This window comes from Acinonyx jubatus, chromosome B1 (genome assembly GCF_027475565.1).
Source record: "Acinonyx jubatus isolate Ajub_Pintada_27869175 chromosome B1, VMU_Ajub_asm_v1.0, whole genome shotgun sequence".
NCBI classification, from domain to species: Eukaryota; Metazoa; Chordata; class Mammalia; order Carnivora; family Felidae; genus Acinonyx; species Acinonyx jubatus.
The window spans coordinates 192,885,182-192,957,270 of record NC_069382.1 but is presented as its reverse complement, the minus strand read 5'-3'; positions in this window follow the sequence as shown (position 1 = coordinate 192,957,270).

The window sequence follows — 72,089 nt, the reverse complement described above, 5'->3', positions numbered from 1 at the left end:
ATAGCAAGCTAACTCATTGCACACTTCTGCTTAGAGAGAAAGTTAAAAGAGAATGAATTTTAAAAGCTTTGCCTTTTGATTTATTTTTTCATCAGCTTAAAAAGACTAACTTACACAAAATAACATCACTGCAGAGGCTAATTGGCATTCTGCAGAGGTTATGAGGTTGTTGGGGTTTGTTTTCACCCATTTTGCTGTGTTACCCAGGACTGGGCCAGTGGGAACCAGAGACTCAGGTTAAAAGCCTGTCAAAAAAAGAGCGAGTAGGTATATGCATTGAAAACTCTGGACTGAAAGTGACCAGAAAAGCAGAACCCTCCACCATCATTTATGAAATTGTGAAATTGTGTCCCTCTTTTTTTGGTCTGGACATTCATTCATGGAGACCCCAAAGAGAAAATCTAAGGTAGTAGAACTTCTCTTACACAGTTTCTCTTTTACAGTGATACTGAATCGGATGAGAAACTCCCAATGAGTTAGACACATCTATGCACTCAGTATACCGGGAACAATGCAGAACACAGAGAACATGTCCCTATAAAAAGACTAATATAAACAAAAATCCAGAAGTTGGACTTGAGATCTCTAGTCTTGCCATTTTGTTTACATCAACAATAATGGTAAATGAAAGTAGACTCTACTGAGCGAAATAAGACACCTTGCTGGATCTGACCATTGTGCAATTTCCCTCTCCTGGCCAGCAAGACCATGGAAAGTATAACTAATACAAGATACACAGTGCAGATCCCCTTAGATCTAACACAGGATTCACAGGCCATTCAGATAAACATGAAGCAAACCCAAAGAAAAATACTCACAGTGTATTTTAATAACAGTTCAAATTAAACCTGATGTTATCAAAATACAAATGAAAATAAAATACCAACTAGACCACATCAATAACCATACAAAAAGTATAAAGGGATAAACAGGAAATAAATTCATTAATTGATTTATTCAACAACTGGCAATATTTGTTGACCATCTAGTACGCGCCCGATACTTTTCTAGGCCACGGGTATAAAGAGACGACCCAGATAGACAAATATCTCTCTCCTAAAGGGGCTCATAGTCTACTGGAGAGAGACAAATAGGTCAAGTATATGACTTCCCAATGGGTGGTGAGTGATGACAAGGGAAATAATTGGGAGTGAGGAAAGTGAGTGTTGACAAGGTGACCTACCCCAGTGAGCCATATATAGTCCAGATTCCAGGGACAAGGGGATGTCCGGGTACCTTGAGCTTCTTGCAAATACTGACATGGTCTGAGAAAAGGACAAGTGATAAGCCTTGGTGACCCCGAGGTAGTGAGTGAAGGTGAGGCTTCAGTGGGAAGGTAGGTCTTAAAAGGGGGATGCAGTCTTCCGAGGTCACTAACGACATGGAAGTGAAGAAAGGCATGTTCCGCTTTGATTTATTTTCCCTAGAGTATAGGGGGTACTGAATTGCCTTCCTGACCCCTGGGCAAGCCAAACTTTGGTATTACCCCTGATTCTTCTTAGTGGAAACATGGATGATAGAGCAGGGTTTATAACTGAAGAGCCAGAAGCACCATTTCCGACTTCTCTACGGCAGGTGGTGGCGGGGAGACCAGCAGACGAGAGAGATTCTTCTTCTTCCTGCTTCTATCTTCAATTAGATTCAAATAAATTGATTTCAGTTTGAGTTTAGAAAACAGATGTAACGTTGGAAAAAATGTACTTAGTGTTCCTCAGGCAGTCAAAGAGTGCATTAATTTATGAGTTAACACGACGGCACGTTAAGAGGCACACAAATAGATACAAAGGATAAGAGTCGGAGAAACTAAAGAGAAATAGAAGGATTTGACAAAATAAGGCCAGGTTATGGAAGATTTAAAATGCCACTGGGAATGGCCAGATTATTCTTGGAATAGTATTGGGGAAAAAATAAGTAAGGCAAAGTGGTGTCAATGAGGAGGAAAGTTATAATTAAATATCTTAGAGATGCTATGATGCCTACCTAAGAAAGCAAAGATAATTAACTTTAAAAAATGAAGAATCACCAGTATTCGTTAAGATATTCAGGTAAAAATAGAATGGTACACAAAGATTTGCTTTATTACGTGCTCACAATAAAAATTAAAAAACATGGGGCGCCTGGGTGGCTCAGTCGGTTGAGCGTCCGACTTTGGCTCAGGTCATGATCTCACGGTTGGTGAGTTCGAGCCCCGCGTTGGGCTCTGTGCTGACAGCTCGGAGCCTGGAGCCTGCTTCGGATTCTGTGTCTCCCCTTTCTCTCTCTGCCCCTCCCCTGCTCATGCTCTGTCTCTCTCAAAAAATAAATAAACATTAAAAAAAAAATAAAAAACAAAATATGAAAAAAAATCCATCAATATGTCATAATCATATTAACATAGAGTCAAACTTTAGAAAAGCTGTTCAGTACTTCTGTGAATGAAATGGTAAAAGAAATCACTGTCATATGAGGATAGTTGTATAAATAGACATCCCTGAATGTATAATTAAATATACATAATTAAAAGGAGAGGGGCACCTGGGTGCCTCAGTCGGTTAAGCGTCCGACTCTTGATTTCAGCTCAGGTCATGATCTTGCAGTTTGTGAGATCAAGCCCCATGCCATCGAGTTCCGCACTGACATCACAGAGCCTGGTTGGGATTCTCTCTCTCCTACCTCTCTGCCCCTCCCTGCCTCTAAAAATAAATAAATAAGCATTTAAGAAAACATTTTAATTAAAAGGAGAAAATATATACATATAATTAAGAGGAAAAAATTTATACATATGAAATAAAAATACGTACAAAATGTAAATTTCAAAATGTAAAATTCAAAATTATAAGCATATTTAACATATTTCTAATATGCGTTATGCTATTCAATATATTACATATTATATATGGATAGATGCTCACTAAAATTAACGTTTGGGGTACAAATGGATACAACCATTTGTGAAGCCGATTTGCTACTATATCAAAAGTCTTGCCTAGTTGTTAGGGCTGATGGTAAATACTTCACTCCCTTCTCTCTTCCCAGACACCGAAGACTTGTTGTCTCCTGCCTCTTCTGAAGCTAGAAGTAGCCATAAGACCTGCTTTCACCAAATGGGAGCAGAAGCACATCACTAGAATGTAGGATATTTTATTCCTTCATTATTATCATCATTTAATTAAAATAAAAGGTAATTACAAAGGGGAAAGAAAAGTGGCTTGAGCCTTAAAATAAGGGTAATTATTAGAAATATCTGAAATACAAAATTGAGAATGCATACCGTGTGTGCAAGTTAGAAATAGCATATATGTTGCATAAAGACCATAGCTTAGGTAACCCTAAGATGAGTGTTTGCTTTTTGCTCACATTAATCATGTACTATTTGAGCTTCAGTACATTATTTAGGCTTTCTAACCTCTATTTACTGCTCTATGAAAGGGCAGAATTTATGTATATACATATACACACACAGACATATATACACATATTATATATGTATACATATATAAATATGTGTATATATGTCTGTGTGTGTATATATACATATATATATATATGTACACACACACATATATAACTGTGCCAAAAGGAAAAAAAATAGCTCAGTAAAATAAGGTGGGTTTTTGTTTTGTTTTTAATGTTTTATTTACTTTTAAGACAGAGGGAGACAGAGCATGAGCAGGGATGGGGCAGAGAGAGAGGGAGACACAGAATCTGAAGCAGGCTCCAGGCTCTGAGCTGTGAGCACAGAGCCCGACGCGGGGCTCAAACTCAGGAACTGTGAGATCATGACCTGAGCCGCAGTTGGATGCTTAACCAGCTGAGCCACCCAGGTGCCCTTAAAATAAGGTTTCGATAGTTAGAATTAATCTTATCTACATATAACAAAATGGAAGGCGGGGCACCTTCAGTTAAGCATCTGACTCTCGGTTTCAGCTCAGGTCACAATCTCATGAGTTTGTGGGTTCAAGCCCCGCGTCAGGGTCTAGGCTGACAGCACATGGTCTGCTCAGGATTCTCTCTGCCCCTCTATTTATGCTCTTCCTCTTAAAATAAAATAAATGAACTTGCTCCCTCTTAAAATAAAATAAATGAACTTTAAAATAAGAAATGGAAGGCTGAAATAACAGTGGCATCCGAAAGGCATGTTTTCTTTTCTATGAAAGAAATCTGAGGGATGGGCAGTCTAAGGCTGGTGTGGTCACTTTGATCCTTTTCTTTATTTATCCTCAGGCAGGTTTCCATGCTCAAGATTATTTCACAGTCCCAAGTGCATGTTAGAGCCCACATTCCATGTAGCAAGACAGAGGTCAGGGAGAAGACAAAAGGGGCCTCTTCTCAGGTAAATCAGTTTCCTAAAATATGGCTTTAATGCAAATTCCACACAATATATTTGCATATGTCTCATTGGCCAGGACTGAATCCCCTCCGGGGCTGCTGCGTCCCACTCCTCCTGCTGAATCTCTCAGGCTTTCCAGCGGGGAGAAATTCTAAGTAGCTAAAGGGTGCAGGTACGTACCTTAGAGCAAAGCATGGGTAGTGTATATTACAAAGGAACGGGTTTTTTCTTTCATGTAATGGAAATTATATGTTCCATTTCCCCTTAAAGTAACCTCTTTGTGTTGTTAGCCCACATTAACACTTCTCCTACCTCAGGATGTGGGGGGCGGGGTGGTGGTGGTGAGTGTGTGTGTGTGTGTGTTGTATATGCATGTGCACAAAATATCCAGCTGTTTCTGAGACTGATCCTTCCTGAGAATGCTTCCCACCCAAACAACCTACCCTGTTGTCCCTGAGGGTCACCCCCACATCTTGCTTGGGGCTTTGAATGTGAAACACCTTCCTCCGGAACTGATTTTTCCCAAATCATGTCGGTGGAAATGGTACCCCTCATAAAAACGCTATCTCAGATTTCACTACCATTCCTCCGTCCTGTGTCCATTTTTGTGTTTATTAATCTTACACCTAACGTTTTCCCTCTCTGTCCCCCTCAAAGAACTTCGTTTATATACATTTACCTTGTGGACCGCTTCAGAATTGACATCACTTTATATTTAGTTGGTTTCACATCTGCACCCCCCTCCTCGTGTTGAGTCATTGAGAAAAGGGATATTGTCCCCAACATTTCTGTTTTCTCTATGTGCATAGCAGAGGGCCTGGCATGTGAGTTGTTTGTTCACAGCATGATCTGTAAATGTAGGTTAACTAAAAAAAAAAACAAAAAAACAAAAACAGTGGCCTTCAAACTTTCCAAGATAACTTGATCCAAAAATGCGTTTATTTTTTTACTGTAAAAATCAATTCAGAGTCATCAAATAAAATTTGTAAAACAGAAATATATGAGTTGGCTGGGGAGAACTCTCCCACAGTATGAGTTCTACAGTGGTAACATATTTATTTAGATTCATTTTTCTGAACAATTTTAACATGATTATAATCATACTTTATAAATAGTAGTTATCCTGCAGTTCCCCTTAATATGGGAGATGCTTATAATTTATGACATCCTTTTCACAGAAATTCAGTTGAAATCCTATGCAATACTCCATTGAGTATATATACTATAATTGTTTAATTATTCCAATTTTGTTGGTCATTGGAGTTGTTTCAAATTTGTTACTATTATGAATAACTATGCTAAATGTTTTTGAATGTAATGGTATTTCCATATTTAAGATTATTTCTTTCAGATAGAATTTCAGAAATGTAATTGCTGGGTCCAAATTTAATAAGCTTTTATTACTTTATTAATACATATCTCTGAAAGGCTTTTCATAAATGTCGTACAAATTTTCCCACCCACAGTTTATTTTACATCACCCTTGCCTCATTAAAAATGATGATGAAGAGGGTTATGATGATGATGTTAACGATGATGATTTAAAGATTCTTTTACTGATTATTTACTAATTTTACTGATTATTTCCTGATTTTAAAACTAAATGTAAGATTGTTAGCACCAAACTGTAAGACGCTAACCATAGCATATTTATTTTATTTATCAGTGTTTGGTTTATTTTATCAGTAGTAAAATGGGTCTGATTTATGAGAGAGGCAAAGTAGGAGGAAAAGAAAGAGGAAAAGTAGGAGAAAAGGAGAGGAATACATAAAATAAGGAGGTGACTTGTGTTATCTTTCTTCCATCTTATTGAGTATTGATTATCCGTAAGCATTGGGACAAGTTTACCTTTTACCTATCATTTTTATCAGGAAATAATTGTCATTAAATAATCCCTTTAATGTATTTTATTATGACCATGACATTTAGAAACTTTGCATAGTACAATCCATTAACCTCTCTATGGAATACAAGGAATTCTTTAAGGATAACTTTGGTCTGTAAGATGCCACTAAATAAAACTTAAGAAAGCAATTTCATTTTTATTTTTTTATTTTTACTTCATTTATTATTAAAATACATTTTAGTGCTTATTTATTCTTTGAGAATGAGAGAGAGCACGACCAAGGGAGGGACAGAGAGAGAGGAAGACACAGAATCTGAAGCAGGGTTCAGTCCCCGAGCTGTCAGCACAGAGCTCGACCCAGGGCTCACACTCGGGGCTCAGACTCCGGGCTGGAACTCACGAACTATGACATCATGACGTGAGCAGAAGTCAGAGGCTTAACTGACTGAGCCACCCAGGCCCCCTAGGAAGCAATTTCATTTTTAAATAATACCTTTCATTCTCCAAGTATCTAAACTATTACCTAACAATTATTTTTTCAAGTTTATTTATTTATTAGAGAGAGAGAGAGAGAGAGAGGAGGGGCAGAGAGAGAGAATCCCAAACATCGCTGGGATTCTTGGGATCACTGGGATCCCTCAGCTGCCAGCAAGAGCTAGATGTAGGGCTGGAACTCACAAAGTACGAGATCGTGACGTGAGCCAAAATCAAGAGTCCCACACTTAATTGATTCAGTCACCCAGGCGCCCCAACACTTATTTTGACAATAGCAGGCTGATTAATCTGAAGATGAATGCCATTAATGTTACAAGCTCCAAAGCCATGCACATCCAAGTCTAGCTACCATGACTCTTCTCTTCTGAAGAAACAGGAGATTTGTACCTGTCCTCCTTTCCATCTGGATTCAGAGACTCAAAGACTCAGGAGAACTCCCATAAATGATCTGCTTATGACCTTCATCATTTCCTGTCCCAGTTTATAAACCTGGTTAAGCAGAATAACCTGTCCAAATCTGAGTGCGAAAGTTCTAACTACCTTTTGAAGTGCTACAAGAAATGAATGAGAAGATAGTTGAGAAGAAACAGAAAAGGAGAAACCGTGGGAAATGTGTCATAATTCACGTGATCTTGAATTCCTGGCATGCTTGATCCTGAATACTACTGGCCAAAAGGGAGTTGGCAAAATAAATACAAGGCCTGGGAAAACAGACTCGAATAGAGACTGAACTTTGAAGATCACCCAAAAGGTAAATTGTGAGGTCTAGGAGGTGGGAGGGCAAACTTCCTGTTTACCTAGACTTGATGTGGATTTGATTGTGTAGTGGTTCCCAAGCTTTCATTTGGAATGGGGCTCTGGTCTCTGGCTGGAGGGTACAAAGGTGTGGTCTTGGATTGGAGAATTGGTAAAAGTCACATGGAAGGAAGTTATGTCCTCAAGTTGTCAGAAACTCAGGGTAGAATTCCAGTTCCAGAAGGGACCTTGCTTGCCAACAAAAATGTGAGATAGGATTGGTCAGTGAAGTGGGCAAAGTGGGTTAGTAAGCTCACAGAGTAGCATGGGTGGGTTTCAGAAGCTATTACAGAGCTGAGTGTGTGTCTAATCTCCAGTGCCACAGGGCATAAGCAGAGATTGACTGTCAATACCAAAGGCTTGCAAATGCTGTATGAGAAGGAAGTATTGAGGAATTGTAAAAATCTTCGTTTTTTTTTTTTTTGTTGTTGCATTCTAAGAATTCAATCACTGGCTACTTTTAGGGTGGTATGAGTAGAAGATATCTAGAGGCTAAAGTTTTATAGTTATTTTTATAATATGGTATTTACTATGGACTGAAGTATGTCCCTCTAAAATTCACATGTAGAAGCCCTAACCCCCAGTGTGATGGTATTTGTATAATAGGCCTTTGGGAGATAATTAGATGTATACACAGCCATTAGGGTGAGGCTTCGATGAAGGTGGGCCTGCCATGATGGGTTTAGTGTCCTTATAAGAGAGACACCAGAGAGCTTGCTTCCTCTGTCTCTTACTACCCTCCACCCCACAAAAACACAAGAACAGGTCATGGGGCACACAGCAAGATGGCAGCCACCTACAAGAAAAAAGAATAGTCCTCCAGAATGTTTCCATCTTGGCACCTTGATCTTGGACTTCCCAGTCTCTACACCTGTAAGAAATTTATTTCTGGTGCTTAAGCCACCATTCGATGATATTTTGTTATGGCACCCAAGCTAACAGAGTTTTGAATTACATATTTGACAAAGTATAGAACTTATTAATTTGGAGATTGTTTTCTCACAAGGAAAAACAACCATATAACTAGCTTTAAAATAAAAAGGAAAAGTTATTACCAGCATCACAGAAGTCCCTTTCATGTTCTCTTTCAGTCACCCCAACATTAACTATTCTCCTGACTTCTTCTCCATTGATTAGCTTTGACTGTTTTTTAAGTTCATGTAAAGGGAGTATAAAAGTCTCATTGTGGGGCGCCTGGGTGGCGCAGTCAGTTAAGCGTCCGACTTCAGCCAGGTCACGATCTCGCGGTCCGGGAGTTCGAGCCCCGCGTCAGGCTCTGGGCTGATGGCTCAGAGCCTGGAGCCTGTTTCCGATTCTGTGTCTCCCTCTCTCTCTGCCCCTCCCCCATTCATGCTCTGTCTCTCTCTGTCCCCAAAATAAATAAACGTTGAAAAAAAATTAAAAAAAAAAAGTCTCATTGATTTTGGTCAATGTTCAGGCTAGATTCAGGTTAGATTCATCGAAGTCCTCAGGTTCAATTGGAGTTTGGGTTTGGCTGTTCGTTTGTTTGTTTCATTTTTGTGGCTCTGTAGTTCTCCAATACCTGAATACACCACAATTGTTTACACATTCTACTTTTGATGTGTATTTAAGTTGTTTCCAGAGCTACTATTACTTACTGAACTTAAATATTACTAATAGCCGTAAATGTAAGAGCATTATCCCAGTGGATATCTACCTGGGAATAGAATTGATGATAAAAGAGCATGACATATGCTTGGCCAGTAGAACTGGACATATAGCAAAGCAATTTCACCCATAATTATGAAATTGGCTACAGTATTTTTGCTTGCTTATTGTTTGTTTTTGTTTTTATTTTTTTAATGTTTATTTTTGAGAGAGAGAGAGAGAGACAGAGCATGAGCAGGGAAGGGGCAGAGAGAGGGGGAGACACAGAATCTGAAGCAGGCTCCAGGCTCTGACCTATCAGCACAGAGCCTGATGCCGGGGTTCGAACCCATAAGCCATGAGATCATGACCTGAGCTGAAGTTGGACGCTCAACTGACTGAGCCACCCAGGAGCTCCTTGTTTTTGTTTTTTGCGGATACTTTATATTAGACTGAAGAAGTTCTGTGTTTCAAGCAGACTGAAGAGAAAGAGGGAATAAAAATATGCACACTTACTAATTTCCTCGGCCCAGAAATAACATATCACTTTTGCTCCATATTCTATTGGCTGCTAACATTTGGACAGACATGATGTGGGGCAAAAATACAGATAAGGGAAAATGGTCAACAAATTGGGTGTTAGAGACTAACAAGGATTATAGTATAAGTAAAATGGCAGGCTGTTGGAGTGAGGAGTTGGGGAAGGCTGATAAGAAATCAGAAATGGGTTGAGTCAAATGATAGCTAATGAGGAAACAGTGAAGAATTTTGAATAAGGGAGTTACATGATCAGAGCTGTATTTTTTTTAATTAATTTGATAGGCCTATTTTATATGAACTGAGACTGAGACAGAAAGAAACAAATAACTTCCATATCTGCATAGTGTTTCTTAGGTGTCAACTCTGTTCCAGTCACTGTGATAGAACCTTGTATGAGCTATTTAAGCTCTGTAACAACCCCATGGACAGATACTACCTTTTTTGTTTGTTTGTTTAGTAATAGTCTTTTTTAAATTTTTTTAATGTTTATTTATTTTTGAGACAGAGAGAGATAGAGCATGAATGGGGAAGGATCACAGAGAGAGGGAGAGACAGAATCGGAAGCAGGCTCCAGGCTCCGAGCCATCAGCCCAGAGCCCGACGCGGGGCTCGAACTCACGGACCGTGAGATCATGACCTGAGCCGAAGTCGGACGCTTAACCGACTGAGCCACCCAGGCGCCCCTGTTTAGTAATGAGTCTTAACAAAGTAAAGTGTTCAGAAGCACATGGCTAGATTCTATCGTTGACAGTTAACTAAGATCTCATGACCAATGTCCAAAGGAGAAATAATTAAGAACCTACTTGCAGTGGTCATGTTGGGAATGAAAATGTGTAAGGAGGTGACAGCAACAGAGCAGAAATGAAAAAGAGCAGGACTGTCAGGTGGGTTAGAAAATGGTGTTCCAGGTGCCCCATTCAGTGATCTTTCCATTTTACCACACATCCCCTTGGCAATTCCTGGTTCAGTTCCCATCCTATTGCTTTCTGATTCTAGAGTTGCAAACGGATTTATGTCAGTTGACTAGCAATTATTCAGAATGCACTTAGCCACTGAAATTTTCCTGTGGTCCGCGGGATTATGTTATGCTTATACAAGAAGCAATACATTAGCACAGATGAGCCAAAAAAAAAACAGGATAATAAAATCAGATTGGAAAGTGGTCAATGGAATAGTCCAGCTGTTCCATTAAAAAAAAAATCAGCGTTTTTTCTAAAGGACTTTTAATTCGATTTTTTTTCAATATTTATAAGGCAAAAATGTTTTTGATATATTGCTCAGAAGGCCAAAATTTATTTCTTGCTGTCTGGTAATAAGGTTTGTGGATAATGCCTGCAGTTTCAGATAAAAGTTAAAATTTAAGTCAAGTATTTCGTATAATCCCCAGAAGATGAAGAATCAAGGGGTGATGTGTCTGTATCAGAAAAATGAAAATTTCACTGCCCTCACTACTGTTTGGATAGAGATTCATAAACCCCCAAAATTGCAGCTGGCCATAATGCTCACAAATTTAAGTAGTGTTTCTTCTTTCTTGCACCTCTGGTCTTTCCAGTAACCTTGGGAAGTTATCAGGCACATATATTTTTCCCATTTAGAAGATGAGGAAGGTGAGTCTCAGAGGAGTTAAAATTTGTCTCTCACTGTATGTATAATTGATGATGGGGATGCATTTCAGAACCTGCCTTGAAGGGCCTGGTCATTAAATTCGCTACATTCCAGCCTGGTATTTTGCGTCCCTTGATGAGCTCTGTGCATTCTGGAATCCTGGTAATGGTAGGATTCCCTGCACGTGGGAATGTGCATGCATGTCCTATGATGAAGGCAATAGAGCAGTTGTGAGTAAGGGAGAAAAAAATGAGCTAAAGGAAGATCTGAGTTTCAACCCAAGATCTAAATTCATGTCACTTTATCTAAAATGCAGGGAAATATGGTTTTGGCGAGCTGAACAATGGCCTCCGAACATTTCTGGGTCCCAATTCCAGGAACCAGTGGATGTTATCTTGTATGGCAACATAAAATTTGTAGATGTGATGAAGAATCTTAAGGAGGGGAGGTTGTCATGAGTTATCCATGAAGTCTTTGATTCTAATTGCAATTATCCACATAAGAGGGAAATAAATTTTACTACAAGACAACAAGGGGAATGAGGCAATGAGATCTCTGAAGCAAGATGTTACACTGCTGGCTCCAAAGATGGAGGAAAGGGCCAAGAGTCAACAAGTTCAAAGAATACAGTCTGGAATCTAGAAAAGACAAAGATACACATTATCCCTTACAGGCTTAGGAGGGAGCATGGCCCTACTAACATCTTCATTTCAACTCAGTGAAACTGATTTTGAACCTCTGACCTCTAAAACTGGAAGAGAAGAAGTGTTATTGTTTTAAGCCACCAAGTTTATGACAATTTGTTACAGCAACCGTAAGAAACTAATTCTATGGCTTTGCAGGATTGTTAGTGGGATAAAATGATCTCCTATAAGTAAATTCCAAGCAAGGGATGGGTGCCAGTGATGATAAACTAAATCCTCAAATTTCAGTCTAGCTGTCTCCTTCTCAGAGATCTAGACATAAACGAAACTAAAGATAAATAAATTCTCTTTATCACTATCTTCTTCCATAAAGTTCTTTCTCAATTGTTTACCCTTGAGAACTAAGAGATGTCATCAACAAACCTTAAGGGCTTTTTAAGATCTTTTTCAAGAAATCTTAAATGAAACTCAATCTATGTTGTCCATCCCACATTTCCCTTCTTTTGACTCTATCCTGACTCTATGAAACCTACCAAAGACAGAGTTACCTCCCAGGCCTTGCAGAATTCCCACAGAAGTCTGAGTTAGACAGGACAACCTCAGAAGAGGAACAGAACTTTGGACTATTCTCTCCTTCCCCTACACTGATCCGGAACATTAGACTACTGTATTGACTTATCTCTATCCTTGACCTGTATCAGATACATCCCATACATTCTTCCCATGAATGGAATGGCAGAAGATAGGAAGGAAGGAATTTGGGAGAAATCATGTGGCCACCTAAGAGAGTGGGAAACACCTAGCATAATGTCGATGTTCCTTAAGTGGCAATACTCATAACTTCCCTCTTTTGTATTTTCTTTCTATAAAATTCTTCTTGAGAACCAGATACATATTGTGAAGTTTAATTACCTTGAACTAGACTCTCTATGCTGCTGAAGTGTGCTAATAGGATTAAAACTTGATTCCTTGATTCCATAGCTCCAAGAGGTGTTGTCCTTTCATAGGCAGACACATGTCTTGGTATTTCTGTGCTAATGCATGCCTGTTTTAGAACATAACTTGTCAACTAGAGTAACTCTGCTACCACACCCTACCAGATAGAATGAACCATACTTCTAGCAGTCTTTCTTTTTTCTGTTAAGTTTATTTATTTATTTTGAGAGAGAAAAAGTGTGAGTGGGGAGGGGCGGGGGGAGAGAGAGAGAGAGAGAGAGAGAGAGAGAGAGAATTCCAACCAGGCTCCTCACTGTCAGCACAGAGCATGATGCAAGGCTCGAACTCACAAACCATGAGATCATAACCTGCGCTGAAGTCCGACGTTTAAGTGACTGTACCACCAAGGTGCCCCCTAACAGTCTTTCCAGGCAAATTACCTGTGACCTTAACAAGTCTTTGGATACTTGGAATTAAAGAACCTCCTCCCATTGTCAGGATCAACCCCCACAATGGGATCACGTTTCCCAGCTCCTTTCTTGTTACCATAGGTGTCCTATAACTTTAAGTTAAGTAGAACTACTAAGGTTCTTTGTGCTTCACAATGTACCTTCTTCATTTTGCCAACTGGAGTTCAGATCTTTCAAAAATTTGGAATTTTAAAATTTTGTGTATTAACAACATTTGGCTTGGCATGGGATTTGAGGGAACATTGGCTTTAATTTCAGTCTTTCTTTGCTGGCTATGCAATACTGAACATATCCACTAATGTTACAAAGTTTACCCTTGCTTTAATGTAAACAGTGGGAGCAGTACTAATTTCTTTGGTGGGTATTGTTAGAAATATATGGGGCATCGTTCATGTGAGTACTTTGAAATGTCTAACACACTAAAATGGGTAATTGTCTTCCTCTTCCATTGCCACAGAAACACCTGAAGGAAATTCTCCCTCTTCTAGATCTTATTTCTAGTATAACAACATGGTTGAAATCAATCATGTACACTTTCTCTGTTCTTTCTTTTGCCTCATGGAGGCCCATATTGCTTTGAGTGCAACCCATTTGTTACCACTAAAACTAGAACTCTTGTTTTTTGGAATCACCTTTGTTGAAGATGGTTAATCTTATGTGTAGTGTTAGTACTCTCACAAGTGAAAATTTTAATTATCATGTGTTTGGTGTGGCAATATTTCACATTTAACATTCTTCCCTTTGAGATGTGAGTTCCCTGGAATCTGGCCTCTCTGACCTGACCAATAGATCATCAGTGATCGAAATGGCCAGTTTTGGGTCAGGCCTTAGGAAATGGTCAGTTTCCACTTCCTGCTTTTGGAGCACCCACTCGTAGAACACAGCTGTCATGCTGAGAGGAAACTACATACAGAGGTGCTCTGGCCAACAGCTCTAGTTCAACAGCATCAACCACCAGACACAGGAGTGTGTGCCCTCCAGCCATAGAGGAATCTTTCTCCTTGAACTGCCCAGGCTAACTGTGAAGGAGCAAAGATGGACTGTTCTTTTTAAGCCCTGCCCAAACTGCAAACACATGAGAAAAATAAACGATTATAATTATTTTAAGCCACTACATTTTGGACGTTTCTTTATATAGCGATAAAAATTTGCAGAAAAGATTTTACGAAAAAAGACTAAAACATCTGCCAAATCACTCTAGAAAGGAAGGCTTTCCTGTTACAATAATTGCCTGTGGTGCTCTGGGAGACAGAGGGGGCACCATTTAACAATTTTGTGTATTTATGTGTAAGACAGGGAGAATTACCTAAGTCAGGTGAAAAATATAGTTTTGGGATCAAAGAGGAGGATATATGTTCCAAAGTAAGGAAAAACTTACAAGAAAACACAATCAGGGTTCAGAACCAAGGGGTCGGCAAGTCAAAGAAAACCAGGCGACATGGAAGAATGTTAATGAAATCGGCTTGTTGCAATGTCACCAGAGTAAATATCAGACACTGTTGGCTTTTGCCTACAGTACCTCTCGTACATGTTTCTCATGCCTAATGCTTCATGATGGCAAGGCAGGTCAGATTTATACAAAAAAACTTACGCAGATAACGTTCATGTTCAAGGTACATTATGGCATGCATATGCCAAGAATATCCATCGTGCTAGGTCCAACTTTGTGACTTTGCAGGAAGCAATTGCTCTTTACGGCACAACCTACATTTTTCAATAACACAGCAGGGATCTTGACCTATAAAAGTGTGCCCCAGAGCAAAATAGATTTACAGTAAAAGGACAAGATGTCGCACTCAGCAAAACAATAGCTACCGTTTCTAGAGTTATGGGCTGGACTGAAGTGCCAGATCAGTCAACCTACCGTGGTGATAAAAAAAAAAAAAGACTTACAAGAAATATTCATTGAGTAGATGAGGGATCAGAAGACAGAGTTAAAAATGTTTTGAATGGCTTGAGCCACTTTTTAAGCCATTTGACCCATTCTGAGGGCTTCCAAATCTAAATTTATTACGTAGAGACATATTTTTGCCAATCGCCCTGAATGATATTGAGAGACAATGAAGACTGAGAGCCAACAATCTCAATTTTGAATTCTTGTGGGCCACAGGATTCAGTTACTTGGTGTCTGTGTGTCTTTAGCACATATCAAAAGTTAACAGAAATCCCTTCCCTTTCTTTCCCCATCCCCTGTCTGTGACAGATGCGGAGATGTACCTCTCGTATCGCTCTTCAAGAAAAAACTTGTTGACAGGCTGTGTGGATGACGCCTCACTGGTACCTGCCAACTGTAACTCCTTCAGTTCTGCCTTAGAGTTCGAGCTCCGGTCACATTTTCCTTGACTGAGCAAGCTTGTCACACAAGGGCCGGGACAAACCCAGCACTCATCTGAAGAGCAGTCTTTGCTCCAGACCTCTCCACTGGACTGGCAAAGACGTCAAGATGCAGGTTTTTCCCATTATCCGCAAGCAGAGTGCTCCTTTGAAACCTTCCCTCAGCAGAAATGGCATAAAGTGAAGAAGCAAAACCCCCACCAAGCTCTGGCAGCTGGATGCTGAGATGCTAAGTGTTGGTCCTGGGGAAGGGGCTGGGCAACATCACTCTGGCTTCTGGGATGCAGGCAGCATCTCTATGAGGGCTCATCTCCCTGCAAAAACAGTGCAGGACACGAAGTTTTCTTTTCAATTTTTTTTTTTTTTTTGGAAAAACAAAAATCTTCTTTAAGTTTCTTTCAGTTCGCAGAAATGGGTACTAATGCCGGGCTTCTGTAAAAAAGAAGACACATGGGGTGAACTTCTGGGACGTGGGACACCTGCGTCTACCTCCCATCCTAAAGTTGGCATCACATGGGCATCCCTGCAAGGTAGGCGCATTTCCTCTCAGGTGCTCCTCCCCGGTGAATCATTTATGCTCCTAACTCCATTTCAGCATTAGCTTTCCAAAGCACCCAACTTGCAGACCTTTTTCTTCAACTTCCTGAACAGTTTAAACTTAAAGCTCTCAGGAAGGCCAAGAAATGTAGTCATGCACCTAGAAAGGCATCTTGTGAAGGATGTTGAGGAAGGTGTCTGCATGATGGGCTATCATGAAGAATTGGTCAGCTGGTGGGGAGAGCATCCATGTCTGCAGATGGCTCAGCTTAGGATTTCAGAACCCAAGTAGGGTAATGAGAACATCCTTTTGAACGAATGTCCTTGTGTTGGAGCACAAGTAGGATAAGGGAAGGGTCCATGCTGAGTGAGGTAGTGGAGAGTGAGAAGTCCTGTGTAGGGGGACCAGAGTCAAGGGGAGTGAGGAGGGCATCCACGTGGATGGGCATACCAGCTCAGGAACACAGAGCCCAAGCAGGGTGAGAACAGAGTGCTAGCTGGCATAGCAGCTGTGGGAATTCAGAGCCTGAGGAAGGTAAGGACGTACCCACACAGCGTGCAGACTGATGAGGTGAGGAGACTATCTACACATGAGTGGCCTTGGGCAGAGCAGAAGTGCTGAACAGGTTAAAGTGTCCACGCAGGCAAGGCAGTAGCAATGGCAATGTGAGATTGGTGGTCTAGATGGAAATTGACTAGACAAATATGTGTATTAAGGAAAGGAAGAGCTTCACTATCAGAGAAACAGTTTACAAATATGGAAAGAAAAAAAGTAGACTAAGCCCTATGTTGTTAGAGAGCAATCATTAGATGAGAAATATTGGTGTCAACTCTTGCATTTATTAATTTCCATATAGCTCTGTGTGTATGATTGCAGGTATCTCATAGATCTAAATAGGCATCTATCATATACACACACATGCTCAAATATCTATCAACTATCTATCTATCTATCTATCTATCATCTATCTATCTATCTATCATCTATCTATCGAGGGAGAGAGAAACACAAATGTATCTTAACTCTGTCCACTAAAAAGCCTACACAAATATTTCCAGTCCCACATGCTCTCCTAAAATGCCGCCATTCTCTCATTAATAAAAAACATGGAGTCTTCTTCTCCTCGTTTTGAAATTATATAGGGCTTTATGGCTGCTTCAACAAAGAAAATTTCTGAGTTCAAAGGCTAGGACATAAACGGGAGTACAGTTTCCACCTGGCATTCTGTTTCTTGAGATGCTCATCCTTCAAACCCAGCTACTATGTTGTGAGAGGTTTGGACCTCATGGAAAGCTCACTTGTAGGTGTTCTGCCTGATAGCCCCAGCTAATGTCACAGTCCGTAGTCCCCATCAGCCACTCTACATGTAAGTGAGTAAACTTCAGATGACTTTGAACCTGCTTAGCTGACACCCAGTGGAGTGGAGAGATGCTGTGCCTACCCAACCCTGTCCAGAGTACATATTTGTGGGCAAAATAAATGTGATTTTTTTTAAACTGACTTTGGGGATGGTGCATTATGAAGCAATACATAACTGAAACAGTTGTCAAGCATTCTGTTTTGAACAGTTTTTTTTCCTTTGAGATCCCTTTTATATATCCAATAAAATGTTGGCACAGGAGGAATGGCTTCGGGTGAGGTTAAAGAGTTAAGAAAAGATTTGGGGGGCATGTGAAATCTTTGTCATTTTATTTTAAAGGCAATGAAATTATTGGAATGCCATTTTTGAAACATCGCCTCCAGCTATAGAAGAGAAAGTGTATTGGAATGATGAGAAAAGCATCATTAGATGTTAGAAGCCCAGCGAGGTAGTCTTATCGAGAACTGACCGTGGCTTGAACCAGAGTGATGGAAATCCAGTCCAGATGGAAATATGTAAAAAGGTGGTCTGTAAGGATTTGAAGGCTATTGTGAATATCATAGCCAGTATCATAATTGAACACCATATTCATACTGCTTTTTCACATACAGGTGTATGCTGTTCATCCACTGATCTATGGACAAAAGTTCACCTTCAACTTCAGACTGTAATAGAATTAAAAATGTCATGATTAGCAGGACAAAGATCATTGCTATCAACTGGTACTAATCATCTCTAGCCTAATAGAAAGACCAATCGAATACATGTCAATAAAACTGAATGCTACTCTGTTTTTACCACTTAATATCTTTAAGTCCGAATTTCTGCACTGTAAAAAATAGAAGCAATGCTATTTGCCTTTTAGGTAAAGGTTAAGTAAGTTCTCTAAACAGCCTAAGCTGGTGCCTGGAACAGAGTCAATACTCATTATATGTCAACTGGATCTGAATTTTAGGAGCTCTGAGTAAAAGTCAGAATATATGATTGGAAAGTATAGGTCCTGGCTTCATATGTGTACCTGATGTTCATTCCAACTCTGCTCTGCTAACGTTCCAGTCAACAGCCCATGAAGACCTCAGTAGGACCGCAGGAGGTCGATTGAGCAGACGTCACTGGGACGCTTGAGGCCACCATGCAACGATGGTGGAGCTAGAGCTGATGTTAACAGAAGAGAGATACCCCCCATCGTAATCCTTTCTTCAGGCACAAAACGATTTTATTTCAAGACTGAGGCTTGCTTGCACTGGACCCTCCCACACACCCTGGCCCATCAGGCAAGAGATGAAAAGTTAATCCATCACCATATTGGCAGCCTCTGGCCAAGATCCTCCTGAAAATCCTCGCCTGGTTGCTTTGCAGATATGGGGACACCTCCAGAGATAAACTGCAGAGGCTCCCAGGAAAATAATTAATATGTAAACCTGTTCCGTGGAGGACAGATAGGACTTCATGCTATCCGCTTACGTTCCTCAACCCTAGAATAAGCTATTTAGAAAATCGGGGAAAGAGGTAGCTATCTCTCCCAGATTATGCTGAAAACTTTACCATAAATCATAATACCTGAAACATACCTCTGAACTCACCTGGAAGATGGATGACGTCAGATTTGCCTTTTCCTCTAGGGCAAGTGAAAGGTGGCACAATTTTAGCTCAAGGAATTGAAAAGAGCACCCAAGCCATAACTCTATGTGAAGGTTGGCAAAAGCTTCCAAGGTATCATTTGCTAGATTATTTCTAGCCTGAGTTATTAATTCATTTAATCACTTACTTATTTACTACTTTGCAGTCTCTTAGCTAGAAATGGAGGACATAAAATAGATATCAGGGCACCTGGGGGGCTCAGTCGGTTAAGCGTCCAACTCAGCTCAGGTCATGAACTCATGGTTGGGGAGTTTCGGCCCCGCGTCGGGCTCTGTGCAGACAGCTCAAAGCCTGGAGCCTGCTTCCGATTCTCTGTCTCCCTCTGTCTCTGCCCCTCCCCTGCTTGCGCTCTGTCTCTCTCTTCTTCAAAAATAAATATACACCTGGGGAGCCTGGGTGGCTCAGTCGGTTGATCATCTGACTTCAGCTCAGGTCAGGATCTCCGCAGTTTGTGAGTTCGAGCCCCGCGTCCGGCTCTGTGCTGACGGGTGGACCCTGGGGCCTGCAAGTTCTGTGTCTCCCTCTCTCTGCCCCTCCCCCACTCGTTCTCTGTCTCTCTGTCTCTGTCTCCCTCTCCCTCTCTAAAATAAATAAACATTAAAAAAATAAAATAAACATTTAAGAAATGAAAAAAATAAATAAAAAGCACGGCATCTCCTGAGGTAGTGTTCTAGTGAAGGAAGGGGGTGCAACAGGCAGATAAATATTCATTCTTACAATTGTTATATGATACGATGTACATTAAAATATTTCAAAACACTCTAGGTCGAGGTTTTTTTTGTTTTGTTTTGTTTTTTTTAAATGAAGGATCTCAGTAAGAAGGTATTTCACCGGATGCCGTATTCAACCAGGCCATCTAGCATGAAGAATCACTCTTTCCCGGAAAGGGGTACGTATGGTCTGGGTCCTTCCTCCCACGGTGAGTATGTTCCCATGCTCCAAGGGACGTCTTGGACATGCTCCCTGCTACTGAGCCTCAGTTTCTCATCAATAATGAGCAGAGCTGCAGCTTTATATGAGGGCAGGGAAAATAAGAATTTCTGCTGTTTTCACTTCCTCCTGATCCCATTGAGATGGGATGTGTTGCTGTGAAAGGGCAGAGTCTTATTTCATGGCAGCCCCGTGGTTTTTCCTCCACCACTCTGACCCATACTTGAACCTCTTGAAAAACAGCCACAAAAAAGGCATCATTTGTCTTTCTTCAAATCCTCCCAGGGGACAGAACACAAGAAACATTTCACTTGTCAATAGTGTTTACTACTTTGTGGAATAAATGTAAATCTGATGTTTTTCCAGGCAGTTGCTGATGGCTTTTCGCGGACAATGACATATCCCTGGACTCTTTGACATTTCATTTTATGCTCCTGGGACTGCCAGCTCTTTTCTGTAACTGCATGTCAAAATAACAAGATCTTGCCTGCTTATTTAGAGCGACCTGCCTAATAAGTGACAATCTAAACCTGCCGTAGCCTTTGAGTTGCGCGAGCTGGCTTTTGCAGTGAGATTGGGATATTTTGTCCCTAGAACATAAGGTGCACGCCGAAAATATCCTTAAAGGTGGTGACCCAGTATGACAACTCAAGACATGGGGGTTCTTTGTGAAATCACGACGTTGGTATTCTTAGAGTTCCAGTGATATAAATAATGAGCATCGAATCTTGAAGAATTATTACCAACCACAGTGAGAGGAGAACACACACGAGAAACATTTGGTGGGCAAAATAAGCTTCTAATTTATTCAGCTAAAAATGTTGTTGAATGAAAAAGGTACTTAGCCTTCTGCCACAGAGTTTTTCCTTGGAAGGCAGCGGGGGCTAGAAATCGTGGTTGAGGAAGTCCACGGAGGTGAACCCCTTCGCCAGCATGCATTGAGTTAGCTGTGTGATCTTGGGATAGGTAGCTACCATCTCTGAACTTCGGTTCCTTTTATGGAAAATTAAGATGACTCTCCTCTTACCAAACTTTTTTGAGAATCACAAGCAAGAACGATATATATAAACCACTTAGCAAAGTGCAGGCATATCTCACGTATACACATTGATTTTGTTTCTGATAGATTTGTAAACATCATCATCGCCATCATCCAAAGCATCATGACTGTCATTCTCTCCCTCTCCCAACGCACTACTCGGGGCTATAAAGTCTATAATTTAGCCCCTGCCTGGCTCTCCGACCTCACACCCTGACACTCCACCTCCATCATCACATTCTAGCGCTATCTGCCTCCTTTCTGCCCAAACACGTTCATGCCCCAGGGTTTTTGCACTGTTCCCAAGGTCTCAGATTCTCTCCCTCCAGGTTTTTATAGAGTTGGTTGGTTTCATCATTCAGGTCTTAGCTTAGAGATCACCTTCTTTGCAAAGACTCGGCTGATGACTCCATCTCTCTTTGTCATGTCCTTATGTTTTATATTCTCAGAGTTCTCAGCAAAATTAATTTGCTTCCTGGTTGTTTACTCATGCCCATGAGACTGCTATCCCCAGGAGAGTATTGATTTTTCTTGACATCTTACCATTGTATTGTCTGCTTTTAAAAGTGACCCATGGTAGAAACTTAAAAAAAAAAAAAAGAAAAGAAAAAGAAAAAAAGATACTTATTGAATGGATGATATAATTTATCAATCAATTAGTCAGTCAATTAATTAATGAAAGGTTATACTTCAGTGGAATATTATGACTTTGGAGTCAGACAAATCTCTGTTCAAATCTGGCCACACACTAACAGAGGGATTTTGTACTATTTTCTTATCACTAAAGCTTTGTTTTTTCATTAGTAAAATCAGAGATTTTATAAATCCTCACAGACTTTTATGCGGATTCAAATGAAATCTTGCAAGTAAAACATTTAAGGAACATTCTGGAACTGGGTGCCTGGATGGCTCAGTTAGTTGAGTGTTCGACTCTTGGTTTTGGCTCGGGTCATGATCTCATGGTTTCGTGAGTTCGAGCCCTGCGTTGGACTCTGTGCTGACGGCAGAGAGCCTCCTTAGGATTCTGTCTCCCTCTCTCTCTCTGCCCATCCCATGGTTGCATGTTCTCTCTCTCTTTCAAAATAAATAAACTTACAAAAAAAGAAACATTCTGGAACATAGTGTCCAATAGTGATCACCATGAAAATCAAATCCCTGCTAACACCACCCTCAGCCCAATGTCAGCATTTTTACCTTGGATGCTAGGTTTGCATCTTTGTATATTTTGTGTGCTTGCTTCCAGGAAAGTTAAGTTTGAGAGATTAATTATTCAGCGCTGTAAACTCCAAGTAGTTTTTTTTAATGTTTATTTATTTTTGACAGAGAGAGACCGAGAGTGAGTGGGGGAGGAACAGAGAAAGAAGGAAACATGGAATCCGAAGCAGGCTCCAGGCTCTGAGCTGTCAGCACAGTGCCCGATGCGGGGCTCGAACTCACGAGCTGTGAGATCATGACCTGAGCCGAAGTCGGATGCTCAACAGACTAACCCACCCAGGCGTCCCAGTTTTGTTTTGTTTTGTTTTTAATTCACATACACCTCACTCTTTTAAAGCCATAATATTCATCTTTTCTGAGCATACAATTCAGTGATTTTTTATTATATTCACCAAGTTGTGCAACCAACATCACTCTATAATTCTAGAACATTTTTATGGAATTCTATACGTGTCCTCATGAGGATACCTCACAACCATTAGCAGTCAAACCATACTCCTCTCTCCACACACCCTGTCGTTGGCCACTAATCTATGCATTCATCAATTCTGAGTATTTCGTGTAATTGGAATCAAAACATATGGGCTCATGCATTGGGCTCCTTTAACTTAATGTTTTCGAAGTTCACTGATGTTGTAATATGAATCAGCACTTAGTTCCTTCTTACTGCTAAATAATAATAGCTCATTGTTTATATATGATGTATATTGCTTATCATTTATAAGCTAATGGGCATTTGGAACCCATCAACTAACTGGAGTTCCATAATGAATAATGCTGATGTGGACTTTAATGTGTCTTTGTGTGTGGATCTATGTTTTCATTCCCCTTGAGTACACACCTGGGAGTGAAAATAGTGAATCAAATGGTAATTCAATATTTTACATTTTGAAAAATTGTATAACTGCTTCCCAAAGTTGTCACACTATTTCACACTCAAACCCACAGTGTATAAGCATTCCAATTTCTCCCCATTTTCACCAAGACTTGTTATCATCTGACTTTTTTGATTATAAGCATCTTTGTGGGTATGAAACGGTGTCTTATTGTGGTTTCGATCTGCATTGCTTAATGACGAATGATGTCAAGCATATTTTCATGTACTTATTGGACATATGTACATATATCCTCTTTGGGGAAATGTCTATCCAAATTCTTTGCCCATCATTTAGTTTAATAATTTAGTATCAAAGTGTAATAACTTTGTTAACATATTATATATGTAAACTCTTTTTCAGGTATATTATTTCCAATTATTTTCCCCCATTCTGTTGGTTGTATTTTCAGAACAAAAGCTTTCTATTTTGATAAAGTTTAATTTATATTATTTTTTTCTTTTTTAACTTTTGTTCTTGGTGTCACATGTAAAAGATCATTGCCTAATCCGAAGTTACGTGATGTGCTTCTATGTTTTCTTTTAACAAAATTTTAGTCTTAAGTCTTACATTTAGATTTTGATCCATTTGAGCTGGCTTTTGTATATGATGTGAGGTAGGAGCAGAATTATATTCTTTTGCACGTGTATATTTAACTGTCCTGGCACCATTTACTGAAAAAAAAAATTCTATCTGTGTTTTATTGTCTTGGCACCCCAGGCACAAATCACTTAACCCTAGATACATGGGTTTATTTATGGACTCTTAATTCCATTACATCGATCGCTATTTTTACCTTTATGTAGGTAACAGTGACTTTTTCTCTTGCAATCTGGATGTCTTTTATTTATTTTTATCATGTAAATGCCAAAGCGATATCTTCCAATATCGTATTGAGCAGAAGTGATAAGAATGGACAACTTTGTCTTGTTCATCATCTTACAGGGAATACTTTTACTTTCCCACCATTGAGTCTGATGTTAGCTGTGTGTTTTTTATAAACACACTTTATCAGGTTCAGGTAATCCTCTGCTCTCCCTAGTTTGTTGGGCATTGATATGATAGTGTGATGTTGGATTTTGTCAAATGCTTTTCTGTGTCTATGGTATTGTCATGTGTTTTTTCCTCATTATTTTATTATTATGGTATATAATATTATTTATTTTTGTATGTTAAACATACCTATATACTGTCATGAATCCCACTTGGTCCTACTTTGACCCACTGGGTATATGTTTCTGTACTTGGTTAGCCAGTAGTCTGTTCAGGATTTTTTAAACTTATATTAATAAAGAATATTATTAACATTCTGTAGTAATATTTTCTTATGATGTCTTTGGCTGGTTTGGGCACAAGGGGAAAAGTGGCCTCATAGAATAAAGTTAGGAAGTATTCTTTTCTATTCTGTTTTTGGAAGAGCTGTGAAGGGTTGGTATTCATATGCTTAATGTTTGATTAATGTTTTTATTCACCAATAAAACCATCTGGTCCTAGGGTTTTCTATACCACAAAGTGTGTGTTTACTAATTCAATGTCTTGTTATAAGCTCATTCATATTTTCTATTTCTTTTTGAGACAGTTTTGGTAGTTTGTATCTTTTTTAAAAATTTGTCATTTTCATGTAAGTTAGCTAATTTGTTGGCATATAATTGTTCATAGTATTCTCTTATAATTCTTTTTTTTTTATTTTAAGATTGGCAAGAATGTCCCCTTTTTCATCCTTTTTAAAAATTTTGGTCTAAAGATTTCTAGCTAGGGGCACCTGGGTGGCTCAGTTGGTTAAGCATCTGACTTTGGCTCAGGTCACGATCTTGTGTTTCATGAGTTCAAGCCCTGCATCGGGCTCTGTGCGGACAGCTCAGAGCCTGGAGCCTGCTTCAGATTCTGTGTCTCCCCCTCTCTCTGCCCCTCCCCTGCTTGTGCTCTCTCTCTGTCTCTCAAAAAATGATCAAATGTTAAAAAAAATTTTTTTAAAGAATTCTAGCTAAAGGTGTGTCAGTTTTGTTGAAATGCAGAAAAAAATGTATTTCTCCTCCGGAAATGAAAATATCTACGTGCTTAATATGCAGACAAAATATGTTTATGTCAACACATACAAATCAAGTTGTCATGGATAAATAAAATGTACTCAGGTACTGTGACTGGTACATGCAATAATTGCATTAAGAACTACTTAATAACCCAAAGAAAAAAAACACTAAAATTTTATCCAGGTTTGCTTTTGAATGACAATGGTTTAAGAAATGCTGATGAAAAATGTAAGTGGAAAAAAATGAGTAAATAAACCATGAGTATCAAAATCACTTACCACAGGTAAGTGGGTGAAAGTTTCTTCTGAGCACTACAGAAATTATAGTCCCTAAACTGAAACAAACATTTGTAAATATAAATCCATTCAGAAATGCAATTGTCCAACATGTTGGAGGAAAACTCACAGGATGTTAGCTATTTTTATCAAGGGCAATTTATACGTGACCACGAGACTCCTCTACATCGTACACATGATAAGCACATGTCCTAAAATGCTGCTTCTTCAGCGCTGAAAATGTGAAGATGGACGAATCTGAATTGATTTGGAATCTGATGGTTGATGATATCCTACTAAACAAACAAACCAATCAAGTTTGGCAATTTCGAAAAGACCCCACATTTAAGACCATTACTTGCATTATTTACCAATAATTTCCTGTGCAGAAGAGTTTAATCTGGTTCCTGATAGGGACACGCCAATAAATGCTGTGCGCTGGAATTGTTCCCATGGTTTTATCCATAGACAGTTAAAGCTTTTCTTGATGAATTGGATATACATTTCATCTGTCATATACTTTATAGCTGGATGGCTGAGTAATGAAAATGCTGGGGCAATTTTTAGTCTGTTGAAAGAAATGTGCTTGTTCATGTCAAGTCAGGAAAAGCCCTAACTTCAGCGCACCAATAAAAGTCAAATCAATAATTAGGCATTTTTGTTTGACATTACAGCTATACAAGCTCTTTAAATACATACTTATCTTTAAGGGAATTCAGAAATAATAAAAAAAAGTACATTTTTCACTCTTTTCTAGTGAAACTGAGTGGTTCAGACGTTCACTAGAGAGAGCAATATGGCGCACTAAGTCATTTCTTCTAAACATCGAATTAGCAGCCCACGCAATATACTCCGAATTGTGAAATTAAAAATTCATTTTCAAAAATGCCTTTTTTTACCTTCAGTTTTATGAAACTGAACAAATATTACCTTTTGCCTTTGCCAGTTAACCGTGATCAAAGAATGAGGAGTTCTAAAATAAATTATTTAACTTCAGTGTAAGATGGTCAGACGTGATAAATATGGCCACTTGGACTACACAATGTGGATTTTTTATTCCATCTATTAAATAAACCATTGATCAAATATCATTTATACAGTGTGTCTACATTAAGAAACACTCATGTCATATGCGGATAGTAGTTTTTCATTATACATTGAATAGACACGTGTCATTCCCAGATAAATAATTCAATGCTGAATTCTGTACTGAATATCTCAACCAACAACAACAAACAGCAAACACAAGAACTAACACTGACACCTTGAAGCAAAAGAAAATATGATTTAGTTCCAAATCAAAGGATGGATACACTCTGGAAGAAAAAAAATACTGTCTAAATATTTCTATTTTTCAACTTGGATTTTCCCGGTGTTGAATTTTCTTCAGTAACCTAAATTTTATATTTACATTATATTATAAATATAAAATAAAATAAAGTATAATATAATATAATATAATATAATATAATATAATATAAAAAATATTATATAAATATTAAATTTATATTATATTACATGTCTATGACATAATAAAGCAAGAAAAGTATACTTATATTTTTGAAACTGAATTTTACTGACCCCTGTTATGAATGCAACCCTTTGGGCACTAAATTGGAAAACCATGACTTTTTACATATAATCTCTATTTTTCAAACAATCGCTAAAATAGCAAACCTAGAAAAAAGACTTATTAAATAAGTTAACAGGAGGGGGAAAAAAGAAATCTCCAGAAGATTCTGAAGATTTTAAAGGAAGGATCTGGGGTAAGATTGGTGTGCCATCAGAAGGACTAAATGATAGAAATCCTAAGAAGGTAATGTCGAAATTGGTTATTTGCTGAAGTACAAGATCAGTTCCCCATTTTTTAAAAAAAATGCATTTTCAGTTACTTTTTAACAAGGTAATGATAACATTGTTAATCCGTTGGGTGATAATCACAAAATCAGTCTCACTGAGATTAGTCAATTAAATTTAAGTTAAATTAAGATTTTAGGTTAAAATAATGTTAAATAACACCAGTATAGAAAATTGTGAAATGACTAATCAATCAATAAGGTATCCACAGAGAACAGCTAAGTGTCAGAGTAGTGGAAGGCAGCTCATGGGAGGTCCCAGGAGCATCCAGAGAGTTGCCCCATAACTGAGAAGAGACACAAGAACCAAACACAATAGACTGAAGACTTTATCACTTCTACCCCTCATTGGGTATAGGGAACAATTTGCTCTCACCCGTATGCTGAAGGCAGGAGGTATCCCGGGGCAAAGGCCAATGTTTTTAGGAGCTATTATTGAGAATGAGATGGCAAAAACCTTGGTGAATGATAAGCACCAGGGACAACATTCCCACCTTCTAAAATGCTTCCTACACCTGGGATCAGTATTCCCTTTGTATCTGTACAAAATGAAAACTCCCAGGTTGTTATAAAACATAGGCCTCAACGTTAAGTTAATAATGTTAACGTTATGAGGATAAAAGCTGACTTTTATCCTCCCCTGGTGATAATAAAATGGCTTGGAATAATTACATGGGCAATTATCTGTTAACATTTCAACTATAGCCTTATGAGGTTTACCTAATGGTCTTCATTGCAAATGGAAACCCACAACATTAAAATTGAATCTACCATCGACAACTAATCCTCAGGTCAGGGCAACAAGTGAGAAGACTAAAAATGTGGTGTTTCCAGGTGCTTCCAAGGAGACCAGGGCTTTCCAATCACCTTTATTCTAGATCTATGGAAAGGGACAAACAGGAGCCAGAGGATAGCTTACCCTCGTGAGCATCCTCAGTCATTCATAAAACACGTATAGTTGTAGAAGGTCACTGTCATACTCAGTGTTTAGCATATGGTACAAACCTCCCAATCCATTTAGAGCCTCTCTTGGGTGGATATTCAGGATTCTTTATCTTTCTTGTCTCTTGTACTGTTCTCTGCTAATATTTTTCGCTTCTTATACCTGCTGTCTTCTGGCGAGGCAGCCTCTAGCCTATAGTTTCCATGCCTCAGAGGGTAAAACTTTAGACCCGACAATGTTTTGAGTGGACTGTCGAAGAGCTAGGATCTTGTATTGTTTGCGTTATTGCTGACCAGTGTATATAGTCTCTCCCAGTGTGTGTTCCATAATTCTCTCTTTCCAAGACAAGACCTCTGGAGACATAGGGATTAGTGGGACTAAGCACAAATCCAAATTGATGTCGCACGTGCCAAAATCAGGCTCACACATTTTCTATATTCTACCACAGATGTTGGTCTTTAAAATATTCAGGTTATGGGGTGCCTGGGCGGCTCAGTCGGTTAAGCATCTGACTTCAGCTCAGGTCATGATCTCGCAGTCCATGAGTTCGAGCCCCACGTCAGGCTCTGTGCTGACAGCTCAGAGCCTGGAGCCTGCTTCGGATTCTGTGTCTCCCTCTCTCTCTGACCCTCCCCCCGTTCATGCTCTGTCTCTCTCTGTCTCAAAAATAAATAAAGATTAAAATTAATTTAAAAATATTCAGGTTATAAAGTTTGCTTCATAATATTTATTGGGACTATTAACTATTTACCAGTTAAGCAAACTCATTTAATATGTGAGAGAGTAGGTTTTCCTGGGTACATTTGGGGACAGAGTTAAAATTATAATAGAAAAAATAAGAAACAAAAATGACACTTCCCATTTATTGACTACTACTATGTACCAGGTTCTGGATAAAAGTATATATAGAAAGAGAGAATTGACTTAAATTAGATTAGTTTTTCTAACAAGTAGTAAGACGAGAAATAGAGGAATGATCTCCAATACTTGAGTAACATTTAACCCCCACTTAACACAAAAGTGTGAAAGAGAAGGGCTCCAGAGTCTGACAGCTAAGGTCAAGACCAGCTTCTCCACTACCAGCTCTGTGACCCTAAGTCAGATACTTAACTTCTCTGTGCATCCATTTCTTTCAGAAAATGGGCATAATAATATCATCTGGATTCTGAGGTAATTCTAAGGAATAAATGAGGAAGTACATGTAAAATGTTTGAAACAACAACTCACCACGGGCTCTTCACATAGGTGTCAAATTGTTGAAATGTAAAATGTGGCTTTTGTTAATTAGCTTGCTGGACACAAACTGTGCAATAATAAGGGAGGGTATTGTCAAGTTTTGTGTTCTGTTGTTGTTGTTGTTCGCTTGGTTTGATTTCATTTGGGTGCGAGTTTGCCAGGTTTTCTGTTCATTTTTGTTATTGTTGCTAGATTCTTAGCATATGGCGGAAGTAAAACTCAGAATAAATAAAACCAATCAAAGCCAAGTTTTCTAATGCTTTGATGGTTTTACCCCAAGACTGGTCAAGAGGCCAAAGAAATCACTATTATATATTGTAAGTACCTTTTCCTCTTAGAAATATATATATTATAATTATTTATATTTTCAATGGCATAAATGTTTGATGCTTCCAAATGCATTATTGGATAATGGGTTTCTCTTCCTTCTCTAGAAATTTCATTTTAAAAGTTACAAGGCTATAAAACCTTTATAAATTATGACTTCCCTTTTCCTTTCCAATATTTACCTTATTATATATTTATGTCTTTAATTGTTTAATATTTGATTTTCCTATGAAAAGAAGCAGCCTAAATTATCTCATAGATTTTACGGCTTGTATCTTCCAGTCGTCTAACTGCCAGGACTCTTGTGTCTTATTCGACTATGATTTTCAACTTTTGGGGGGTCTGAATAAGTTCTTGAGATTCCTGAGGTTTCAGATGCATTTATGAAAAAGCCAAGAGAGCTAACAAATTCAACCAGGCTGAGCTCCCCACCAAACATAATGTTTATACTGAAGGAAGAGATAGATTTACTCATTTTCTCCTTACCTCCAACTAACCAGACAACAGATAGGTCAAAATGATGACACCAGTTTGGACCAGCTACTACTCAACTCTTCCAGGAGAGAGATAATCATGAAAGCAACCTTTCATTTTCTGTCTCATATCCCTTTTCTATCCCAAATAAAATGAAAAGGAGTCAAAGAAAGCTGTCCAACATGCAGTCAGCAAGTAGAGTGGTCATGAACTCGATTAGGCATAAGACGACAAGTTAGATTTGCATGCCACAACGTATATTTAACTCTCTTTTTAAGAGAAAGGAAATAAACACTGATTTCAAAGGAACATTGATAATATGATGAACAGACTCTCATTATCGTGCTTTGTGAATTAGTCTAATACCTTTCAATTATTCTATGATTGGCTTCTTATTGCTCTATTTTGATCCTTGTAGAAAATATGATTTGGTAGAGTTCACTTATATTCAATGATAAATTGATTTGCTTTGATTATCAAACAGGACCTCAGCCAGGTTCAGTCATTGAAAAAGTAGTGATTTTCAGTAGTGTGATTTCCTCCCAATGACATTTTGTTTAAATAAGAAAATCTGTGTGAAGTGGCTTTGTGCCTATGGGTAATTTGTTTAAGTTTAAAATGTCAAATATTGGCAAGAACTATGGTAATTCTGTAAGTTGGGAAAGCAAAACAAAATAGGTGTTGACTTTTCATTTCCCAGGGTGGACCTAACGTGATTTAGTAATCCCCAATCTCTGGCTCCCATTTCTTGAATGACACAAATGCCAGCTGGTGTGGAAATCATGAGAGAATGCAACTATCGCAGCATAGGAGGGCTTTTAATCATAGTTAAAACTAAAAAAGGGAGTCCTATCTATTTCCTCATCTACTCTTTGATTTGTAGGGAGACCTTAGGAGGAAATGCAAAACAAGTCTCTCATTCTTCTGAAACAGCATTCTGTTCCATTTTGGTGCACCTTTGAGTGACTGCCCAACAGCTGGATGTGAATGTTATAGAAATATGGTCTCTAGGAGTAGCTAAAAATGGGAAATGTGAATGCTAGTGATAAATTAGCATATGTCTCTGTAAGGAAGATATTTTAAAAAGATTCTGCAAAATATGCCAATAATGGAACATGAATTCATTTAATATAGGGTCTAGAGACCAGAAATCTTGAGTAGAGTAAATTGGTTGTCTTCAAATACGTGAAGGATGGCACATTATTAAAAATAGTACCAATAATATATTTTTTAAAAAAGCTAAGTTTTTATGTTGCTCCAGAGGGCTAATCTGGGATCAGTGTGTAGAAATTATAATGAAGATAATTTACAATAATTAGAACAATCTAGCAGTGAAATCCTCTGCCTTATGAAAGGCATGCTCTTTATTCCTTGGAGATGTTCATGACAAGGCTGGAGGGCCAGCCTGGACCTTATTCATTAAATTTCCTTCAACCGAGGCTATTCTTTCCTAGAACACAGGGGAGATATGATGTATGATGACTGTCTTTCTATTCATTCTGGTGCCCTCTACCTGTATGCAAGAGTTTAACCCAAATATTTTAAATGAAAAGCAAAAATCAAATGAAATGCAAATGTAGTAAATCTTTTCCATTGTAGAGAATCATCCTCAGATATACAGAAAGACCCTAAACTGGGTCAGAGTTTGAACCAGCTTTGTGTTCCTTGAACTTGTTCCAAGGCCAACTATAACTTTGTGAAAGGTTTCCAGATATTATATGAAACAGAGAAACATGTAATTCAGATTCAGAAACTAGTTAGGGGGAGGATGATAAACATAATCTAGCAGTTAATCTAGCTAGAGATTAGAGGTTAGAGGTTAATCTAGATTAGATTAATTAGGGGTTAATTAGGGATTAATCTAGCATCATGGTTGAGAGTGTAAGACCTAGAGTCAGGCTAGTGGGTACAGATCCTGCCTCTGCTCTCTGGTTATTTGAATCTGAGTAAGTTATGTTGTCTCTCTGTGTCCAAGTTTCTGCCTCTGCAGAATGGAAATCTGTCATCTATCAGGACTATTATGTGTATTAAAGGGGGGTAACGTGAGTCAACGCCTAGTACAGTGGCTGTTACCTATGGGATCGATATATATGAGTTAAAAATGATTTCAAAATAAAAATAGAAAAAACTGTGACTTGTCCAAAATGAAACGTCAAAGAGCTGGGACTTGAATTCTGGAAGCCTAATTAGAGAATCTGTATACCCATACATTTTCAGCATCATATGATTATGTATCATTATTAAATGTTAAGGCCTTCTAAGGAGGCTCAAGCAAGAAATTTCTATTTATAACATTTAAAATGCATCCCTGAGCTCTCGGAAGATCTTATATGGTTCTCCACTTATCCTTCCTGAGTCCAGTTTTTACTATGTGATCTCAGGTTGCAAATCAATGTTATGGAAATAATTATAAGACCTGCTCCTACTGTAAGGATTAATTAAATGAGATACAACATGCAAAGTTCTATGCATAGTTATTGATTGACAGGTGCAGTCATACTCAGGATCATGAGATGCTTCCTTATTCTCAGCAAGGTCCAGGTGCCAGTGGCAGCATCTGGAAGGTTCTGAGCGTTCATTACCTAAGAGGAAAGGTCATTGATCTTACGATGTCACATGTTCTCAGGGAGGTTGTTTGTTGGTTTTTTCACTGGTTCTCTCAGCAATTCTGTGAACTTTTTGCCATTTTGGTTCATAAAACATGGGCAAATAACAGCTTCATGTGGTTCAAATGAATAGACGAGTCCATTTGCAGGTAAAGAAATATGACGAGTGGATTTAAATGGCCCCTGTACATTTCCATTAGCAAAGAGAGGCAGAGGCAGAAATCGCTTTCAGTTTTGGCTGTTCCAAAACACACGCTCTTTCCATGTTCTTTCTCAAAAGCACAATTAACACCTTTGCTTCTGGAGGTATAATAGGCAATGAACCTTCTTTGTTTCAGACACATCTGATACACAAATGCTAATCCTTGACAACAAAAAATAATTACTGAAAAAAATGTGTCTATCAGCTAAATGTAATAGCCCTACAATTATTCCATTCTTGTTAGGCTAGCCTCCATGCATTTGAGATCAGCACTTTACATTCATTCTCCAGTTAAATTATATTGTTTGACAGCTTATTGAGCATTCAAAGAAAGGCGGAGGCAAAGGCTAAACCTCGCCTTCCCACACACCTCCCAGTGCGGTGAGAAAGGGAAGCTTTGTTATTTGTTTTCTGTGGGCCCTGCCACATCACAGAACCATCATCCTTGACTTCGTTTGGAATGCTTCAGTCTGAATTGTGCAAGCTACTGTACTGAACATCATACTGTTTGTGGAAAAATCGTTCACCTTTATGAACTTCTTCATTTCTGCCTAATCGTCTAAGACAAGAATAGCATACTGTGCCTAAGGGGGAAATTTTCCATTACTACTGAAAAGAGAAATGATAGGAAGCAAAATGAACCAGGCTCATTATAACCTTACAAAAAAAAAGGCAAATTGGTCTTCAGAAATGATATAATAGTGCTGACATTTTTAATATTTTCCTGTTCAATTGTGGCATTTTATATCCAGGCTTTTCATAATGTGCAATACAAACACTTACAGATGTTTGAAATAATATACGATGCTTAATATTTTTACCCATGTCTCCCCTGGAATCTGTACCCTTTCAAGAAAGGCAGCGATTTTTTTAGGCAAAGATGACTAAAGTGAGCAGAACGATTACACTTAAAGAAGCATAGCACTTATTCATTTATTTTGCTGTAACTGTGTTTTCAATCTGTGTAATAATGGCCCTAATGTCACTTGATCAACTGTGAAAATGCCCCAATTTCTAAGAATGGTTAAAGGCAGACAGCTCATTTAATGCCTTAAATATCTGATGAGCTGCTCCATGACAGAGCTGAAGGGAAGATTGATTTTTCAGGACCAAATACAGTCTATAATAACAAGCCAATTTCTTGCGAGTGAGTCATTTGGAGAAGCGATTTCTAAACATATTTTCATTAGTTGCAATGAATGTTCTCAAGGTTTCATATATTTGGCATTAACTTGATGGGCTGCTAACTCCCTAATTGAGATGCGTATTTTATGAGTGGCAAAGTTCAGTAGTTACAGATCATCAGGTGTGAGTCCTACATAGATAAAAATCTATTATTCACACGAAGCTTCTGCACTTGAAGTACGCATTTTCAGGAAAGGCTGAGTTTGGATCTATACCAAACTGGACAGAGAAAAGGAATCTACATATGAGTCTCTCGTTTCATAAAAGATACATATAAGCTCTTGGCTTACAGCGTCACCTATCTCAGACAGTTTTATGTGCTGAGAGTGACCTACATGTTGAAGGACGCTGGCCTTCCCTTCAGAGAGCTGAGCAAAGGAATAAGATGTATTCCTAAGACAGTAGGAACTAATGGTAGGCTTCATATTATGCAAAGATATCTTGAGAACAGGATTATCAATAGAAAGATGTACTTATTCACTATACACATTATGACAAATTCTCAGTTTAGAATACTGGATAGAACTGGAGACGCTAAGAGATGCACAAGGCAGTAAGGGTAAGCTAGCCTTAAGAGTTTGGGTTAATTCCTCCAGAAAAATTCATTTGAAACCCTGTCCACCTCCTGCCACCATCTTTCTTAGTTTGCAAAGGTAGAGAAATGATACTCCAAGCAAACAGACCCTCTTAAGAGGAGAGACTTTAGGCTCAAATTCCAGTTGGGGCCACAATCCAGTGACTGGGCCTGGAAAGTGACGATGAATTGGCACCAATATTTCCGTAAGACTCCTGATCCCTTGTATCTCACGTGGCTAACACAAACAAGGAGAACTCTTAAGCAAGTGTTTGTAGCACATAGGAAAGAAAAGAGGCGGAATCAGAAGGAAATACAAACTTCGACAAGGTTGCCCCCACTATGTCCTTGCTCTCAGTATTCCTGTCGCCTTACAGAAATCTAGTAATGGGGAGCTCATTACCTTATGGGACAGTCCATTCCAATAGCGAAATTCAAACTATCTCCCTGTAACCATCACCCATCACTCATAGATGTCTGTAGAGGCTGTTTAAAAAGTCAGACTTCTGGTAGGATGACTCTTTGGGTGTCGACAGGATTCTAAACCAGTTTTCTTCTCCAGGCTAAGTAGCTTCAGTTCTCAACTATTCCTCACACAACTTTGCGATGATTTAGATCTCTTTCGTCTGCTTCTGCCCATATTTTAAAAGTTCAGTTCTCATGTCAGAGGACTTTATTTATTTTTTTTTTTTGCCAAGTGCTCCATTGTAGACCATAAATGTTTGCCTTTAGGATACAAAATTCATAGCCAAGATTACCGACCTTATGCTTCAAAAGTGACAACAGGAAGTAGAAAGGACACGTGATATTGAAGGACTTTAAGGAGCTCTGGTTTGCGGTTTGAAAAAGTGATATATGGTAGTAATAATGATGATGATGATGGCGATGACAATAATAAAAACAGTGACATTTTCTGAGCACTTATTCTGAGTCTGTAATCTGAGCTTAAGAAAATGAGTGCTAATTAGAGGGAACGAATTTAACTCTTATTATAATTCTATTATCCTCCCCGTTTTATGGATGAGGAGACTTAGGTTTCGAAAGATTAAGTATCTTTCAAAAGGTCCCACGGTTGTAGCTTGCAGAGCTGAGATCAGAACCCATGTGTCTCTGAATTGCAATTGCTACTCAATGTTTTTCCACCACACACACACACACACACACACACACACACTCATCCCCAGACATAATGTATCTTTCTTGATTATTTTAATCCTTACGAAGGCAACCTAGCTTCTGTCATTAGATAGAGTTACCATGGCTCCATTGTTGCTGGTGCAGCTTCTGGGCGGTACACTATGAGAGGGAGATAGAGCGGTGTTCGTATCTCCGCAGTTCTGTGGCTCCAGATACAACATGAACCGGATTTGCTAAATCGGTGGTGTTGAATCTCAACTCTGCAACCTACTAGCTGTGTGCCCTCCGGCAAATTACTCAAAAACCATTGAGCCTTGGTGGCTCTGACTACAAACCCAGTGGTCTCAGGCTTATTGATGGAGATGGTCATTACATGAGAAAAAAGTCATAGGACACCTCGCACAGTCAAAAACAGAAATGATCATGACCATGTAATAACCCGGAACTCCTGTCCATGTTCCCAGTAGACTTTCTTACTTTAGCTTAAAAAAAAAGTGGGTTTCTTTCCCTATTTGTCTGCCTAAAATTGTGTTGAGGAATTCAAGGGTGTCTCCCTTTAGCTACCTATGTTTCCTTGCAGAACCCCACTTCCTCCTACTCCTGGCCCTGCTCACTGTCCCAGCTTGACTCAACATGAAGTCAGCCTGTCCTTCCCCAGTGAGCCCTCTGGTACATGAGATCCCACTAAGCAGTGAATCTATTGAGAAAAAAAAGAGAGACGCCTACACTGTGATTTTATGGAAGCGATGGTAAGTGCCAGTCAATAGATGAAAATGATAAAACACACTTTTGCTTGCTCGAAATCTCAAGGTCACCAACTGTGAATGGCAAAGATTTACAAAGTGTCAGAGATAAAAGAAGAGGTCAAATACATGTGCATTCCCCCTCTCACGGGCTCACTGTTCATATCAAACACAATCCACACTGTGGTACCAGTGTGGATACAGCTTCCAGCTTCCAGCTTGTAGCTGACCCTTTCTTAAGTTGTCATGGGCAGTTTCAAACTTCTTGAGGAAGTTTAGGTCATTCTGGTGTGTGGCCTGCTTTTGGTAATAATAATAAAAAGACCGTCAGAGATGCATCTTATAATTTTAACGATTTTCAAAAGTCTCTGCTTATATTCTCTGCACCCTCTAGGAACATAGGTCTTTGGAAGTAAAGCACAAACGGAAGACTAAGGAACACGTTACCTATTTAACTCAGCCATTCAACATATTTTTATTGAGTATTTGCTATTTTTCTGGAATTGGGGTAAGTGGCCTAATAAGAACAAGGCGATCCCAAATATTTCAGGGGGAAAGAAAATCATGTTGTGATTAGCACTAGAATTTTGGTGTTTTAAGGTTCGTCTGAAGGAAAGAGCACAAAAAAATCCTGAAAATAGGCAAGGGTCGGGGGAGGCTCTTAGAGGACTGGGTATGTGAACTGGAGTAGAAAACTGTGGATGAATTTGGCTTACAGAGTATGATGGGCTGGATAGTGCTCCCCAGCCCCCTCAAGTATACCCACGTCCTAGTCATTGGAACCTGGGGATGTTGCCTTATGTGGCTACAGAGACTTGTAGATGTGTTTAAGCTAAGGATCTGGAAGTGGAGTAATTATGTTGGGTGATCTGGGTTGGCCTGATGCAATCACAGATGTCTTCATTGGAGACACCCAGGAGGAGTCAAGATCAGAAGAGAAGGCGGGGCGATGATGGAAGCAAAGATGAAGGATGCTCTTGGAAGATGGAGGAAATTGCAATCAGCCAAGAAACACCTGAAGTCATTTGAAGGTAAACAGATCACCCCTCTCAGAGCCTCCAGAAAGAACCGGCCATGGTAACATACTGACTCTACACACACACAAATGAGTTCAGACTTCTCCCTTGCAAACCATCAAAGAATACATTGGTGTTGTTTAAAGCCCCTGGGTGTGTGGTAATTGGTTACAGCAGCAATAGAAAACCAATGCAGAGCTGGAAGATGACAGCTAACTCTAATGCTATTTCCAAGTAGGCAAATCTAGATCATAATGCAACAGGGTTGGAGCTAAAATTATTTCTCAGGACCATTGCTAAAAGCATCTCTTTTCCTACCAATGATATTTAAAAGCCCCCTACTAGGCTGCTTAAAGACATGGCTCAACAATCCTCTTCTTACAAGGAAAGAGGATCCTCTTCTTACACTGAAAATGGAAACAGTTTGCATTTACCATCCCGTCTCATTTTCTTTCAAGGCAAAGAAAATATTCTAATATTGGGAAAATGATGATAGACAGAAATTATGAGAAAGTTCTATCTTTTTTCTTCACTAGAGCTTCCAACTCTACGTCTCAAGTACAGGTGCATTTCCACCTCTTTAATTTAAGAATTACAGGATGACTTCAATTTCAACTTTCCCAGCATTGTGAAACTCACATACACAGGCAATTATTTCTGAACACCGCTAAAAAAGGATAAGTTGTCATCTTACTCTCCAAACCAAATCCATCCGTGAGTCTCTTGTACAAAACCCAGGACAAATTCTGTCATCGTGCTAAGTGCAAGTCCTAAACAAGAATGCATGGAACAGCTAAGGGCAAAGTCGGCTGCCTTCAAAATGGAGAGTGAGTGTGTGGTTTCTACTTTATGGCACAGAGTCGATTTCAAAAGCAAGGGCTGCAACTGGAAGTCCTCTTCCTCCCAGTGTAGAACCATGAAGAACCACAGTCACAAATAGTAATGATGCTAATCTCTCCTGTCCACTCACTCTTTCCCTACCACCTGTGATCTCTCAGTTGCACTAGAGCTAAAACATAAATCCCTTTGTTTGCTACATAAGGCTCTTGTAGTCATGACTCTGTCCCTCACACCGCCTTCATCCCATCTTGCATCCTCCACCACTCCCAAAGCTTGGAACACACGGGAAGAGTCCTAGGATGTGCCAATCTCTCATCTAAAGACCCTCGTGTTTGTTCTTCCACGTCCTTGACGTGCTCTTCCTCTAGGACCTCACATAGCTGAATTCATCTTTATTTTTTCATGTCCCTTTCACCTTCTCAGAAAAACCATCCCTTGAGCCTTTGGAAGGAGGACACACCTTGTTTCTCCATCACATCACCCTGACCATGTCCTTCATAGCGCTGCTAGCATTTGGGATCATGTCATTTGTCAGTTTGCTTGTTTATTTTTGTCTTCCCTGGTAGAGGGCAACCTCCATTAAGGGACTTGTCTGCCCTATTCATGACTTTGTCTCAGTGCCTGAATCTGGCCAGATGCTTCATTACTATGTGAATGGAATAAACAAATTAATGAGCACACATGAGGAATGTGGCAAAGAGCCGCAGGTACATTTGGCATTTCCATTTTTTTTTTTTTGTAACAAAACTAGATGGATAGTCCGTTCATTACACAATTTTGATTGGATGTAAGTTAAAAATTCCTGTTTTCAACTTTCTGAGGCATTATAAACATAAGTCAAGGTGATTCTTCCTGACTGTTGGACAACACAAATACCTCCATGACGATCTACCCCATCCCCTCTTTTACTTACCTCATTTTGAAATTGTAGTTTCCTTAAACATCCATATTAAGAATGGAATTTACATTTTTCCTTCTGAAGTTGTGGAATAAATTTTCCAAGTGTTAAATTCATCTGAGTGTTTTGGCTTTGATTTTCATGTCAATATAAAATGACAAAATAATTATCCTTTTGTCTCTTGCTAATAAAATATTTTGGGGGTCATTACCCTTATCATTATATCAAGCTCACAAAAGGATAACAAATTACTAAAAACAAAAAAATCTAACCATCAAAAGTCAATTTACCTTCCAACATTCCTTATTAAAATATTTGTAAAATCACCAAGACAATGAGAGCATCACACTTTCTGCTAATACGTTGAAAATGTATCAATGATATATTGATAATTTTCTGGTGGAAATATAAATTAGTTACGTGAAAATGTAGTAGAAATTCTGAAAAGACTAAAAGTTCGGGAAAAAATAATGAGCTTATCAGTTTTCCAGAAGTTATTCTCAAAAAGCCTCTGAGTACAGGTGGTTGAACAGATTAGCCTTTATACTTTCCTAGAAATATATAATGTTCCAGCTACATATTTTTTTTACAACACAGAAAGCCATTTTAAAATTCATTTTTCAAAATCAGTATAACCCTGATATCAAAAGTTAGTAAAGCTATTACACACACACAACTACAAACTAGCCTCAAAAGTTAGTAAAGATATCACACACACACAACTACAAACTAGCCTCAAAAGTTGGTAAGATATCACACATACACAACTACAAATAGAGGAATAAACACAAAGTCACATAAGGCACACGAAAGCCAGAAGTATGTTAGGTTATTTATCCTCTATGGGTTTGTTTCTGCATGTAAAATTCAGATTATAGTATTTACTCCTAAGAACTAGCTATTAGAAAAACTCCAGAAATGAAATTGCTACTCAATAAATAAAAATTATTTAATCTGCATTAACCTATGGCCTATGTGTGTGGAAACATCCACTCCTAGAAGATCATCATACAGGGTTCCCTTTGGACAAAGCAACCAACCTTTTGGATCAAGACCACATGTCCATATGGGTTGAGGGTTAGTGTTCCTTTACACAAATTTTCATTCTGTTGTTTCCTTTCTTAAAGAGTAAAGTAGGAAATTGTCTACAGTGCATAAAAACATGTCTGTCAAGGAGGGGAAAGCATTACATTCGCACCAAGGCTCATCTTGTTCTAGTTATGTACCTAAAAGTTCTTTGCTAAAAAAAGTCCTATAGCTTTTGAGAACAATCTATAGCACAGCATTCAGAATAATATTAAGAAGAGTTAACGTGACTTTATAGTTCTTTTCTAAATCAAGCCTGAGCTCATTTTCAAAGGAAAAACAGTCAAAGTGAGAGCTTCTAAAAATAAATGTGAATGCTGTCTCTTTTTATCCTCTGGCCTACCCTAAATTCAAGATGGTAGTTTCAGGGGTTTTATTATACTCGTCATGACAAAGTTCTGGATGCTAAATTATTTTAAGAAAGTCCCTGGGTCATACCCCTATCTAATATGTCATTTCTATAGCCTTTCCTAGCTTTTCCCAAAGTTGTTCTGCATTCGCCTTTTCATTTATTCCATTTTGTAAGAGAGAAGGGACTGGTTGCAAATTGTGTAATAGATGTATATGAAAATTATTGAGCACAATTTACAGGCATCAGAGGTATCTTTACAAAGAAAAAATGAGTTTATATGTTTACCAAAAATATTGCTGGAAGAGAAATGAATGCCAGGAATTCCACTCGACATTCTCCATCCTCTTCTTTAACATGCAGGGGTCAGGGCAGAGAGAAAAGGGAATGCTAGAGTGCGTGGACCATGTGATGTGCCAGTCAACTCTCTACCACTTAAAGATGTGGTCCTTATTTAAGCCTCTAGAGAACTATGTGAAGTCAGCCGTGCCATCACCCATAATTACAGATGCTTGTAGTGAGTCTAAGAAAGATTAAACAGCACACCCACGTGTTGGGGGAGCTCATGGAAAGGACATGACCTCCGCCTGACCCATGAGCTGGACTCAGACAACTGAAGGTTCCTCACTCCCTCCCCAAGTTCTGGAATGTGGGTGTGGCCCACCATTTGCATAAGCAGTGCCGTTCCAAGGATGCACCTTGGGGAGAGAAAGGTCCTATCCAGTTCACCTGGACTGAATACATGACTGGACCCAGTTAATGCCTCTATATAAATGTTTAAGAGTGGCCAGCTAGTGTGGAGATCTACTCGTCTATTATGTACAAGAAAGCCTCATATGTATGTTCTCTTGTTTATTATACCTGCCACCTACCCATCTGGAGTGGCCAGCCTCTTTCTTCCATCTCTCCATGTCCCCAAACAGGGTAGTTACAGATCACACCCAGGACACTTTAGAATATGTTTGGAATTGGCAGACATCCAGGAGACCTAAGAAATGGGTCTTGGAAAAGAGGCATCCATGAGGAAATCCTGAGTTGGCCCTAGACCTTTATATGGGGAGGGATGATCCATATGTCGGTGCTTGTGGACCGCCATGTGAGTATCTGGGAACCCCCAAAATGCTGGTTGCCTTAATGTGCTTGTTTGGGAAACTATACAGAGCACACTGTGGCACAGGGAATCTCTGCAAAAGGTGAGGATGTTGTGGTGAGTGACAGTGAAGCAGACAAAACACCCTTGCCCTCTCACCCCTAATATACAGGAAAGCAAAGTATAGCATCAGCAACACCAGCCCTAGGGAAGCTCCCACTTCAGGAAATATTCCTAATGAGACAATATGCTCCACTAGAGCTTATTGATATGGCTGTCAAGTCGCAGCAAAAGGCCAGGGGAAATAACTAGGCTTTTCTCTGACAGGGTGGGAGGCGAAAGAAATGAGCAACATCATCATACACTTGGTCCTCCGGAAGTGCCTATAGGGCACTCAGGAGCTTCAAGGTATTAGCTCATTGACAGATTGTATTCTTCTAGCCTGCAGAAAGGTTTGACTCAATGAGGGGCATCTTCTTGGGCAAGTGAGACCCTGGAAATCTGTAGAAGACATACAACAAAATGTTAGGGAGTTGGATCCTGTGTCCCTATCTTTAAAGGCCATGATTGGACCACATTCACTGTAGGAATGAAGCTAAAGTTCTCCAGTTCACCACCAGAACCTGATTATGGCATGGTGCTATCCATGCTAAACTCAGTCAGGGGACAAGGTATTGATAATGTTGGGCAATACATTACTGATCTGGGGAAACACAAATCCCAGTAATGGGTGTGGATTATAAGAACCACCCAAGACAGAAAGGGAGCTGAGAAAGCCAAAAGTGTATCCCAATCCGCTGTAAAGGGTTTCCTAAAAATAATCTGAAAACAAATGTGGTTTGAGTTCATTGATGTGGGGACCTCCTCTAAACAGATAGGCCAACAATCTAACCTTGTGTTGGTCGGCCTGTGAAAAATCTTAAAGCCTGAATAATAATTCAGACCTGCCACATCAGCCCCTTCCATCCCAGATTCCCTGCCTACTCCAGCAGAGTCTTCAAGGACACCTGGGGATAGGATGCAGGCCAAGATGGCCTCCAAGGGAGGATCATTGGAGGTGATCAATCAGAACCCTTATACTGAGCTCACTGTTTACTTGTCCTACAGAAATAAACAAAGGGTGATGGTTCTGGTGGATACTGAGCCAAATGTCCTCTGATACATGGTAACCCTCAGAAATTTTCTTGCCTCCTCAACACCATTGATGGTTATAGAAGGCAAACAGATATGGCCAGTAAAGTCCTTTGACACTGAAAATTTGGCCTCTTCCCTCACCCTGAGAATATGCAGCCTTTATCTCCCCAACACCAGAGAACATACTGGGCATTAATACCCTGTAATGTTAAACTTGGCAAACCTCTATTGTTGAAGTTTGCCTCTGGGTTAGAGTAATCAAACTATTGCTAAGGGGAAACACCAACTGGGAACCAATAAGCTTGCCACTCGCACCAAAAGTGGTGACGGTCAAACAATATAAATTTCCTGGGCGCATAAGGAGGTAGGAAAGCCTGTTCAAGAACCGAGTGAGTGCTGTATGCCCTGCCCATAGTGACCTCAGTAGTCCTGTAGGGCAGGTAAAAAAAAAAAAAAAAGCCAGATTGTTCATGGCAAGGGATTGTCGAAAACTGAGAGCACAAGATGGAGTCCCCATCTATGCAGACGTGCCCAACATGGCCACCATCTTAGATACCTTGGCCACATTCTAGGAGGTGCCATGCTCCACTGGACCTAGAAAATTTCCACTTGCAGTACATCCCTGGCCACTGAATCACAACATCAATTTGACTTCACTACAAGGGGCAACAGTGGGCTCTTCAAGTGCTTCCACACGATTACCTGCACAGCCCCACCATGCCTCATGGGATGGTAACCTGAAACCTGTCCCTGTTCTCCTTCTCCACATCAGTAACCTGGACTCATTACGTTGAAAGAATGAGGTTATCATGTGAAGACTTGATTCTGCTTCAGGACACTCTGCAGACTCAGTTCGGACATCTACCAGGGAGAGGGTGGGTGGTGAACCCACAGAAAATTCAAGGCCCAGGCAATGCCATGACATTTTGGGGAGCTGTCCGGCTAGGTAAACTTGTGTTATCCCACAAGCTGCGATCAGGTGCAGACCTATGTAATCCCTAAGAATGAGAAAGCAGTGCCTGCCTTTGCAGGGATTTGGGGGTTTGAAGGACTTTTGTTCCTCACCTGGCACATTGCCTCCATCTCTTATGCTACCTGGTAAAGAAAGGACAAATGTAGGAGTGGAGGTCAGAGCAACAAGCTACCTTTGAGAAGACAAAAAGTATTAGCGAAGCAGATCAACCCTCTGGGTATCTTCCAATCAAGGCTACCATTTAACTTAGATGTATCCGTAACTTCATAAGGTGTGGGTCAAGCACTGTGGCAGAGATAACAGAAGGGGAGAGAACCCCTAGGATTTTGATGCCAGAGTCTGGTAGGGGGAAGAAACCTGATATATCCCCCATAGATCACCAGGTCCTAGCTGGGCTAGGGTGGAACCTCTCACACAGCTGTACGGTTCAACCAGTCAGCTGAACTCAGAGTGGCTTGACTGGCGATCATCCATGAGCCCTGGCTAGTAACTCTGTGCACTGACAGCTGGGCTGTTTTAAGGAGGTGAACCCTATGACTCAGATAACAGGAAGCTGAGGCATAAGCAATCACAAATAAGCCCTTGTGGGGTCAGGATGTGTGAAAAGATATTTGAATCAACCCGCAAGAGCACGAGGAGGTACACGTTCTCTTCCACATCCCAGCTTATAAGACACTGACACTCCTGGCAAAGAAGAAGCTGATGCCTTAGCTCAGGTCTGAACTCTGACAACTGATCCTTCGGTAAGCACAGCATATTGGGTGCAGGGAAGGAGCTGCCCCCATTGTACCCATGTAGAGGACATATTGCCAAGGATCCGGGCTTGCTCCTGATATACAGTGACTTGGTTAGTGCAGTAATAGCAGGTACTGAGTATTCTAAACAGTGCCCAATACAACTGCCAAAGGAGTCTGGGACCAACCATGGGAGTCCCCAACTGGTAAGGGATTGGCAAATTGATCATATTGGCCTCCTCCCTCCTGAGTGTGAGTTCTAAGTGTCCCTTTGCTTGTGCGGACATTGTGTCTGGCCTGATTCAAAATTGCCTGTCACCGTGCAAACTAGGTTGCCACCTGTAGGAGACTAGAGAAGCTGTGTCATGTGTGGATACCTTCATTGACTAGACAATGATGGGGGGCATCACATTCCAAAAGTATGAAGACTGGGAAAAAGAACATGACATTGAATGGAGGTTTCATTCTCTTATAACTGCAAACAGAAGCATTGGTAGAAAGAAAAACATAAATGCCAAAGCAGCAGATTAAATTAGTAAGGAGCAAATCGACCTGTGGCCGTCCCAGGCTTTAATATACCTGAATTATCAGCCTATAGTCCGTTAACCCATATGCTAGATTGGGGACCCCTACCAAGGCACCCAATACCATAAAGGTATGAAAGCCTTTGGAAACAGCCATTGCCCCAACCCTCCCCATGAATCAACGTGTTGTGCTACTGAAACACCACACACCATCATGCCTGGGGAAGAAGTTATCTACTGGAATTCTCAATAAGACATCCTCTGGAGGGGTGAGTATTTTGCACTTTGGGTAAAAACTACTCAGTCTCCACTGGAATCCCATTGTCCTGCTGCAAGCTGGACCTATTGAAATACACTATACCTCGAATGTAATACACACCATCAAAAGAGAGAGGGTAAGGGTTTTTGCCCAGCATATCCTGTTCCCAGTCTGTCCTCATTCTTGAAAGTGTTGCCCACCTCAGCCACCATATAGGGTATGTACAACCAGGCCATGTTCCTAAAGCTACCAATCTCCCTCTCCTTCGGACCAGGTGGGCACACTCTGGTACAATCATTTGGCCACTGTCTTTGTTTCTTTCTTTGGCTTAGAGGACATTGTAGCACACATGGAAGGCTTTACTAAAGTCACCCAGCAAATGTTAAATGATAGCCAACAAAGCCTGTCCTTAGTGAACACCGAAATGCCTTTAATGAGAAAAGGCTATCCTCCAAAGGCTTACTACCTCACAAGGAGGCATCCATACCCTTATTCAAACAGAATGTTGTGTGTTCATACCTGATAAGTGTCCCAATGTATTATCTTTATTTAATCACATGAGAACACAAGTGAATGTCCTAAGTGAGACAACCCCAAGTCCAGGAGACTTAATAAGGCTCCATCTGTTAAGTGTCCAACTCTTGGTTTCGGCTCAGGTCATGATATCACAGTTGTGAGACTGAGTCCTGCATCAGACTGAGATCAAGCCCTACGTTGGGCTCTGTGCTGACAACAGGGAGCCTGCTTGGGATTCCCTCTCTTCCTCTCTGTCTGCACCTCCCTCTCTTACCCTCTTTCTGTCTCTCTAAAATAAAGAAACTTAAAAAAAAAATCAATGGTTGAGATCAGGAGGCTCTTGGTGGAATAAGTCATCACAGAATTTGGAAATCATTGTCTTAATCGTGTTTCCTCTTGCATGTGCTTGTATTTTTGCTGTGGAATCTGCCTCCAATGCCTCCAGATACCCACAAAGAAGCCACCCTCATTCTGGCGAGACCCCTTGCTGAATACTCAGATCACATTGCAGAATAAGGGGACGTGTGAGGTTGTACAAGCTGGTCATGATGAGAGGTGGAGTGTTGGGGGAGGGCATCGAAGGGATGTAACCACTGATTGACCTGTGAACTGGACCCCAGCACTCAGAGGCTCCTCCCTCCTCCCCTGTTTCTGGAATATGAATTCTGCTTGCCCTCCCTTCTCCCAGAGGCTGTCCCAAGGACACAGCCTTGACAGAGTGATGTGGTGCTGTGGCCTTCTGGACAGTACATGGGACTGACCCAGTGAAGACCTCTATACCACCTTTTAAGATTTGGTAGAGGGATGAGAAGATCAACTCTAATTGTTGCCTTGTGTATAAGTTCCCTTGGTTATTACACCTGCCAGCTACTAACCTCAAGTGGTCTGTCACTTTCCTCAATATCTCCCTTGCCCTCTGTCCTCAGATCTGTCCCTCTGTCCTGGAAGTTTGTGAAGAGATTGCAAACCAACCTTTCAGACATACACGGTGCATACTAGGGTGCTAGCTTGCCAACAGGACTCTAGTTTTTTTCTCACCCTTGTAGATACCCCAACCCTAATTACTGACATGGCTCCTCAATTTTCTGATTTATACCTGGACTCCCGAATGTCATCAAAGCCCTTCTCCGAAGCTTTACCCTCTACATTAAGATTCTGACAAATTTTTATTTCAGAGTTTCAATGTAGAGGCCTATAGGTAACCTCTGATTTTCAGATTCATAGACTTTGGCCCAGCCAGATTTTAAAAATGTGTTTAGTTCCAACATTTAGATACCAGAAATTCACATAGATTTACATAAATATTACATACTGCATTGCAAAATGTTTGAGCTCTTACAACAGAAGCTCTTCTGCTTCTCACAGAAGCCCTCGGCTGAGGCTGACTTCTAGCAGAGCCATTCACACAGGCTTTGCACATGCTATTCGTGAGATCATTGTCCTTGCCACTTGTCCTTTGCTGCAACTGCCGTGAGTCACTCATTTGCCCTGTCTCCTCGGTCCCTGTGAACATTTGACTCGTTAGCCCCTCTTTCAGGAGATTGCCTTGTTTCTGGTTTCCATACACAGAGCCCACATGAAGCCACACTGCTGTACTCATCTGAGTTGAGCACGACATACAGGATGCAGTTGTCTGCTGCCGTATCCCGCCTAATGGATTGGGAATTACTTTCATCAAAGAGGATCTGACTGACTAATTTCACTTAGCATAATACCCTCCAGTTCCATCCACCCAGTTGCAAATGGCAAGGTTTCATTCTTTTTGATTGCCGAGTAAAAATCATATGACTTCACTCATATGAGGACTTTAAGAGACTCTTAAAAACAGAACAAACTGAGGGTTCTTGGCGGGTGGGAGGGAGGAGAGGGTGGGTGATGGGTATTGAGGAGGGCACCTGTTGGGATGAGCCCTGGGTGTTGTATGGAAACCAATTTGACAATACATTGCATGTTAAAAAAAAAAAAAGAGACAAAACAGATGAACATAAAGGAAGGGAAACAAAAATAATATAAACACGGTGAGGGGAACAAAACAAAAGAGACTCATAAATATGGAGAACAAACTGAGGGTTGCTAGAGGAGTTGTGGGAGGGGGGATGGCTAAATGGGTAAGGGGTGTTAAGGAATCTACTCCTGGAATCATTGTTTCACTATATGCTAACTAATTTGGATGTAAATTTAAAAAAATAACATAACATAACATAAAATAAAATAAAATAAAATAAAATAAAATAAAATAAAATAAAATAAAATAAAATATAAAAATAAATAAAAAAAGGATCTGAAATGCACCTTTTCCTGCCTCAACTAAGCTACCCGACATCCTTCAGGTTGCTCATCGTTTCTCTTATCCAAGTCACCAAACTACTCCTCTGAATTCATTTCATATCCTTGATCATCTCCCTTTATCATCACCTCAGTGACCAGTATGAAATCTCATTATACTCTTTGGGGTCTCTACCTCACTCTCTCTACCTACCCACCATCAGGAGATTACTCTGCTCTCTACTTTGCAGAAGGAGACAGTTTCTCTACACAGACAAAATTAGCCATGAAGGTGAGCCAGGTGCTGCAATGACCTCTTCACTGACCCCAGGTTTAATTCAATTATATTGACTGGCAGATAGGTAACCCCTTTTTTTGGTGATCTTTCCCAACTCTGCCCTTTTTATAAGCTGGGCACTCAAACAAACAGGTTGATCTCCAAATTCAGAGAAATCATCCATTTATCAAAGTTATTGGGATAATTGCCCATCCCTAATAAAACTGTAACCCTAAACTTTAAGATTCAACAAGACGAAATAAATGGTTTTAAAAAGTACCATTTTGGGCAAATTCATAGGTGATGTCTTATTCAATGTTCACAACAGCCTACGTTGATCCTTTCTGACATCTTTCTTAGCACCAACTTCAGAACATTTTTCTCTAGCCTCTCGCTTGATGGCGAACTCTTATAGCTCACATAGTAGGTCCTTCGTAAAATATTTGTCCATAAAATAATGACCATACACAGGATTACCCTTTAATCACACTGTACTCAAGATCAAGGAGCCTGCATCAAAACCACTGAAGTGCTCCGTGCCTCATGTGTTTCTTCTCCAGGGCGGACACATCTATCCCTCAGCTTCTGGAGATATAGACTGCGGGTAACTCACAGAGGCATCCCTGACTTCTCCTACCATATATTACACCACCTCAAAGATCTTGGGATAATACAGTGGTGGATTGACCTCTTAAATATGTCATTGAGGTCCCTGGTTGGAGATGGGGTACCATTCATGAAGACAAAACATATATCCTAAAGTAATGACTCTTATGTGGTTCTTCTCTAAGTGGATGCATCTGCTCAATAACTAAAAGTACAATGTGGAGTGCCCCCCCCTCACCATCCACCTAGTCAGAGAATATGTATTCCCTATAATCCCATATTTAAGCTCTGTGAATTGGGAGGTCTTGGTTCTTGTAGAGGGAATGTTTTCACCTGGTAACACTGTAGAAGCCCCACTGAACTCCAAGCCCTGGGTGTCTCTTGAACATTCAGGCTCCTCATGCTAAGAGACTAATACACAAGGAAAGATACCATCATACTGGCAGGTCTAATGACCCCAATTATAAAGAGGTTGGCTTTCTCTCCCTCATCATGGAGAAAGGAAGAATATGTTTGGCGCTCAAGTGACTAAATGGACTGTCTCTCTGGAAAACAGTGTGGAGGTTCCTCAAAAAGTTAAAAATAGAACTACTCCATGACCCAGTAATAGCACTTCTAGGAATTTACCCAAGGGATACAGGAGTGCTGATGCACAGGGGCACAGTTACCCCAATGTTTATAACAACACTTTCAACAACAGTCAAATTATGGAAAGAGCCTAAATGTCCATCAACTGATGAATGGATAAAGAAGATGTGGTTTATGCATACAATGGAATACAACTTGGCAATGAGAAAGAATGAAATCTGGCCTTTTGCAGCAACGTGGATGGAACTGGAGGGTGTTATGCTAAGTGAAATAAGTCAATCAGAGAAAGACAGATGCCATATGTGTTCACTCATATGTGGATCTTGAGAAACTTAACAGAGGACCATGGGGGAGGGGAAGGGTGGAAAAGTTACAAACAGAGAGGGAGGGAGGCAAACCATAAGAGACTCTTAAATACAGAGAACAAACTAAGGGTTGATGGGGGGGTAGGGGAAAGGGGAAAGTGGGTGATGGGCATTGAGGAGGGCACTTGCTGGGATGAGCACTGAGTGTTGTACAAAAGCCAACTTGACAATAAATTATATTTAAAAATAAAATAAAATAAATAAAAAATATATAAAATTTTTGAGTGAATTGCAAAAAAAAAAGAAAAGAAAAGAAATGGACTGTCTCTTGGTGTTCTGATAACCAATGTTATTGTTCAATGGACAAACATATCAGCAGACATGAGATAGGCATGAAAAGCAAGAGTTCAGACCCTTCAGGGATGAGATCTGGGTTGCCCCACGAAGCAAATCACCTAGAGTCGCAGAGGTGCTCATTGAGTTGTAGAATGTGTGACAGAAGAGATGGAGGGTGAGACTTAGTTACAGCCTTGAGCGTAACTGCAACATCAAGAGTCGTAGATATTCTCACCAACCCTCTTCTTATATGCTTCCCAGGAAAGAAGACCAATCAGAATCCCAAGGGTGAGTTTACTATAAGAAGCAAGTTAATATGAGTAACGCAATGCTCCTCTAAGGGGAAAATAATGTATCTCATAAGCAGAGCGCTGAACCCATTGTGGGAGTGTCTGAGTTTCGCTTCACATTGTTCCGTGTGGGAAACAACTTTCCAGGCTTCATCATGGCCTGAAATTCCAAATTTAAATTTGATTAAAAAGAACTGAATAATGCCTAGCTTACAGTAAAGCATGACTGCTGAATTTTAGCGGTTGCCAAATTAGCTCTGCCTCCATTTTCTCATCAGTAAAATGGTAAACTGGATTATATCATCTATAAGAATCTTACCAGTGCTAGAATTCTCTATACTAATAAAATAATCAAGAACTGGAAGTTGCTTTAAGATGTACAGAAAAAAGCAGATTATTTATGCAGCCGTATGCCATATTAAAACACCCTTTGTATCGGTTTGCTACATATCATATTTAACACAAAGCATAATCCAGAAGAATCACAGAATCTCCTCATGTTTGCTTCTTAACTGTCCAATAAGGTTATTTTTCTACTAATATAAGAATTAAAATTCTGGTCGTTAGCTTTTTTTTTTTTCTCAAGTCTTATTATCTTCCCTTCAGTCACTGTCATTTGTGATTCAGTCACTGCATTTTTTTTCACATATATTTTCGGATAAATTAAAGATGGAAACAATCAATCCTATATTATTGTGAGTGAAAAATGTCAACACATTTTTTATGTGGTTCTCTAATATCTGTGACACAAGAGTGTGATGATTTTTGGCATCAAAATGACAGCGAGTTGGCAGCGAATGGCATTACTGTCATGTCATTTAAGGAAAAGTAGTGTATTTTGTGAAATTAGAAGAGGAGAACGGTGACCCCTTGATGCACATTACTTGGGTAACATTTTCCCTTCAAAGTTCCGTTGATTTCAGTTCTTTGCTCCCCAAATCAGGAATGTGGAAAATGTTATAACTACACATAACCCCACCACATAGTAGGCATAACATAAGATCAGGTAGGGAGAACCCTGATGTCACATAGTTTTCCTGTTCCTGTCGAATCTAACCAGGCATCACGAAATTATCACCTGATAGAAAGATGGACATCCCAATCCTGCAAGGCAAAGGCTCCAAACTCTTGGATTTTCCCTCCTTACGACACCAACTGTTGCTTGCAGTTTTGGCTCTGGACATTTTTGGCCTCACGTATCTTTGGCTTCATCTCACGACTAGCACAACGCGCTGGGTGGCAGAATTACTATTCCTTCTTCTAACCTTTTACTCAGTGCCTCTGGACCATCGCTACTCCCTAAATATCCCCCTGACATCCTTGCCCAGTCTCCACCTCCATTTCCTTTGAAGGTTGTACCAGAGAATTATGACCCTAGCTGCACTCTCTAGATGAGGTGATGCATGAAGCCTGCAGTCAACTTCCTCCATTTGTTGAAGACTTTGGCTGCTGGCTTCATTCCTCTCCTCCCACTACTGTTCCTATTGGAACTCACAGACGTGTCCATACACAAATAGGTAATTCATAAACCACTGGGCCTCTCAATTCCTTCACCTCTTCCAAAAACCTTTCCTTCATACCTCTTCAGCCTCACACCCGGATCTTACATCTTTAGTGAGGGCACTGCTCTCACGCCAGGATTCCACAGCCCCCATTCTACCATTGCAGGTCACGGTTTCAGAGCGCCTATCATGGCGATTCTTCAAGTTCATCAACCCCAATCTTTTTTTTTTTTAACTGTGGTTCAGTCTCTCTTATTTTCACTTCCCCTGTAACCAGCATGCAATTCATTCCTACTAACCTCGTACAAATATCTTGTTTCTTTTTTCTATTCTCCTTTCATAATTTAAAGGGGTCCAATATCCTGAACCCAAATTGCTTGCCTGATCAAACCTCCACTGTCCTTTTGACTATCTTCATATGATAGGTACAGTTTTAAGGCCCTTTGTCAACTACATGGGTACTACATGTCAACAACTTTAGTGCCTTGCAGTAAAACACTGGGAATCATATTATTTTGTATTACTTATCTAAAAAGTAAAGAAATAAACTAAGAAAGAAATGGCATGCAAATATACACTTAATTCGTGATTTAAACTTTAAGTAGAGGGGCGTCTAGGTGACTCAGTTGGTTGAGTGTCCCACCGTGGGTCAGGTCATGATCTCATAGTTCATGGGTTCAAGTCCCACATCAAGCTCTGTGCTGACAGCTCAGAGTCTGGAACCTGGTTCAGATTCTTTGTCTCTCTCTCTCTCTGCCCCTCCCCTGCCCACAATCTGTGTTTCTCTCAAAAATAAATGAACATTAGGGGCACCTGGGTGGCTCAGTCCCTTGAGTGTCCGACTTTGGCTCAGGTCATGATCTCACAGCTCGTGAGTTTGAGCCCCGTGTCGGGCTCTGTGATGACACCTTGGAGCCTGGAGCCTGCTTCGGAGTCTGTGCCTCCCTCTCTCTCTGCCCCAACCCACTCGCATTCTATCTCTGTCTCTTTAAAAAATAAAGAAATGTTAAAAATATTATAAAAAAAAATAAATGAGCATTAAAAAAAAAAGCTTAAGTGAAGAAGCACCAACGAAGGTAATAAGTATTAGCTGTCTGTGCTTGTGTGGCTGTGTCTCTGCATTGCATTTTTCCTTCGTTTTGTTTTGCCTTGTTTCTCATTCCTTTCCTTTTGCCTTGGAATATTAAGGATTGAGTCTTATTTCTGAGTGTTACGGTTGAGTTTATGCGTCAAATTGGCTATGCCATGATAGCTACGTGTTTGGTCCAACACCAGTCTAGGTGTTGGTATGAATGTATTTTTTAGCTATGATGAACACTGAAATCAGTAGACTTTCAATAAAGCAAATAACCCTTTGTAATGTGGGTAGGCCTTTTCAGACCAGTTGAAGGCCTTAAAGATTGAGGCTCCCTGAAGAAGGAATTTAGCCTCAAGGAGCCTGAAACATAGAAACATTGCCTAAATTTTCATCTTGTCAGCCTGCCCTATAAATTTGGGACTTGTACATCCTGAAAATTACATGGGCTGATGCCTTACAATCAGTTCTCTCTCTCTCTCTCTCATCTCTCTCTCTCTGTGTGTGTGTCTCTATCTCTCTATCTCTTTCTCTCTCCAAATCTCTATCTATATATCCCATTGGTTCTGTTCTCTGGAGAACCCTGACTAATAGCAGGGCTTGAAGGCAGTGAGAGCCTCTCTCATCTGGCTGGTTACTAACCTTGGTACGGGCAGCACAGTATAACCCAAGGTTATTCTAATGGTGGAGCAGAGGCTTTTCATTGTCAGGCTGCCAGTGGGATGGCATAGAGTAAGTGAACTCAGCTTTGAAAATCCTAGTGAAACAAAGATAGGAAGAAGGTATTAACTAAGAAATGAGTACTAAGATACATAATTCGGCAAAAGAAGAGATTATATATATAATGGGAGAGAGAGAGAGAGAGAGAGTAGTGCAGGTGGCCAAGATTCTTGGCAAAAATATTTCTGAAAAGAGGGAACTTGAGGTGACCGTATTTGTATATTCTATCAGGTATTTAGTTACTCTTTATTTAAGACAGTGCCAAACTTTTCAGAAGTTAAATTAGTTTGAAAATTAAGGAGAGTGCCATAAATTATATTTTGCAATCCATTGTCACATCCCGTCTATTGGTTTCCAATAATAGCTCATTAAAATTTGCGTTACACTCCTTGAGCTGCTAATTTCAGGGTCAAGTTTATATGTATATGTTATCTAAGAAAAATTCCATTTCTGTTGCAGCAAGAAAAGAATGAAAATTTAATTAAAGTCTCTGAAGTTGTTGGATAACTTTTAGACAGATGATATTATACTGTTTTAAGCAATAACTAGGCAAATGGTCTTGGATTCGGAATTTAGGGAACTGTGAAGATAATTAATACCATAATAAAAAAAAAGACAATTTTCTCAGAGGGAAAGCTGCCTAATATTTAAAATGAATAAACTGTCACAATTGCCCTTGAATTAAGATATTTTTCAACTGAATAGTAGACACAGCAATGTTTAAAAATAAGTGTTTTATTTTTTTCAGGAAATAGCAAAACGAAATGTGACAATATTAAATATATGGAAATACTGCGGAACTTTACTTTTAAACGTATTTATATGTTATTATATTACAGGCGAACATTTGTATTGAATCTCCTCTTCCAAGCTTCATTAGCACAAATTGTTGCTTTGCCTACTTTCTAGAACTGTTGGGAACATGAGATTATAGATGTGGAGGCATTATGTAAGTTGTAAAGTTTAGATAATGGCAATAAAATAAAAGAGAAAAGAAAATACTGAGAGATAAATGCATCTCAATAAACATTTTAAAGAAGACATTAGCAGTAAATTTACAGGATAAAAATGGCAGTTGAACACATCAAGTGTGAGAGAGAGGATATAGGGAATGTGTTAGTCATGTTCATTGCTGGGGAGCATGTGATAGTAATAGGACTCTTACTTTGACCCAGTAAATTCACTTTTTTTTAAACTTTTTTTTTAACGTTTATTTATTTTTGAGACAGAGAGAGACAGAGCATGAACGGGGGAGGGGCAGAGAGAGAGGGAGACACAGAATCGGAAGCAGGCTCCAGGTTCTGAGCCATCAGCCCAGAGCCTGATGCGGGGCTCGAACTCACAGACCGTGAGATCGTGACCTGAGCTGAAGTCGGAGGCTTAACCGACTGAGCCACCAAGGCGCCCCTAAATTCACTTTTTAGTACCTACCTAGACATACGGTCCCACCTTTTCAGAAGGAGTTACATGCAAAGGTATTGTTTTTGATATTGTTGGTAAATACACAAAAACTGGAAATAACCTATGAGTCCATCAAGAGAGAAGTGGCTAAATAAACTGCCTTAAGTCAAGAGTATGTAAGTATGAAATAAAGCAGAACTTCAAATGATGAGGTAGGTCAACACATGTGAATCAATCTGTAAAGAAACTTTTGAGAAGAAAACAAAAAAATAATAAAGTTGCCCAGTGAGAAATATATACGGTATAGTCCATGTAAAAATTACAAAGAAAACAATACTGTCTTAGTCAATTCTGTCTGCTGTACCAAATAATCATAGACTGGGGGGGCCTAAACAAAAGACATTTATTTCTCACAGTTCTGGAGGCTTCAAGTTCAAGATCAAGGTGCCAGTAAATTTGGTATCCGGTGAGAGCCCTCTTCCTGGTTCACAGATGGCCATATTCTCACTGTGTCCTTACAGGGCAGAACGAGCAAAACGTTCTCTGGGTTCCCTTTTCTAAGACACTAATCCCTTCCCTTTCATGCGGATTCTACTATCATGACCTAATCACTTCCTAAAAGCCCCACCTCCTAATGTTATTACATTGGAGAATGAGGATTTCAATATATGAACCTTGGAGATAGGACGTAAACATTTAGCCCATAGCAATTACCATGTTGTGTACGTGTGAGTGTCTGTGTCTGTCTGTCTTCAGTGGCGATGTACAGCAATTGGTAAGAGTAGTTATCTCTGAGACTAGGGACCCTATTTTGTGTGTGCATCTATGTGTCTGTGAAGGACAAGGTCAAAGTGACTGTGGCAGGTTGGGTTCTTTGGAAGCAGATACTGAGAGTTTGGGCCCAAAAGTATATAGGGAGCTTCACCCAACCCTTAAAAGAGCTCTGCACTGAGGTCTGCACCCTTGAATTGTTCTGCTTTGGGCCAAATGCCTAAGACCTTTATAGCCCGTCTCACTCAGTTATTGGATTGGGGCAGCCCCGGGAAGTGCACGACCTCAGCCAAGGCAACGCTAAATAGAAAATTTAGCTTTGTCACTCATATTCATTCATATCTTTAAAAGAGTAATGTTATCACCTGGTTTAAACAGTAAGTAGATACAATAAAACTTTCAAAATCAGCACATGTAGAGTTATATGTGTGTATATTAGTATGACTTTATAAAAAGTATAAACTTTTGCAAAAACAATAGTTCTCTCTCTGAGTTGGGAGATTATGAGTGATTTTAATTATTTTCTTCATTGTGTACTCTAGGGCTTTGAAAATGATATTCAACACATATGCATTAATGTTATCAGGGAAAGTATATTTCCTTGGTTCCTTGTCTGTTTGAAGAAAATCTGAACCAGGTGAGCACCAGTCCAAGCAGAAGTACACATGTGCAGTGTGGAGGCCCCAACAGGGAAGAAATCTCTGCAGCATTTAGTTCTGGAGATATCTCAGCAAACAGGTAGTCAACCCAAGGTAGGTATGGCAGCTACCAAGCCACAGAATGGTGCTTAGAAACAAGACTCCAATACTAAAAGGGAAAATATGTGTCTAATTAGAACCAGGGAAGTCCCATTACTTTAGTCACTGTGATAAAGTGAAGTGGGCAATTAGTTTGGTACTAGGAACAAGGTGGAAGAAAAAGATGGCTGCTTCCCTAACCATAGGGGGACCTCAATGCTTTATTCCATTGCCCTCCCATCCTTCACCCCGTGCTATCCCAGAAGACAAACGTGGTAAGGTTAAAGATAAGATAGACTCTAGCACAACAGATTAAAAGATGAGATTTCTACAGAAGACAGAAACTATATTTTTATATGGGGGTGAGGGCAAATAGCTCAGTTCACCTTTTCCTTTTGATCTAGAACTTCAAAACCATGGTAACTGAAATCTGCACCTATCAGTGGCAGGCTAAGAAAGGACAGCTTACACTATATTCATGAGTTGGAAACACAATATTTATGATGTGTTTTCACAACGTGGATTCATAGATTCAATAAAATCCCTATCAAAACGAAATCAGCCCCTTTGAAGGAAGAGACAGCTAAATGTCAAATGTATATGAAAATGCAAAGGGCTGACCATAGCCACAACAGTCTTGAAAAAGAAGAAAAATGTTGGAGGACTTTCACTTCCTGACTTTGACACTTGGTCTAAAACCTCAGTAGCCAAGACAGTATGGTATCATCTTAAGGATAACTAATTGATCAGTGAAGCAGCATCGGGAGTTCTGATCAACCCACACATAAGCAGTCAACTGATTTTTGGCCAATCTACCAAGTTATTTCAATGGGAAGAAAGAAATATTTGCTTAAGCAAATGATTCTGGAATAAGAGGATATCCGCATGGAAGAACAACAAAAACTTCAAATCTCACATAACTTGATTCAGGAAATAATCATTTGAAATGGATTATTGGCCTCGAGTCAAAAAACTTCTCGAAGAAAGCATAAGAAAATATCTTCCCGACGTTGCAAAGGGCAAGGATTTGGGGGCAGATCACAAAGATCACTGTGCGTAATAGAAAAAAAAAGATGTATTAACTTCTTGAAAATGAAAGATTTTCTGTATTTCAAGTTTTAAAGTGAATAGACAAAGCACAGACTTGGAAAATGTTCACTCACAGTGGATAGATGAGACAAAACACGGTTATCCATAATATATAAATATTTTTTCAGTCATCACCAAAAATACAAACAAGAGTAACAAAGAGTCTGACTCCGTGTTTGATACTCGACTGCTCAAAATTTGCCAGCCTCACCCTGCCGCTTTCTCTGCTGCTGCCTCACTCCTGGGGACATTGATGAGAAGCCCAGATGTTCCCTTTCTTGGTGCTTGCGGGTGGTTCAAACTGTAAAGAAATCGTCACTCCAGGCCTACCCTCTAACCACCATGAAACCCCAAACCAGCCTCCTTACCTAGTCCTCTCAAACCGTTTTGGATCCTGCTTGGTCGTTCCTCGAAAGACTCATGTGTCATAAATCTTCTCACCCTCTTCTAATGCATGTATGTGCCATGGGTCAGGAAACCCAGACCAAGTTTGTTACTTGGGGGTCTGTCCTCTGTGACACAGTATGACTGCAAAAATCTAATGGAAATAAACAGCATATCTGAAACGGGCACTTCTCAAAAGAATCACACGTAACGGTTATAAACATTTGAATTATCAGGAGAAATGTAAATGTGAAACGACAAGAGAACTCTACACATGCACCTGGACGGCTGAAATTTAAAAAGATCAATAATAGTAAATGTTTGGGAGGTAGGGCAGCTAGTATGTTCATACGTTGCTGGTTTAGAGTCAAAATGGTGTAACCGCTTTAGAAATCTGCTGAGAGACCTGTTACATCAAATGCTCTGTGTGTCCAGCAGCCAAGCAGCCATCGATAACAGGGTGGAAACAGTGCCTAAGAAATGAGTGTCATCATGGCCAGAGGACGCAAGCAAGCTTCATGGGCATGCCCTGCTTCAGGGGTTTGGCCCTGCTAGTATACAACATGGTTGTATCGACACCCTTTTCGTTCCTCACAGCTGCGTGGGGTTCCTGCATGAGAACTAATAGAGGAAAAGAAGTCTAAGATTCCTTTGTACACGGCTCAGTTCATCAACTAGGGGCCTGGAATGGACAGTACTCTACTACTTTCCTGTCTGGGATTGGACTTTAGAAATAGTGGAGAGAGAACATGACAAGAGTCTTATTCAACGAGAAGCTACAGCCTCGAATGGTGCCTTTGGATTCCTGGTGTCCAGAGTCTAAAGGGTAAGAAAAAGGGTCTGCATCCATAAATGGACGTGTGCAGAACGCCTCTCTCGAGATGGGTACCATAACCAAGGACTCAGCCACCTTTCCCGGAAGGAGATTTTGTGTCACACACGGTCAAGGAAACACTGAGATCCGCAAAAGTGAGGGCTCAGGGCAAGGGAAATTTATAATGGCAGTGGAAGAAGAGGTCAATGAGTATCACCTGTAGCCCAAAGTCAACTGCAGACACTGTGCAGGGCTGTCTGATTCAAAGTGTCCTCTCAGGAAGCAAGACCCACGGGGATACTGAAGAGGCGTCTCTCCAAATTTTATGGAGCAAGGGATCCATGTAGCATAAGGAGTGGGCTTTGGCAGGCTTGGTGTAGCCTGTATCTGTATGGCTTGTTTTCCTGGGTGTCATCCTTCAGGATTACTCTACTCAGAGTGGTCCCAGGTGCTCAGGGCAGTCCCAGGCAGTGAGAGCAAGACTGCAAAGTCTACCACTACCTGCCCAACACGGGGTGACTCTAACTGGCAATCTTTGTCTGGAGTTCCCTGTTGAACAGGCCGATTTTCAGCTCTGCACCTCAGTTTGAATGCACCCTCTGCCTAATCCTGCTTCTGTCCCTTTTCTACAAAAGATGTTAATCTTCAATAATCGTTTCCATTCTAATTCCATTCTATTCTCTCCCCCACAGAGGTTCCAACTGACAGGTAATATCTCTGTAGGTATAAATTTACCAGGACACAGAGAACCATCTATCTATCCAGACCTCTCCAAGGACTTTGTGGAGGAACGAGAAGGCAGGTGAAAGACTGGTAAAGAATAGTCACAATACATATATTCACCAATACGTATATCTGATACTGAACCTGTACACAGAATATATAAAGAGTTTCTACAAATCAACAGCAAAAAAATAAGAAAAAGAAAACTTGACATAAGAAGATATAGGAAGGCAAATAAGTACATGAACACAGGCTTAACCTCATCAGCCTTCAAAAAATAATTGCAATTTGAAACCCTCAATGAGATATCACACTGCATACCCACTGGAATGGCTATAATTCAAAAGCTGGAAAACAGAAATCACCAAATGTGGTGAGGATGTGGAGTAACTGGAACTTTCATACATAGCTGGTAAGAATTAAAATGTCATAGCCCCTTATGAAAATAGTTTGGCAATTTCTTATAACATTATCTATACATCTAGCCTCTAATCCATCAATTTCGCCACGAGGTATTTATGCCCTCACCAAAAAAATGTACAAACGTATATCCCAGATAAGATTTGAATAAAGACGTTTGTGGAGGCATCATTCATAATTAACCCAAACTGAAAACCACACAAATGTACATCAATAAGAGAATATATAACAAGTTATGATATTCAGCAATTATGAAGAGTCCATCATTGGGGTGCCTGGGTGGCTCAGTCCGTTGAGCGTCTGACTTCAGCCCGGGTCATGATCTTGCGGTCTGTGAGTTCAAGCCTCACGTTGGGCTCTGTGCTGACCGCTCAGGGCCTAAAGCCTGCTTCAGATTCTGTGTTTCTCTCTCTCTCTTTGACCCTCCCTCGCTCATGTTCTGGCTCTCTTTCTCTCTCTCTGAAAAATGAGTTAAATATTTAAAAAAATTAAAAACAAAGAGCCCTTCATTGATAAAAAGCAACACAATAAATGATCTCAAAAACATATCTACATTTGCCAGTATTCATCAAACTGTATGTGTAAGATCTATGCAATTTCTTATATGTCAAGTGTATTCAAGTTATTGCCTCCAAACTAAGGTAAAGCAGAAGCTAAAAAATGGCATGGTGCTAAACACAAATTAACAGAAGAAGAAAAATGAGAAAAAGCAATGATTTAAGATTAAAAAAAAAATGTAAACCAAGAGTTTGATGGAAGTCCAAGGAGAAAATAAAGTAAGAATGACATTGTAATGAATTTGAAAAGGATATTGAAAAAGAGAAATGAAAAAAAAAAGTTAAGATGACAAAGGATAGATAACAGTTTCAATGCCAAGGTCTGGAGAAATGTTGATTTTTTTTTTTTTTTTTTTTTACTCTCAAGAGAGGACTCTGCGTACGAGGAGAAAATTAATGCCCTGTAGATAACCATTTTACCCTACCCATCTATCCATCACAGCATACATATTAATCTTTGTTCCTGGACTTTTATTTATTTTGTAAACATTTTTTAATGTTTATTTTTGATGGACAGGGGGAGAGAGAGAGAGAGAGCATGAGCAAGGGAGAGGCAGAGAGAGAGGGAGACACAGAATCCGAAGCAGCCCCCAGGCTCTGAGCTGTCAGCACAGAGCCTGATGCAGGGCTTGAACTCACAAACAGTGAGATCATGACCTGAGCTGAAGTCAGACGCTTAACCGACTGAGCCAACCAGGCGCCCCACTCCTGGGACTTTTGAAAGTCTATATTCTGACTTCTGAAGCATAAATACAATGCTTTGGGGTAATTGACACCATGGTTCTGTAAAAGACTCCTGATACAGGTAGAAAAAACATTCTAGGCTTTAACCCTTGTAAAGATCTTAAATCTGTTGAATGGAGTCAACCAGCATCTTATATAGACACATGGAATAAAAAGGCACTGGTGTTTACAGAAATTTGTTCTGGAAAAATCAAATTCTGTTAGGCAATTTACATGTGCTAAGTCAGTTGGTCCTCTTGATGTTCATGGAAGTTTCTAGCTAGGAAAACCCTCCCTATTGAACACTCAGTAGGATCACAGCGGCAGGTTATAAAACACTCAGGGATTCTGGGAGCTGGTTAGTAGCTTGAAATTGGCCTTGGTGGGAGTGTTTGTGCCACAGGAATCAGCAAACATTAGAAATTGGGATTTATTTTCTTTTCCAGAGAGTCATTATCGAGGCTCTCAAGAACACAGCACTGTTTTTTTTCTTGTTCATTGTAACAATAGAATTTTCTTTCATGATTACATCGTCCTGGTGTAGTTATTCTCTCCATGAGAGCTATGACCTGTGTTTTATTTTAGTTTTATTTTTTATCTTCTTTGGACTCAAGTGTTTAACAGTGAACGTGTATGAATGAATAGTAAACTTTCCATTTTGCCAATGTTGAAACTAAAGGGTCACACGATGGAATAGAGCTCACTCAGCAAGTAAGTCAGCCATGAGACAAGTTTATCTTACTCCAAAACTCTGATGGGCCCACTGACTATACTACCCCTCCAAGAAGGCAGTAGTCAATAAACAATTTAAACAAAGATACAAGAGGATCAAGCATACCCTTTGATATAAGCATTTGGAGCAAGTAAGATACCATGGAAATGATATCAAATCAATCCAGATGATATGGTATTATTTTTATCATGAAGATATGATGACTATTTTGTATACCAACCCATAATTAAAAAAAAAACAACTCAGATATACAATCAAATGACACTGAGATTTTATTAAATAATTTAAGAGCTAAAAAGTTGAATTCTGTGCTTAACTTAGATGCAAATATCACCTCTGAAAATGTCCTGGCTTACTAGCTATCTAACCTTGAACAAAATAATTCAACTTCTCTAAACCCCAGTCTTCTCTTCTTGAAATCTCTAAAAGCAAAATAAGAAAATTTTATAAAATCCCTAAAACAGAAAGAAGTGGAGTAAATAAATAGAATAATAAATGTAGCAAGAGCATTTTAATTCAGAATGCTTATTTGTTTTAAACTGCTATGTCTCTGTGTAAGTTGAAATAGAAACAGTTTTTGTTACATTTTCTAAATTAACGATAAGGTGAAGCCTCTATGTAGATTGCTGAAGCAGGGGTGAGTTTGGAGAAAACTTTGTTTCAATTAGGATGATTGAAAGTGGTAACAGGCATTTTCTAAGAAAATGATCTTAGTTTTTGTTACATTTTCTAAATTAACGATAAGGTGAATCCTCTATATAGATTGCTGAAGCAGGGGTGAGTTTGGAGAAAACTTTGTTTCAATTAGGATGATTGAAAGTGGTAACAGGCATTTTCTAAGAAAATGATCTTAAGGAAAGAGGGAAGTTCTGCTGCTTGAAGCTTCTGTAAAGGAAGAGGCAGAGGACTGGAATGTGTGTGTATGTCTTCAGTACTTTGAAATGGAATCAGCAGGACCCAAACCTCCCAGCACCCTGAAAGGGGTGTGGTCGCAACAGTTCATCAGGATGAAATGTCCCTTGAGACCATAGCTTTGCACTAAGTCTGTAATGGATAAGTAACCAGCTGATGATTCATGTGGCTTCCAAGATATTTCAAAGTGGGGAAGCCTGATAATGACTCTCTTTAAAAGGCTAACATTTATTATAAATTCCAGTTTTCTCCCATTGGCTGATTCCTCAGTCTCCTGAATAGAAGTCGCTCCCGGCTGAATACACAGGGCCAAAGTCACAAATTCCTACAGGTGCACAGCAGGAGAGCAGACTTCAGAATGTAACATTTACTCCAAGAAATGGTCATTTGCTGAACCTCACCCTAGGGGCTAGACAGATGCCGTCCTAGAAATGTCTGTGTCGTTTTCTCCAAACACACAAAAACTAAAAATGTGGAGGTTTTGCAAATGTATGAATGATGGTCACCTTTATCTCCTTTGATTCCAGATCAAATGCATGAGGCAAATAAGGAAATGATCAATATTCCAAATGTACACTTGAAGAAATGGAAGGTTATAAAAGTGCAATGAATGGGTCAAGGTAACAGAGCTAGTGGGAGACAAATCCTCAATAATACATTAGGCCTTTTCTCTCCTGAATCAGACTTAAGCCCATAGTACATTTAACCTCCACTGATATCAATTAAGGAGTGAAATAAAATAATGAAGGCTTCTGAGAAGAGTCTTAGAGGGATAAATGAGTTAACAGCCGCTTTTCTAATGGCATGTGATATATCCAATAGGGAAAAAGGCAAACATTTATTTTCCTGTCTGTCTTAACATATTGTTCTTAGTTAAATTTTATATTGCAGCGTGTATTTTTAAAACACTTAACCATTATTAAATAGTTAATGATTATCAACTTGGTTATTTACAACCTCTAGTGCATTTATTTTGTTACACTGTATCACTTAACATGATTCATTGTTTCTACGGTGAGATGTTCCAGGACTAGAAAAATAAGTGAAAAGAAAGATATTTGTTAAGCTTACACCCTATACAGAATACATGAAGGTAATATTTTCAGACCAAATTAGATGAAGCTGGTATTTACTTATTGATTTATTTTTAAACATGGATGGTTATATTCTCTAGAACACATAAATGCATTTAAACAGAAGCCTAGAAGAACAATGAGGTAGGCCCATCAAGTATGAATTCATTTATCTAATGCCAAATGCAGGTTTTCATTGCATCCATTTCTTTCACAATAACTGAAATAACTATAGTCACAGAAAATATTTTTTTAAATAACTACTTTATTTTTAAATCTTTTAATTTATTTATTTATTTATTTATTTATTTATTTATTTATTTTTATTTAGAAAGCATAAGTGAGGTAGGAGCAAAGAGAGAGGGAGAGAGAATTCCAACCAGGCTCCTCACCATCAGCACAGAGCCCCACATGGGGCTGGAACTCACAAACTGTGAGATTACAACTTGAGCAGAGATCAAGAGTCAGACACTTAGCCAACTGAGCCACCCAGGCACTCCAAAAATAATTAAAACTAATTATTTCTGAACATATAATCAATCTTCATACTTTCGGCAAAAATCATGTTGGCTAATGCTTTGAATAGGTTCTGAGAAAGTGACGTGGAGTCTTTTCTAAACGCACCGAATAAGAAACAACGCTCCTGGGAAATCACAATAGCAATGCAGTAAAGATTTAATGCTGATCATTGCCTGTCTGATTTCCACTTGATAGTGGGACAACCAAACGGCCTCCATAGGACTCTACACCATTGGTTGTGTATATAAAAAATGACCTCAAGACAATCATATAGTTTTAAAGTGTAGACACATTGAAGAGTTTTACGTTTTACGTTAGGTATTTTTTGGATTCGTTTTTCTTATTAAACATGCATGCACGGAACTGGATACAGAATCCTCAAACTCTAGAGTTCTATTGATTTTAAAAACTGCAAGTGATCTTATCACTCCCCTTACTTATAAAACGGAAATAGAAATGGAAACCCACCTCAGAGCATTTGGGAAGGCTTACAGGGCACTACCAACAACGCGCTTGGCTCCGTGCCTAACGCAATTACCCACTTGTTCAAAAACCACACTGTGCCAGTGTTGGCACACGCACCAATGGGCAGAACTGAGCCCGGTTTCAAAGAGTATGTGATAGTGCTCTCTGACTCTTCCCCTGCATTGTCCTTCCTTTCTCTAGAAACATTTATCAGCCAAACTCTTTGGCTCACAGATCAGTTGCTAACAATTCCTAAATCTGAACTCTAGCTCAGACGCTGCTTTGGACTCCAAGACCATTGTTTCTGCCTTTGTACTGGTTACACACTTTCTCTCAGATTCCATGAGCACCAGACAATACTCACTTTTAAACCTTTAAATAAACCATTTCGTCATATCTCTTCTCCACCTCTGTCATACAAGAGGTATGGCATGATAACCTGTGGATGGTCATATCAGCAACCGTTCATTTTCAAACAAGGCAGGGATTCTAAATGCCCCCATATTCTTTGTGTTAAATTAAGTTGACCATGTGTCCCCTCCAAAAGGTCTCAAATCTGTATTTCCCTGATGATGAATGGTGTCGAGCATCTTTTCCTGTGTCTGTTGGCCATCTGGCTGTCTTCTTTGGAAAAGTGTCTATTCATGTCTCCTGCCCATTGCTTCCCTGGATTATTTGTGTTTTTGGGTGTTGAGTTTGGTAAGTTCTTTATAGATTTGGATACTAACTCTTTATTTGATATGTCATTTGCAAATATCTTCTCCCATTCCGTCGGTTGCTTTTGAGTTTTGTTGACCACATCACACTGGTCTGAGTGGCTAAAATTAACAACTCAGGAAACAATATATGTTGGCAAGGGTGTGGAGAAATGGGAACCCTCTTGCTCTGTTGGTGGGAGTGCAAACTGATGTAGCCACTCTGGAAAACAGTGTGAAGGTTCCTTACAAAATTAAAAATAGAATTACCCTACGACCCAGCAATAGCACTACTAGGAATTTATCCAAAGGATACAGGAGTGCAGATTCATAGGGGCACATGCACCCCAGTGTTTTTAGCAGTGCTATCAACAATAGCCAAATTATGGACAAAGCCTAAATGTCCATCAACTGATGAATGGATAAAGAAGATGTGGTTTATATATACTATGGAATACTACTTGGCAATGAGAAAGAATGAAATCTGGCCATTCGTAGCAACATGGATGGAACTGGAGGGCGTTATGCTAAATGAAATAAGTCATACAGAGAAAGACAGATACCATATGTCTTTACTCTTATGTGGATCTTGAGAAACTTAACAGAAGACCGTTGGGGAGGGGAAGGAAAAAAAAAGAGGGAGAGAGCCAAACCATAAGAGACTCTTAAAAACTGAGAATAAACTGAGGGTTGATGGGGGGTGGGAGGGAGGGGAAAGTGGGTGATGGGCATTGAAGAGGGCACCTGTTGGGATGAGCTCTAGGTGTTGTATGGAAACCAATCTGACAATAAATTTCACATTAACAAAATAAACATTATCACTTAGGATATCATCTTGAAAAAAAAAAGTGAAATAAGTCAATCAGAGAAAGACAGATATCATCTGTTTTCATTCATATGTGGAATTTGAGAAACTTAACAGAAGACCATAAGGGAAGGAAAGGGGAAGAAAACAGTTTCAGAGAGAGAGGCAAACCATAAAAGACTCTTGAATACAGAGAACAAACTGAGGGTTGATGGGGGGAGAGGGGAAAACGGATGATGGGCATTGAGGAGGACACTTGTTGGGAGAAGCACCGGGTATTGTATATAAACAATGAATCACGAGAATCTAATCCAGAAGCCAAGAGCACACTGTATACTCTGTATGTTAGCTAACTTGAAAATAAATTATATTCAAAAATGTCTCCAATCTGTCCCTTTGGCATTATGTTTTTATTTCCAAAGTTTAACCTCCTCTTTTCATACCAGGGTTAGTGATGTAATTACCAGGCAATGTATGCTCCCAGGTTTTTCCACTACAGTCTAGTGGATGGGACCCAAATGTATTTGAGGATAAAAGGAAAGTACCCATGCATTTAACTGTGTACTCTAAGTAAGAAAACTGTACTAGGAATGGTTAGAACCAGGATGAGGGCACAGGCCTCTGCCTCTGCTGACTTCAGACAACTTGGGATCCAACCACTGGCAGTTCTAGCTTCTTGGGGTCCCATCTTTGTGGTTCTGGTGAAGAAAGCTTCATTTTCCCCGCTGCTGTGTCTACACAGGAGAAGGATGTGGATGGCCCATCGCTTGACCACTGGGCCCAGTGGGTCAGTGCACTGTAAATGTCTCTGTCTGAGCCAAGTTACCCATTCTTTGGACAAAGTAAGGGAAGGGATGATATGACCATCAGAACCAATTAAGAGTGGAGCCAGGCTTTTCCTAGAAGAAAGAGGGCTGAGCCAACAAAAGTAACTTATTTACTCCTGAAGTCAACTTTCTTTTTCTCCTGGGTAAGGCCAACATGCTACTCTGGTTTGTAAACCAGAAGTTTTCCCCGTTGTGCCTCCAGATGAAAGTGCCAACTCGTTTGCACTCAAATAAACCTGGTGCCATTTTTCTTTTAAGTCTTTTCTGCGGCCACTGTCTTCCTATTCCTATACTGCACATGCTTCAGGAAAAAATAAATAAATAAAGGTAAAAAAAAGAAAAAAACACAAAATACAGGCACGCAGAACCTTACTACAGTGTACTTTCTCCGTGGCGGCTTCGTTGTTTATACCTCTGCTGGTTCTCTGTCTAGACTGCTCGCCGCCTCTTCCTGCCATTTCTGTCACTCTGAGGAATTCCTAACAATTCGTCCAGTTCCAAGGAAAATATTAACTTTTTTGTGTTATGTTAAGGAAAGCAATTAATATGAATTTCCTCATTAGCATCCGTAAATGCTTTGTGTATACCTTGTTTAGAGTACTATTATTAGCATCAACAGGAAGTATAGACACACATATATGTGAATATACATATAAACATACGTATAAATATATTAACATCCTTAGTCACTAAATATACTATATTAATAGTGTGTTATACTGTGTAAAAATGGTGTTATATATTTATGCATCTAGCTTTCCTATATATTCATATATTATATGTTTCATAAATAGAAGATAAAAGCATGTCCAAAAGGTAGATCATATCCCCACTACATGTGACCCTGAGCAAGCTGTTTGCCACGTGGAACCTCCCTTTCTTTATCTATAATAGTGTGAGTGATAATAATACCTACTTGCCAGGATGAGTGTTAGGGCAGTTAAATGGCACCTCTCTCCTTCTGGCTGCTGTTCTTTCTGCTTCCTTGGGTTTTCCCCAGCCTCGCTAGCCATTCTTTCTCCATCCCCCTTTGCTGGCTTCCCTCTCTTTGATTCAAACCATAAGTTCGTCCACACCTTCAGAGTTTGACTCCAAATTTTCTTCTTTTTCCTTTGTATTTTCTCACTATAGGAGCTCACCTGGTGTCATATTTCTAAAGATGGCTGTATGACACTACATTCAAATTTGTTTCACTAGCCATTAACTTGTCACTACACTCCCAATCTGTGTGTTCTAGTGGACTCCTGATACCCATGCCAAACTCTCCAGTTCCAAAACAAAACTCTTGTTTTCTCTATCAACCCAGTCTCGTTCCCACTGCCGGTCACGGCACCACCTTCCATGAAGCTGCTCAAAACAAAACCATGGGGTCAGCTTTGATCCCTCTCTTCCTTTCACATCCAAGCCACCATCAAGTTCTGCATGCCAGACATCCAAATGGATCCCACATCGACAAATGCTCCCGGTCTCCAACATCGCCAATATGTTGGTGTGCTCATCATTGCCACCAGGACTTCTAAAATCAAATCTGGACTGTTGTCCTCATTCCTCACCAGCTATCCCTGAACAACCCTCCATTATGGTTAGATTGAGTTTATAAAATGTAAGGATGTTTTCATCACCCTTTTGCCTAAAACCCTCTAAGAGCTTCCCATTACACTCTGAATAGCATCCAATTGTTTACCATGAGTGACAGGCACCTGTCAAGTTTCCTACATCTCTGCTCAACTAAACACGCAGCCTACATTCCTTGCATGTTCAAAGTAACAGCAGTAAAAGACAGTGCTGGAAAAATCATCTGACAAGATTTGAATCCAGACTCTGCCACATACTAATGTGGGTAACTTAGGGGCTATTTCCTTGCCTCAATTTCCTCAAATGTAAAATGGGAATAAAAATAATGGTGTTTGCTGCAGAGGGTTGTTTTCAGCAGTAAGTGGGTTAGTGTGCATTAAATGTCTAGATCAATCCCTGGGACATGGTAAGTGCCATAAAAATGCATGCAGTTAATAATCAAGCTCCAGCTTCTTGTCTTGAACATTTGATGAAATTGGGGACATTTTCTGGTTTAGTGCTATTTTTCCGGCATCTGGATCCTGGTCTAGCACATAGAAGAGGTTCAATAAATATTTATTGGATAGTTAGTAAATAAGCAATGGATAGGTATGCATGAAGTGTATTATCTTCAGTAAGGGTACCGATTTGAAAATTTTCAATTGTTACCACCACTTTGAACTTGTTGAAGCCAAGACAGAGCAAGTGGGTTATTCTAAAGGGCATTTATTAAGCTCCAGGATCTGTGCCAAGCACTTTATATAGACTACCCTCAGTAATTTTCATGACAGTCATGTGAGATAAATTATATGTACATTTTTACAGATAAAGAAATTCGAATTAAGTAAAGTTGTAGGACTTTCATAAGGTCGTGGGATTAGTAAATGGTTGGGGGGCCTGGGTGGCTCAGTCAGTTAAGCATCTGACTCTTGCTTTTGGCTCAGGTCACGATCTCACAATCATGAGATCATGCCCTGCATCGAGCCCCCCATTGGGCTCCACGTGGAGCCTGCTTGAAAAGTTCCCTCTCTATCCCTCTGCCCCTTCCCCACTTGCTTGCTCTCTTGTATGTGGACTTTCTCTTTTCTCTCTCTCTCTCTCAAAAAAATTAATAAATGGTACAACAAAGACTTTAGTGCTCTAAAACTATTATTGTTCCCTTTGCTCCCCATGTTAACATTTCATCTTTCTGAAGCACAATGCATACCACAGACGAAACTCCTAATAAATGCTTGTGGAGGGAATTGCACATTAGTTGACCATAACAGATCGACGTTGTTGAAAGAAACATTTCAGAATTAAAGTTGCGGAGGTGTATATATATATATATACATATATATATATATATATATATATGTATATATATATATATGTATATATATGTGTATATATATATATACACATATATATATATGAAATAAAATCATTTCATGAGATTGATCATTATTCTGATCTGTGCAAGTGCTAAAACTTCTCGGCATTCAGAGATAAATATCAAATGTATTTTTGCACCATGGAGATATCACAAGATCCTATCAAAATTATTCTAATACTGCCCTTCCCTGCTTCTACTTTCGTGGTCCAATTACGGAGATTATTATTGCAAATTGAAGACAATTCCATTTGAACTGCTCAGGGAGTTTTGGGACTCCTTTCATGATACCAAAATGCCTAAATCTCAGTCATTGGAATTCATTCTCCCCGGACAAATGCGTTCAATTGCCCAATGTGATTAGAGCATTGTCAAAGGTACTTCAATTCTGACACAGTTTTCCTCTGATTATACTTATCATTACAGATATTCCATTATGAGACTTTAAGTATCAAAGATTTCTTTTTACTTACTGTAAGAGTTTGCAGAAAGAATAATGAGACTGACACGAATCCCATGAAATAGACCTTTTTCTAATTTACAGATTTTTTTTGGCATATCTTCTTAAAATTCGTTCTCTTTAGTGTTATGTAATCGAAAAAATCAAAATGTATCTGCTTAATAGGCAGTGTGACAAATAGTGGAATAACTACAACTGAAGTGGGAAAATATCTTAATTGTCTTTGCTGCCAGAAATTTCAGACAATATGAAGTCTATTTTAATGCATGTACTGTAATCATTGCTATATATGGCATAATTGCTCTGTTATAATAAAGGAATTATTAATATTTCTGTCGATGCGAATTTTCATGCATAGTTGGGAAAAACCTCTATATCAGAGACTTCGAAATGAAAAGCAGAGCTTATTTAAACATCAAAATTGAGCAATGAAGAGGTAAAGGGGCATGAATTTGGTAACAAATGCATTTCTTAATTTAGTGCTAAGAAGAAAGCTTCTCTCCCTGCTCTGGTTCAAAACGTCGCTGGGTCTTAGTTTCTATGCGTGGCAACAATTCCTAACACGCCGTGGTCTTTGCAAGGACTGAATGGAGAGCTTTCTACATTTTCACTGCGTTCCTTGGTTCCCTTCCTCCTCTTTTAAATTTGTTCCCCACATTCCCAGCACAGATGTCTTTTCCTCTCAGCTTTTTAGAATTTGGGTAAAACACAGATCACATAAAATTTGCCACTTTAACCATTTTTAAGTGTACAATTCAGCCTCATGGGTTGCATCCTCAACACTGGAGGACCAGCACGGCCACCTAGTTCCAAAACATCTTCCAAACACAAAGCAGGGTATTTCACACCGCCCTTCGCTCTTCAATAGATTCCCGGTGTGCTTAACACTCAGTTTGATAGCTTC